This window comes from Pelobates fuscus, chromosome 6 (assembly GCF_036172605.1).
Source record: "Pelobates fuscus isolate aPelFus1 chromosome 6, aPelFus1.pri, whole genome shotgun sequence".
NCBI classification, from domain to species: domain Eukaryota; kingdom Metazoa; phylum Chordata; class Amphibia; order Anura; family Pelobatidae; genus Pelobates; species Pelobates fuscus.
The window spans coordinates 64,576,854-64,648,942 of NC_086322.1; positions in this window are offsets into that span (position 1 = coordinate 64,576,854).

The window sequence follows — 72,089 nt, forward strand, 5'->3', positions numbered from 1 at the left end:
TTATCAAGTGCTCTTTATTTTAAAATGCTCGGTGCTGAACATGTATTTGTGATAAGTTATCTCCTTGCCTGGATTATAAATAAATGCATATTATGGGAACAGTGCATACACACAAAAATAGTTTCAAATCTCACAAAGCTACTTAAAAATCACCCGTTGTACAATAAAATATGTGGATTCAGTTACGCCATATGGCCACATTGTGTATAATCCAAGCACACCATCAAATTACTCAAACATGTTGTGCTAAAAAGATTGTATAGTGCCAGGAAAATAAAGCCATATTCCTGGCACTATAGGTTTCTAAGGTGCCCCTTTAGAACTGAAGGGGTTACCTAAATCCAGGGGCAATGTCCCTCGCTGCTGGGTGAGGTTCCGCCCACTCTCCTCGGCGGGGGATACATAATGTGCATTCGCGGCAATGGCCATGTTTGCATTAGGATTTTCCCACAGGAAAGCATTCATCAATGCTTTCCTATGGGGAAAAATCTGATGCTTTAGGTCCTCATGCAGAGCGTGAGGATGTCCAGCATCAGATAACGGACCAAAGATCCGTTTCAAACCAGGAAGTCCCTCTAGTGGCTCTCTGGTAGACAACCACTGAGTGCAGACTTAGAGCCACAATGTAAACATTGCAGTTTCTCTGGAATTGCTGCACTAAGTGCAAAAGGGACACAGCACCCAGACCACTTCAATTAGCTAAAGTGTCCCTTTAATGAATAGAAAAAAGGATTATGTGACACACCTAGAAAATGCATTTATTAAGATTGGTGCAACTGTAAAAAGCTAAATTATTACAAAATGTGTTTAAGACCAGTGGTTGTTTAATTGCAAATTGTGATCATGATTTGTGAGTAAATCTCCATATGTTTTGCACTTTGTATATAAATTATATGTCTATGAGTAAACTTCCTTAAAAGTTAAAAAGTCAGAAAAATACATATTGTTCTTACATGTGTGCCTAACCTTGGATTTGTTGTAGAACAGGTTCCAGGATTTTTGTATTGGCTAACAGAGAACTATTGGATCAAGAGATTTAGGACAAAGGTTGTATACCCCTTCTCTAACAAACCTATCTTCTTTACCCACGTATAATCCAGGATGTGAGCAAAACCCAACATGTAAAGAGATATTCCAATGGAAAAGAACTATATTACTGGTTAAAGGACCACTATAGTGCCAGGAAAACATACTCGTTTTCCTGGCACTTTAGTGCCCTGAGGGTGCCGGGCGGGGAGCTCTCCGCCTCCTCTCCTCTTCTTCGGCTGAATGCGCATGCGCGGCAAGAGCCGCGCGCGCATTCAGCCAGTCTCATAGGAAAGCATTCTCAATGCTTTCCTATGGACGCTGGCGTCTTCTCACTGTGATTTTCACAGTGAGAAGCACGCAAGCCCTCAAGCGGCTGTCAATGAGACAGCCACTAAAGGCTGAATTAACCCATTTATAAACATAGCAGTTTCTCTTAAACTGCTATGTTTATAGAAAAAAGGGTTAACCCTAGCTGGACGTGGCACTCAGACCACTTCATTAAGCTGAAGTGGTCTGGGTGCCTATAGTGGTCCTTTAACCCACCTGTTCTGATGTCGATATATTATAAAATTCATGCCTGTTAATGAGAGGCTCTCGATGACAGGCTTTAAATATACTTTTCTAGTTGTTGATATCGCTGAGCTTTAAAAATGGTGAGGTCCAAATGCAGCACGATTTCTGTATTCTCCTATTCATTTAATCAAGAACTTACTAGAACCAGCTCTTGCTCTAGAAAATATTGTATTATTTAGAAGGTCATAATCCAGATCTAAGTGACTCCTGCAGACCAACATACTGTTCCCTCCTTTTGGACATACGTTCCTTCAGGGTATATTGTGGGTATAAAAAGGAGACTAGCTAGTGCAGATTGTCATATGTATAATCAATAACGGCTAAATTAAAGGTCTTCACTTTTTGATAGAATATATATAGATAGATAGATAGATAGAGAAACCTTTGATGTTGAAAAAGTAAGGTGACACCTGCCTTTATTGGCACAAAAAAAGTGGTGGAGAAGGAAGTAGCCATGTGGATGTAATAAATGACAAGCAGCTTTATTCACATTAAAACTCATAAAAAAGTGATATCCTTGGCAGCGTATTTTATATTGTTTTGAAAAGCACAGCATATGCTCGATATCAGATAAAGCACATAAAAGTGTAAAAGTTTTGGTGTCCGTCCACCATTATCATGCGGGATAGATCATTTAGTGCTGTCATTTAGTGATGTCGCGAACATAAAATTTTCAGTTCGCGAACCTCGAACGCGAACTTCCGCAAATGTTCGCGAACCGGGCGACCGCCATAGACTTCAATAGGCAGGCAAATTTTAAAACCCACAGGGACTCTTTCTGGCCACAATAGTGATTGAAGGGGGGGAGACCTACTCTCCTTCCCTCCCCCAGCCCCCACCCCTGGGCGGCGGGTGGGGGCCATAAAGATAATGAGGGGGGGACCTACTGTCCTTCCCCTCTCCGGCCCCCACCCATGGGCGGCGAGTGGGGGCCATAATGATAATGAGGGGGGGGACCTACTGTCCTCCCCCTCTCCGGCCCCCACCCCTGTGCGGTGGGTGGGGCCCTAAAAAACAATAAGGGGGGGACCTACTGCCCCCCCCCGGCCCCCACCCCTGAGCGGTGGGTGGGGGCCCTAAAAATAACAATAAGGGGGGGACCTACTGTCCCCCGCCGGCCCCCACCTCTGAGTGGTTGGGGCCGAACATCGCAGTATATCTTTTGACTAGTTTGGAATTGCAGGGAGATTCCTACACAGTCAGTATGAGTATTTCAGAAAGATTCTGTCTTAATGAAATAATCATTTTGAAGGGATAGGGGGACAGTGTCACTTTTTTGAACTGCCAAACAATTACAATAAGTAATTTTACATTTTTAACTTTTAATAATTTTCATTTTAACAGGTTCATTGTCAGCCGCTTAAGCCATGGATTAGTTCAGTAATCTTACATTAACATAATCCACATTTTTAATTAAGGGTCATGATTTACTCGTACAGTGTACCCAACTGTATGAAGATAATGTCTTGATGAATTTCTTAAAGCATCTAATTACAATGAAAGCTATAAAGAGACTCATTGCGTTCCTTGTGTTGATTGTGCAAATTACACCCATTCACATGGTGCTAAACCTGACCTATGTGAACCCTATATCCGAAGCAACTGGAACTGGTGGCTTATACAGAGTAGTGCAAAAAAATATTTATGTGAAACCACATTGCATATAAAACCGAATTTCCATTGTGCATTCTCCCCTGTTGTGAAGTACTGACATTTTTAATTGTGTAACTGTGAAAAGCCTAGTGTGTTGTAAACAAATTAATGACTACTTGCTGCAGCTGTATAGCATCTATCCGTAGGGAGGATTTTTTATAAGGCGGCTCTTTTATTACCCAAACAAGCACACCATGCGCGTGTGTTATTGATCTAAAGATAGCGGGATAAGGATAACAGTAGGTGAAAAATTTGTAATAAAGCTTGATATCAATAGCTGTAATAAAAATTTATTAAATGATGATTCATCGCTGTATTAGGTGGGCATCTGTTCACTTTTTCAATCCTTTATCTTTTTCAAATTGCACTGTAGCTTCAATACCCAGTAGACAGCATTTACGCAAATTATGTTGTGGCTTATATCATTAATATGCACCGATTGTCTGTGCTAAGGATCTTACAGTACATCTGTTATGCAAATGTATGCAAATTTGCTTTACACTGACAGCTAAATTGGATTTATCCCCAAAAATGATCCTTTTTTTTTTTTAACATTTTAAAGTTTTCAATTTGTTCCTAAAACAACTAATCCGACAATTTAGTCAAATGACTAACACAAAATGATGTTTCACCCAAAATAGAATCAAATGTTTCCTAAACACATCATCTTTCTACTTAGCATTTTTTATGAATCTGATTTCAAGTAGTATAAACATTAACAGTCACACAGGCCAAAGTCTGCACTGATTCATTCATACATCAGAGAGAGGAAGAATCAAAAGACCTCTTAGCTAGAATGTCACGTTATACTAAAAGTATCATCTGAAATAAATATATATATCAATGAACAGACTACGAGAATAATCTGAATAATTGGTTTCAAAACGTAACTACTCAGATGTTGTTGGACTGAATTCCAAAATGTTGAATTAATATTGTAATTTTTGTTTGCATGGCAACATGTCCTGCAGTCCTCAGCTTCCAGCTTTTGGAAAACAAGGTCCAAAAACAGGCATGTTCGAACTCTGGTGTATAATTTGTGCTGAGAAGATAGCTTCATACACCTGCCCTATTAGTTCAACACTTTGAGTAAGCACTGTTTGGACATATTTTCATGAAAGGGATGCAGATTGTGTTCATCCTCTGTGTATGATTCTGGATCAATCTTCTGTGTGTTCAATAAATTACAAAAAAAAGGTTACAAATCAGGGAGATCATGCCAAACTAATCTTATTGATTTTTTTGATTGGGTAACTAAAATTATAGATCAGGGTGGTGCAGTAGACATTGCTTACCTAGATTTCAGTAAGGCTTTTGACACTGTTGCACATAGAAGGCTTATCAATAAATTGCAATCTTTAAGTTTGGATTCCAATATTGTTGAATGGGTAAGGCAGTGGCTGAGTGACAGGCAACAGAGGGTTGTAGTCAATGGAGTATATTCGAAGCTTGGGCTTGTCACCAGTGGGGTACCTCAGGGATCTGTACTTGGACCCATTCTCTTTAATATTTTTATTAGTGATATTGCAGAAGGGCTTGATGGTAAGGTGTGTCTTTTTGTTGATGATACTAAGATATGTAACAGGGTTGATGTTCCAGGAGGGATAAGCCAAATGGCTAATGATTTAGGTAAACTAGAAAAATGGTCAGAGTTTTGGCAACTGACATTCTATGTGGATAAGTGCAAGATAATGCATCTTGGACGTAAAAACCCAAGGGCAGAGTACAGAATATTTGATAGAGTCCTAACCTCAACATCTGAGGAAAGGGATTTAGGGGTGATTATTTCTGATGACTTAAAGGTAGGCAGACAATGTAATAGAGCAGCAGGAAATGCTGGCAGAATGCTTGGTTGTATAGGGAGAGGCATTAGCAGTAGAAAGAGAGAAGTGCTCATGCCATTGTACAGAACACTGGTGAGACCTCACTTGGAGTATTGTACGCAGTACTGAAGACCGTATCTCCAGAAGGATATTGATACATTAGAGAGAGGTCAGAGAAGGGCTACTAGACTGGTTCATGGATTGCAGGATTAAACTTACCAGGAAAGGTTAAAGGATCTTAACATGTATAGCTTGGAGGAAAGACGAGACAGAGGGGATATGATAGAAACATTTACATTCATAAAGGGAATCAACACACTAAAGGAGGAGACTATTTTATAAGAAAAATAAGAAAAAGCCCTGGAAATACGTTTATACTAGCCCTAAATTGTAACTCAGCAGCATTGTGTTAAGTTTTTACATATACAGTAGAGGTGGAAAAAAAAGCAAAAATAAACAAAATTGAAAAATAAGATGATAAACTCAAACTCAGAAGCCATTAATTACACAGACTTATGAAAATGCACAACCCCAGGTTTCCTGCATATTCACAGCGGGACCACTACCCAGTGGTCACCCTCCATCAAAACTGGGTATAACCCGGATATGCTAGCTCCACTTCACCACCCCAGCTCCTATCTGACCACTTCACAACTTGGTTATTTACCGGTAGCTGTTTGTACACCGTATTAGGTACCACGTCAGTACCCACTGTTAAATCTTGCTGCATACAGCAGCCTAGGCTATGTGTTAGCCCCTTCCTCCTATATTGCCTTATGGGCCCCAACATGGCCTATAATTGTTGTTTCCATGTACCGATACATCAAAGGCATGTTGGCCTAATACCTTAGGAGGCCTGGTTCCCACTAGATATCACTACAAGTGACACGCAAACGCACATCACGCCTCCATCTGAATGCTCACCCTAGCTCTAACACACTTATGCAAAGCTCCAATCTTACTGTCAGAGCGGAAACTACTCTTTCCACACTCTCTGTTTTAATCTGCAATCTACTCTTAACATTTAAAAATTGTGCTGTCACCATATATGCCATGCTAACGTTATACTCTGTCACCATTGGGCTTGATATGGCTGTCGTGTCTATCCAAGCATGCTGTTAACGCTCGCACAACAAAAATAAAAAAAATTAAAAAAAGAAGCCATTAATTTAGACTCCTCAAAGGTTACTCTAAGCACCAAAACAACTTTAGTTTAATGACACAGTTTTGAAGTCTAGTTCATGCCCATTTATCTTCTATCAAGGAGTTAAATAACTGTTTATGCAGTCCAAAGTCCAAGTCACACTTCCAATGGCTGACACAGGCTCAATGAAAAACAGGTTTCATTTTCAATAATACAAAAAGGGGGGGGGGGGGGGGGGAGGGCTATGTACGCCACCACAATGTCTTTGAAATGAAACAAGTGAGATGCAATTGAAGTGCAGACTTTCAGGTTTAATTCAAGGCATTGAACAAAAATATCATATGAAACGTTTAGGAATTGCAACCATTTTCATGCACTTTCCCCTTATTTCAGGGGCTCAGGGTTTTTTAGTATGTTAATATGAAATCAGTCCTGTGGTCTAATTGGTGTTTTCCTTTCAAGCCTGTAATTATGCAGCTTCAAGTTAATAACATGCTGACGCTAGGGTTGTTGGATTTTTTTTATTTTGTCATAGTATGTTGCAAAACTAATTGAAAAGCCAAGTAAAAACAATAGGGCTTAATAGTTTTGTGTATAATCAAATACACTAGATTAAATTTATTTAGCTTGTTGGGGTTTGGTCATTGGCAAGTGAAAATTAACCCAGGCAATAAAAAAAAATCCTGGTAAGTTTTCTATGACTTGTTGTGGCAAGTAAATTTTAAGATGTGGCTAGTAGCATTGGACTTCACATTTCAAGCCTGGGATTGATTAGACAGACAGAGACAGAGAGAAACAGATGATAAACAGACATACACAAACAGATGTAGATAGACAGACAGACGATACATAGACATACAGACACAGATCATAGATATATATATATATATATACACACATCTCATTTTACCCGCATTTCATGTGAATCCTTGGAGATGTCTAACAGGTTGTGTTTTCTGTCGAGGCAATTTATATGCTAATTAGATCCTCACTCCTGAAATTAACATCATTTTATGCAGACAAGACAACGCACGCAGAAAATACCCATGCAGAAAATCGTCAAGGACATGATGTGCGTATGGAGTTAGAAAATCCTGCAGTAGCTTCGATCACATGGGAAGGATGCAGCTGTTGCAGTGTATAATAGATGTCACGGATGCCATAATCCTGCGGAGAAAAGAGCAAAATGGGATTATCACAGAACCGTCAGTGGAATTATTCTTTTGCTTTACACTATGCTCACTCATGTTTGAACTGCAATAGTAACATATACAGAATAATAACTGTGCCAATGAAACCACGTTACGGCACTTGGAATTTATGACTAGTTTGACATGGAACAAACATTGAGAACTATATTATGTAACATTTCATAGAACAAATTATTGCACTTTGGTCTCTAAAGCAGTTTTTATAAAGTCCAAATTGATGTTTTTTAAATCCTCACCCTTTGGTGGCAAGCACTAATAATGTTAAATTGTAAATATTGTTGTCCTTAGAGCTCTGTCTGATTTTGCCATGTTTGAGATGATTCACAAAGCATGGCAAGGGTGTAGAATTTACTGTTAGATAAGAGGCTATATGGGTAAAGGGACACACTAGGCAGTAAATCCATTTAATCTCAATGAATGGAGTGCAGTGCCTGACTGTCCCTCCATTCATTGCTAAATCATTTTCGAGCAGTTTAATACTGTTTGAGGGTCCCTGGCCACAAACAGCCTCGCCCCCACTCGAGGAAAGGCAAAGATTACACCATACCAATTCATAACCAGCCTCAACACCTGTGATAGGCTGAAAGCAGTCAACTGACACTCTCAACCAATCACTGCCACCCATTGCTGCTTAGATTAATGTATCCTCGTTAGCCCAAGCAGTACAGAGGGGGGTGGACTGCTGGGGACAGTCATCTAGCATTAATCCATTAAAAGAAGTTTAACACTGGACAAAAGGACTATGTCAGAGGACTCCTGGCACTTCAATAAGATGCAATTTGTACAGCGCCTACAGTGTCCCTTTTAGCTTTTAAGCTTTTTAAGTCTAACAATTTCTTTTTCTGAGTCTGCATTCTCCTTTATATTACATAAGGGGTTGTTTTCCCTTAGTTTATTGCATTGCTAGGTTATTCTGTTACACCCTCCTCCACTATTACCTTTTAGTATAGTGAATATGATACTACCCCCTTTATTTAGCATTACAGGTCAGTAAGAGTGCACTGTACTAGGTAAGGACTGATCCAGCCTTTAATTAGTTAAAAAATATATATATATAATGTTTCTCTATGTATAAACATATCAGTATTCATTGCCTTAAAAATAGGGTTACTGCCTATAAGCGTAGTGCCTATTACACACACACACACATATATATATATATATATATATATATATATATATATATATATATATATATATATATATATATATATATATATATATATATATATATATATATATATATATATATATATATATATATATATATATATATATATACACACACACACACACACATACTTCGATTTTGTAGAATTTATTCTATGGATCTTTAGGTATCACTAGGCTTTATTTGAATTTTGTGACTTTCCTGTTTTTTACATTTTTAGTTTTGGTACATGCTTTTTCATGCAGTATAGTAATGAAAATGTTTTAGTTATTTATTTTATTTTAAAAATTCTCATTTTAGTAGTGCTTCATGGGTAACACGGTATGCAGTAGGCCATAATACAGTAAAGTTGTACATGAATGTAATGCTTATTTGGCCAATTACATTTTTAAATATACAAGTAATCACATAGTAGGGTCTTTCGAGAAGTTAGATTTGCTATAAGTACAGAGTGTGTAAGAGTCAAGTCTCAAGAGCCACTTGAGTAGAAATTAGGAATATGTGTGCTGGTCCAACAACAGAGACTAAGGGATGTATAGCATATAGTTGAGTATGGATGCTTAGGTAAGTTACCCTGGTATTTGGGCTTTAGCTTGGCGTGGAGAGGCTTGTGTATCAGAGTCTGTATGTAGTGTTATAATGATGTCGCTTGGTAGAGATGTGAGAGAGAGTGTTGCCTCTACGGTGGTGAAGTGTACCCCTAACTAAGGAGTTTGCAGGGGGGAGGTTGAGGGAAAGGAAGGTCCATCAGTAGCTAGTTGGCTGCCATGTGGACATTCGTCTTCATGTAACATGTCTATCCTATAACCAGTCGCCAGTGAGAAATAATATTAGGAACGAACATAACGGCAAAAAAAAAAGTGTATAGAGAGAGGAAAAACATTAACAGAACAGGTACACATTCACAGAACGCTATGTGTGAGACGGTTCCTGAGTAGTGCCATCTCCCAATGGAGTCAAGTAGCGATCTTCCGACTGGAATTACTGTGGCATGGTCCCAGGTTTCCTCGTTGGTTGCTGCAGTCGAGTTTTTGGCTTGATCCGCTAGTCCCAGTGCTGTGAAGAATTTGGATGCCTCTGCCATCGAGGTGAGTGTGTAAGTGGTTCCCTCGTGCGAGGCCATTAAAGTTACCGAATGTCCTCACTTGTATACTATCCCGCAGCTTGTTGTTTCGATGTAGCTGGTCCCAGGGTTTGTGCCACAGGAGCATAGCTCGAGTGAGGTCCTGAAAGAAGGACAGGGATGCACCTTCGAAGGTCAGTGGCGTTTTGCCTCTCAAGGCAGACATGATTTGGCTTTTATTCTGGAAGGTCAAAAAGAGGAGAATAACATCCCTGATCAGATTATTCAGCACTTTAGTTGGTCCTGCAACCCGGTAGACTCTATTGATGGATACCCTTTTTTCTACAGGGTGAGGAAGAACTGTCGCTAGTACTCTACAGATATAGTGTGGTAGTTCTTCTGTGGAGATCGTGTTTTAACGTGGTTCCTGCACTGTTGGTCCTCCATTGTCATTTGGAGGGATAGGGATAGTGTAATCTGAAGGTTTTGAAGTTGCTGTATGGAGGCTTGCATAGCAGAGATGTCACAGGTTGTGCCACGTGCGGTATGTGGTGCAATGCAGTGTGAGTCATCTGCGGGAGCCGGTCTGGGTTGCGCGTACCGTTGAAGCATGGCCCCGATGTCCCTGCCCTCAGCCATAGTGTTTGGCTTCTGAGAGCAGTGGCCCATAGCTGGCATATGTTCTAGCTGGGTGGGTGAGATTGTTGATGTTCCCTCAGTGGACCCACCAAGTATTGTTTCTAGGCCACGGATTGCTGGCGGGAAGTGGGCCTTGACACTTGGAGATTCTGATTATCGGGTAAGGCAGGCTGGATTGGCGCAGGGTAAGAAGGTATTTGGCGATTCTGTAGGTAAGCGATAGGTGCTCTCAATAATGGCGTCTGAACAGGCTGCTTGCAGGCTCTGCCCCCCCCCCCCCATAGTAATAAAAGTTATTAAACTGAAGTCATGATTTTGGGGACATAATTGGATTGAACCAGTCTTTACACTCTGCACTCCCGATGAACCCAGTGTAGGGGGTGAAACGTGCATCGAGTGTGTTGATATATTATTTTTACTTTTGTTTCCCTCCTATAAACAGATTTAAGTATTGGTAGCAGAGTGCTGTAAGTGCGTAAATAACTAGGGACGTGCTTATGTGTTAAGCCTTCAGGTGTGGGTCAGAATAAGGAACAGCTATGTCAGAATTCTTCATTCTATATTGCCTCTGCCCGTTGGCATCTAGCCCTTAAAATGTTTTACTAGTATTGATACATTGTATTCTCAGTTGTATCTTTTGGAGTAGTATCGTGTACTATATTATGTTACTATCGCTATATCACTAGTCCTAGGCTATCTTACAGTAGGAATAAGAGCCACAGTACCAGGAAATGGAGACCCCTAGTGTTTGGTTTGGGGTCACACAGGAATAAATATTTACCTTATTAAAGAGCACTTTTTTCCTACACTTTGATGTGTTTCATAGGTATACCGTACTAACCTTATAAAATAGTACTTTCTCCTACACTTGGTGAAAGGGAGTTGAGACATTTATTTACCTGTATATATGTGCTAAATTATTATAATAAAAGTTACATTTTACATTTTATTTGTTACACTGTTCTTCTTTCTGCTTAGGCAAATTAAAAGACTTGAGCCCTTTAGTTGTGTGACCAACTCCCCTATACTATATGGATTCTTATATTCTTTATGTTCTTTGTATAGACTGGCTTTAAATTGATCAGCCACACCATTAGAACCACTGACAGGTGAAGTGAATAAGATTGATTTTATTGTTATATTGGCACCTGTCAAGGGGTGGGATATTAGGTAGCAAGTGAGCAGTGTCAGGGCTTACCTGGGTTGGGAGTCCGGCAGGCAGCGATGTATGCTCACCCTTACAAGAAAACACAGGCCGAGGTGGTCAGGCAAGAATTCACCTGGCCTGTGAGTCGGTGCACGGGGGCTGTGCAGGATAATTCCGAGTCGCGGTACAGGAACGGATAAACCAGGAGAATAGTCGTGGGAAGCCAAGGGTCAGAGGAAGCCAGAAGTCAGAAGTCAGAATAAATGAAAACACAAGCCGGAGTCAAGAGCAAACTGGAGAACAGGAAACAGCAAACCGATCACCAGAGTCAAAGAACTGACACTGCCTTCTGGGAGAGGCAGTGTTTTATACCTGGCTAATGAGGCCATCAGCTACAGGTGTGCTGAGAATGTTGGAACAGCCACAGAATAACGCCCAGCCCCCAGTGCTGGATACAAGGCAAGATACAAACTTCAGGCTATTACTTGAGCTGTATGGTGGCTCAGAGGAGAAACAGCAGGCCCAGGACTGCAAAATACCCAGGTTCTGGGGCGACCCAGTCTGGATGTTGCGGTGAGAACCGTGACAAGCAGTCAGGTTCGTATAACTTCCCCATACCAGATAACAAAGTTATGTATATGATCTTAGTTTAAGCACCATGTTGCACTAACATTTTTGGCATCTTTATTTATTTATTTTTTAATAACTGACTATACTTTATTAAAAAACATTAATTATTACATTAGCCTAATATATATACATATATTCATATTATATCATTATTCTTACTGTTATGGAAACACATTCATCTATAATTAAAAAAAAACATTTGAAAATAAAAAATGGGCAGCATTAAGATCTGAGTGATTTTGACAAGGTTCAAATAGTAATGGCTAGATGACTGAGTAAGGGAATCTCCAACATGGCAAGTCTTGTGGGGTGTTGCAGTGGGTCATTCCTACCAAAAGTGGTGCCATGAAGGACAACTGGTGAACCAACATCAGGGTCATGGGTACCCAAGGCTCACTAATGCATGTGAGGAGCACAAGCTATCCCAGTTTGGGTGGATCACACAGATGCACCGAGGCTTAAATTGCAGAAAAAATATACTGCTGGCCAAGATAGAAAAGTGTAAAAACACACAGTGCATCACAGCTGCATATGGGGCTGAATATCAGAGTGCCCATGATAACCCCTGTCCACCGCTGAAAGTGCCTTCAATGTGGACATGAGCATGAAGACTGGATCACTGGACTATAGAGCAAAGAAACAAGGTTGCCTTGTCTTATGATTCACGTTTTCTTTTAGATCAGGTGAATAGCCGGGTGCATGTGCATTTTTTACCTGGGGAAGAGGTGTCAGCAGGATGCACTATGGGAAGAAGACAGTGTTATGCTCTGAGCAATGTTCTGCTGGGGAACCTGGCATTCATGTGGGTGTTGCTATGACACGTGCCACCAACCTAAAGATTGTTGCACACCACATACACCCCTTCACGGCAATGGTGTTCCCTGATGGCAGTGGACTCTTTCAGCAGGACAATGAACTCTCCCACACTGCAAAAATGTTCAAGAATGGTTTGAGGAACATGACACGAGGGGGGGGGGGGGGGGGGGGGCTACATGATATGGCAGGTGGTTTGATTGTTGTGGCTGATCAGTGTAGATATATTTTTAAATTTCCCCATGGTAAGTCTGCCTATACTGTGTCATATTGAGATGCATTGTCCATTGAGAAGATCTATTTGTCATATATCATGTTTTCCTCTTTTGGAGGCAACAGACTGAATTGAAGCTTCCAAAAATAGTAATTCCTTTAATACAACTGTAGATAAAACAACTCCTTGCTATACATTTTAACAATCTCTTAGCTCAATGCTCAGTAATAAGTTGGTTTTGGTATTTAGACAATTGAATAAAACATTGAAAATCTCCTATAACTTGTGCTAACCTTTGTCATGTAATGCTCCAATTTGGTTCTGGCACAGATAGGGCATGCAATGCAAATATGTAGAACAGAAACATTGCTTCAGTTTCTCCTGTTTCAATCAATATATTCATTGGCAGAAAAGAGCAACAATTACAAAGCTTATAGGCAGCCAACATGGCAGTGTTCAACTTCCAGGATAGTTGTATAGATTTTTGAATTTCATTTTAATTCTTAACAGGGCCGGACTGGGGATACAAAGCAGCCCTGCAAAAAAAAATCTATGCCAGCCCCATAAGTCATTGTGCCATGTATTGTCACATGTAAGGCTGTGTGTGTGTGTGTGTGTGTGTGTACATATATATATATATATGTATATATGTATACTTACATATTATATGTATTAAATGTTTTACTCTGAAAGGACCAATATTTTATATTTCTTTTTCTGATATAAAATATTGGTCCTTTCAGAGTAAAACATTTAATTATACAGTAAGCATACTCACATGCAGACACAGACAATCTAACTGACACACACAAGCTCATTGACACACAGCCTGATAGATAAACAATCTCACTGATATACTTAAGCTCATTGACATAAAAACACAAGCTCACAGATGCACACACATAGACTTACTGACAGACAATCCCACTGACACACACAGACAAGCTTATCGGTATACACACAAATGTAGTACAGACAAACTCTGACACGCACAAACTTACTACAGACAAGCTCACTGTCACACACACACAAACATTCTTACTGACACACACAAGCTCACTAACACACAAATGCTCACTACAGACAAGTTCACTGACACACACATGCTTACTACAGACAAGCTCATTGACACACACATACAAGCTCACTCACTAGCAGCCACACACACTCACACACCTGACTCGCTAAAAGGCACACACAAACAAAAGCGCACACACAAGTTCACTCACTAGCAATTGCACACACACCCAAGCTCACTCACTAGTAGGCACACACACACACACAAGATCTCTCACTAGCAGACACACACACACACATACACACACATACACAAAAGCTCTCTCATTTGCAGACGCACACGCACACAAGTCCAGTCCTACCTGTTTATGAAGGCATAATTACATGTGGAAAGGGCCCTCAGTCAGGATTAGAGCCTTACATTTGGAGATAACCAGGGCTTATTCACTAAAATGAGAGTTCAAAGTGAATTTAAAATTTAAGATCAAAATAGCAGAATTGGACAAATTCTCTAACTCAGTTATGCTTGCAATTTGGCCTTTAATTACAAAACTACTTTAAAAAATAATAATTGTTACATCAAGTTTTGAAAAATAATAGATTTTTTTATTTTATTTAGTATATTTAAAAATGAGAACAACTCGACGCTTTCTTTATTATATAACAGGATCCTTCAGCCATATCCATGCCAAGGTGGGACAGTTTTGGAAAGCAGAAAGTCTCCATAATCTTCCCTGCTTCCGTCCCTGCACAGAAACAGAAGCATAATGTGCAGCATAAGCAGAGTCGAGAAGGCTGTCAAGCCACCTGACCTAGGACCTTTTTGTTAAAAAGTATATTTAACATCATTGGTCTCAACCATTGTGCCATGTCGCAAGAGTTTTTTTTACGAACAGTTTGGGTGTTATAGACAATTGAAAGTTGTGGCTGCATAACGACAAAATCAATAGGTTGTCCAGCAACCATTCTGCTTGGCCACCCAATAAAAGAGTATGAAATTAAACGAACACTACAGGGTCAGGAACACAAACATGTATTGCTGACCCTATAGTACTAAACCCACCTTAAAAGAATGAAAAAAAACACCTTATTTCCTGCCCCCTTGGTGACATCATCAGAATTGCCGAATTTTAGCCAATCCAGTGCTTTCCTATGGCGAAAGCATTGGATTGGCTAAAATCGGCAAGTGGGTGGAGCCAAATCCCATTTTGGCTTATCAGCACCTTGAACCAATGCATCTCTATGAGGAAAATTCAGCTCTGCATGGGGACGCTGAATGTCAGAGCTGCCTACTGTGCAGCACTGAGCCAGGAAGCACCTCCAGTGGCCATCTGAGGAGTGGCCACTTGGAGGTGTCCGTAGGGGCAATGTAAGCATTGCCTTTTCTCTGAAAAGGCAGTGTTTGCGTGAAAATGCCTGCATATAATGATTATAGTCACCAGAACAACTACATTAAGCTGTAGTTTTTTGGTGCCTATAGTGTCCCTTTAAGAAAAAAATTGGTGTTTTTTTTGGCTATGCTTGTCTCAGTTTTGTGCTTTGATTTAACATTTGTGAGTCATAAGTTGAACAGCAGAAATGAATTTTCAGACCCGGCTAATTGTTAGTTGTTGCTATGAAACAGCAATATGAGACTCTCTTGAGAAAAAAAATATGAGAAAAATCATTTAGCTTTGCATATAAATGACTGGGAAATCAAGACATGACACTACAGATGTGTTTAGAAAATGTCTATTATCTTGAATTTAGAATAAAAAAAAAATGCTAAAAAAAAAAAAAGCTAATCCTGTGTCAATCTTTATTCAGTCGTATACATATTATTTTATCACTTTTGGTGTTTCTGTTCTGAGATGTATATCAAAGCTTAATTTGCCAGTGAACCCAAGTGCATTGTTTGATGAGATTGTAATGTAAAAATAAATTAGACTGACACCTTCATGTGAGGAATAATACATGCCTACCTGAATAAAAATGATCTACAAAATGTCTCCAGGTAATAAAAAAGTGTCAATCTCCATCTTCATGAATCTACAGGGAATTACTCAATAATATATTAAATAACATGACAGGAAACTAGCAATGCATTAATATTCCAATGATAAAAAGATTTATTTTTTTTATTTCAAAATTATTTTTACTTAAAAAAAAAAAAAAATTATAACTTTTGCTATTTTGACATGCACATAGATCAAATCACAGTACATTATAATGAACTTATTATAACACGTCACACTTTTTATACCCCTCCCCACCCCCCCCCCCCCCTCATCATGCAATCAGTTGCAAAGTGACAATATATAAAGTTATGGTGTAAATAGTTCCATTAGATACAGTTGTAAAGCAGTGGGAAAGTACTTGTTATAAATCTTTGCATTCCCTGCAAGTTAACAGGAAACGCAACAGCTGTTGTTGTGGTTATGGTGCCAGGATTCCCCTTCCGCAGTCTCCAGGCTTCAGTAAAAAAAAAAATTCTAAATGGGTTGACACTTAAATGAACACTATAGCATTAGAAATATAAACATTTATTCCTAATGCGATAGTTATCTGCAGACTATTTAGACAAGATTGACGGTTTCAGCCAATCGAGCGCTTTCTCATAGTAACAGCCACTAGAGACATGTTCACCCTGCAATGTTAACATAAAATTTCTGCAGAATGGCAATGTTTTCAGAGTGTCAGCTCTTAGCCAATGAGTTCTGTCCAAACATGGTCTGAATTTACATCATTGTTGCTGAAGTAAGACCTTCCACTTCAGCAATATCTGAAAAGGCACTTGGACTGTGACCACCGGAGGACCCATGTACGTAAATGGGTATTCACTGTGATGTGATCTTTACGTATGGTGTAATGATTCATCATGTCCAGTACCATACAAACACAGCTGATTCCTATAACAAAAAGATGACTGGTGTTTATAGTCTGCCTACAGGATTCAGTTAGTTAATACAGTTATGTTATAATTATTGCAAATCATAATTTTACTGCATTAATGTATAGGCATCAATGACCAAACCTTTGAAAAATATATGTTCTAAATAAAGTGTCTCTGGTACTACTCATACATCACATGTATACAGAATCTCAGACTAGCTATTATGTTAACGATCTTAAGTTAATTACCGGGTTACTCTTAAAAAGTGTAATTTTGTCAACATTTCAAAGTGCGTTTTACATTGTAGGCTAAAATAGCCAACTAGCCCCCAAAAAACATATTTAGATTGAAGATTAAATTTTCCAGTTTTAACATGTAACATTTTAAATCCTAACAATACCCTATTTAGTGAATCATTTTGTTAGTTATTCGTATCAACATGAAAATGCACCTGTTCCCCAAAATTCTATCTTTCTAGATTTTTTTTCTTATGGAACGGTTAGTGATTTCATGCGTTTTATAATGAAATCTCATGAGTTAAGTCTAACAATGCAAAAAAAAAAGATATTTTTTGGTACCTTAATAGTGATGATGTTGGCATCACAGATGAGAAACTAAACACTGGTATCAACACTGACTCTTCAACCCCTCCCTCAGGCTACATTGTTTTTCTAGCTTAAGCTAATGAGAAATTGTAATGCATAACATCTACTGGTAATTTGGTTTAAAGAGAATGAATGTAAATCAAAACCAAGGCACTTAGAAATAGCCCATAGTTTATCAAATACCATCTCCTTACTACAATACATTTAATTGCTAGAATGCTTTCCTAATCTGATCGCTTGTCTCAGTACTGTGGCAGCTTACATAATGCTTATCCTTTTAGAAGGTCAGAATACCCTAGTCAATGTCAAAGCAATTCATTTTACGGACGTAAGTGCCAAAAGACTCTAAATTTAGCATATGATCTGCATTTTTGTTACCACAATGACCTATACATGTGTTTCCTTTTTTGTTTTTTTTCATCGATGGGTAGCAGGGTTAAGAGCTTCTCTTAGTAGCTACTTAAGAAACATAGTTATGAAATATAAAATTAAGAGTTTGCAAAATAATGTTGGGTTATAATTATTAAAGGATCAAGCCAACCACTACAGCCCCCCACCCCCCTGTGTAAATAGCCAAACCTTTTTAGAACGGGTCTACTGGGCACTATTCCGTGCCTCCATTGCAGCCTTCAGAGAGTCATAAAGCTCTTTCTGAGCTAAGCAGGGCTTAGTCCATTGGTTGAGGCTCGCAGACAATATGCTAGCCATGCACTGCAGGTCTTAGCTCAGGAAAACTAACAAAAGCAATTAAGCAGCAGCTTCTGGCTCTCCTGGCTGAGAGGAGACAGAGATGAGCTTCCAGTGGCCACTAAGTAAAATGGTGTGGCTGCTTACTATAGGGGATGCCAGAGCATTCCTGACACCATAACCACTACAGTGTGGACAGGTTTCTTTTTTACAAATCCATGCAGTTCTTAGCCATTGTCAGAAATGAGTGAAGGTGTAAGGTACTCTATTATCTCCTTCGCACGCGTCCCAACAGTCATGATTTTGGTAGAACAGTTCCAATTTTAGGGTCTTACAATCAGTGCACTGTGAACCACCACTCCCTGCATTATCTGCCCTCATATTCTTTGGAAGGCCTGCCCCCTTTCCAGACGAGTCAGCCCCTTTAGGCAGCGCTGTTGACACCATTTGCGTTACTGGCAGGGGCGGGCTGGGAAGGGGGGCAGGGAGGCAATTTCCCCCAGGCCGCCCTAAACCCAGGGCCATCTGCATCCAGCAAACAAAGGAAAAATCTGAACCCCCTGCCTCTGGCCCTGCTTCTGGCTGAGGACTCAGATTTTTCAACTTACCTCACTCTCCCTGCAGCCTGCACTCAGTGGAGTCGGCCGGCCTCTCCTGATGATGTCAGGAGGAGGGGGTGTGACTTTCACTGCTCTTCTCCCAGGACCGCTGGGGAATCTGGGAGAAGAGCAGAGGAAGTCACGCCCCCTCCTCCTGACATCATCAGGAGAGGCGACTCCACTGATTGCTGGTTGCTGCTCCTTGCTCCTGCTGGCTGCTGCCCACCCCTCTCTGACCTAAGGTAAGACTCAGGGAGGGGGGGAAATACACTTTAGTTTTTTTTTCATTCCCCTTCTCAGCCCTGTCCCCTACCTCAGCCCCTGTCCCCCCTCCTCAGCCCTGTCCCCTTAGTCAGCCCCTGTCTCCTTAGTCAGCCCCTGTCCCCTACCTCAGCCCCTGTCCCCTACTACTGGCTGCTGCCCACCCCTCTCTGACTCAGGGAGGGGGGGGAAATACACTTTAGTTTTTTTTCATTCCCCTTCTCAGCCCTGTCCCCTACCTCAGCCCCTGTCCCCCCTCCTCAGCCCTGTCCCCTTAGTCAGCCCCTGTCTCCTTAGTCAGCCCCTGTCCCCTACCTCAGCCCCTGTCCCCTACTGCTGGCTGCTGCCCACCCCTCTCTGACTCAGGGAGGGGGGGAAATACACTTTAGTTTTTTTTTTCATTCCCCTTCCTCAGCCCTGTCCCCTTAGTCAGTCCCTGTCCCCCCTGCTGCCCACCCCTCTCTGACTCAGGGAGGGGGGGGGGGGAATACACTTTAGTTTTTTTTTCATTCCCCTTCCTCAGCCCTGTCCCCTTAGTCAGTCCCTGTCCCCCCTTCTCAGCCCTCTCCCCTTAGTCAGCCCCTGTCCCCTACCTCAGCCCATGTCACCCTTCCTCAGCCCTGTCCCCTTAGCCCCTGTCCCCCCTACTCAGCCCTGTCCCCTTAGCCCCTGTCCCCCATCTACAGCTCATCTCCCCCAGTTACAACCCATATAACCCACACCACAGCCCCTTTCCCAAATTGTAGCCATCAACCTACTTCAGCCCCTATCCCTCCCCTACATTTCCTGAACCCCCAATTACAGCTTATACCCCCCACTACAGCCCCTGCCCCCCCCACTACAGCCCTGTCCCCTTACTCAGCCTACAGGTTTTAAAAGTGTAAAGTTTGGGTGTCTGTGTGTGTGTCAGTATGTCTGTGTGTGTGTCAGCATGTCTGTGTGTGTGTCAGCATGTCTGTGTGTGTGTGTGTGCCAGTATGTCTGTCTGTGTTTGTGCCAGTTTGTCTCTGTGTGTGTGCCAGTTTGTCTGTGTGTGTGTGTGTTAGTATGTCTGTCTGAGTCAGTATGCCTGTAACAGTGTGTCTTTCTGTGTGTGTGTGTGTGTGTCTGTGTGTGCGCAAGTATGTCTCTGTGTGTGTGCCAGTTTGTCTGTGTGCGTGTGTCAGCCAGTATGCCTGTCTGTCTGAGTCAGTATGCCTGTAACAGTGTGTGTCTGTGTGCCTGTCAGTGAGCGTGTGCGTGTGCCTGTCAGTGAGTGTGTGTTTTTTAGTGTGTGCCAACTCAGCAAGTGTGTGTGTGCCTGTCATTGAGTGTCTGTTTAGGTGTCTGCCCCCTCCCCTCCTTTCAATCACATGGGAAAGGTGTTTTTACTCTCTTCTTGGTGCAATGGGCCACTTGACTGGATATGCCCCCCAAGCCTAAGGCTGCCAGCCCTCCCCTGGTTACTGGGGTGCTTCATTTAACCTGAGCCCACCGGCAGATTTCTGATGATGCTTATAGTGATCTTATAGATATATAGGGGACAGAGGTGATTCAATTATACTCCAAACACCAATGTATGGTTGTGGTTAACCTGGTGTTGCATCTATCCTCTCTGCTTTCTTCTACATGGACAACTAGACATTGAGGACACATTGATATGGTATCAAAGGTATATCATTCAACTCCCAACAGCACAAATTAGACAGGTAAAGGAGTTTACTAGTAGTGCTATCAATTACTTAGTACAATTTGACATCTCTATTTCTTTATTCTAAACGGTGGTTGTCCTTTATAATAATGTTAATATTTAATACTTAACTTTGCTGTGTAGACAATGTAAAATAATTACTAAATTATTCTTGGAGTCACAGTAATTTCTATTCATAGAGTACTTTATATTCTGAGCAGGATTTGTGGCTCTAATGGATTTGTGTAAATTACATTCAGTGAAACAAAGCTAAAAAGGCTACAGGAATGCTGACAACACAGCTTACTCTTATATAAATCTATTCACTACTTGTAGTAGATACAAAAAGGCTTAACCATTCTATTATATAGTGCCCTCCACTGATACTGGCACCATTGGTAAATATAAGGAAAGTAGTGACACAATGTTTTTACGTTTTAACCTTTTGATCTTTTGTTAAAAAAAATACACAAAAATACTCTGCTCTCGTGGATATCAAGCAATTACAAACACAACACAGGTTTATGAAAAAAAAAGCGCTTTGTTAAATATATATGTGTCACAATAATTGGCACCCTTTTAGTCAATATTTTGTGACTCCCTTTGTCAAGATTACAGCTTCTTTAATCATCTACTATAATTCCTAATTAGGTTAAAAAATACATGGAAAGGGATCTAAGACCATTCTTCTATACAGAATCTCTCCAGATCCTTCACCTTTCGAGGTTGATGCTGGTGGACTCTCCTCTTCAGTTCGCTTCACAAGTTTTCCATGGGGTTCAAGTCAGGAACCCAGTCGCAAGAAAGGACCCATCCCTTCGTGATGGAGCCTATGAATCAATAAGGGGGCTTTAAAACCCTCCAAGGCACCCAACCAATCATCAAGTAGGAGATTTTTAAATTAGTAATAGGGGTGAATAGATCACTGTCTACCCTGCTGCTCCCACCTTGGCCAGCAGTAGGGGCTGTGATAAAATAAATTGGGGGACATCCTTATGTCCCACCCATGGTCAGTGGAAAAGGCTATAAGGGCGTAGTGTCCCCTTCCAATTCCCATCCATTGATGGCAGGTGTGGGCCCTAATATTAATATATTAGGGGGAGGACTAATTCCCCCCAAAACACAGGGCAGCGGGGACTCTCATTAATTAAACGAGGGCATGCCCCCTCCCGGCCACCGGGTGACTAGAGGTCCCCAATACCTTAGCACCCACTATAAAAAAATAAATGTCCCTACCTACCCCCTCGCCCTAGCTAGTACCTGTTAAAAAATAATCGTACTTACCATCAGAAGTCTTCTTACTTATAATTCTTCTTGTCTTCAGTAGCAAAAAGGTCAAATTATTGTGTAGTTTTGCCTAGTTTGTCTGTAACAATTCTCAAATCCTTCTCAAGTGTTTCCATAGCTCAATGTCATTTAGGGTGTAAGCTGCTTGTGCATTCTTCACCCTGAAGTGCATAACTTTGCATTTCTCATCATACATAATACATCATTATATATTAAAGTTAACTTTCCATTTGCATGTCCAGTCACCTAAATTATCTAAATCCCACTGTATTACCTTTGTCTCATCTACAAATACTGAAACATGACTTTCAATGCCTATTTCACAATCATTTAAAAGCAGGTTGAATAGAAGTGGTCCCAAAACAGACCCCTGAGGGACACCACTTACCACTTTTGTCCAGTTTGAAAATGTACGATTAATAACAACTCTCTGAACTATTTTTAAACCAGTGTTCTACCTAAGAATAAGAAATTTTGTCTAGACCACCTTTGCATAATCCAAGTAGGTCACAACCACTGCAAAACCATGATCTATACTTTTTCTTACTTCTTCATTCCTCTTTTTTTACAAAAAAAGCACTTCCTAAAGAGATCTCACCACTCAATGTTCTCGATGGAGGACTTGGGGGAACCATTTCAGCTTCCTCCTTCTGATTTCTTCTAAGATAGCTAGCTCCTTCAATTTGTGGTGTCCTGCTTATGCACCCACCCAGAGGAGGAGCTCACCTTCTATGAATCATTCTACCGACTCCAATACAAGTGAATAGGGTTGATATTGTTGCAATATTCTAACTTAATTTCAACTACTTACCCAAATCAGCCACACTTAACCTCCAGATCGGAGTAAGACCTGAGGGAGAAGTTGGAAGAGGGTGGCTGGTCCAATATCTAAGATAATATGATGCAGTTCACATCCTCCACACCTGGTGGTCCTGTCCCAGGATTAGACCTCCATAGAAGACCCTTTACACTAAGTTATCACAGTGGTTTGGGTTGTGCCTCCCTCTTATATAGAGCTTACAAAGACTCACATATTTCATGTTCAGATAATAAAATAGTGTGCATGTGTGTGCAGCTTTGCGATTATGTTTAGCCAAATAATGGCAGGCAGTACCACCCTCTGAGGCTCAGGTAGATGCTAGATCTGGTACCTGATCAGTATCAAAAAGCTGACCATTATCTAAAAATAAAATCTCCTTGGCTGGAGATATTCTCTTCTGAAGGTCCTAATTTGGATGCGAGTTCACTTAACTGCGATGGGGGTTTAGGGGTGCTTCTGGTGGGTCTGGGTCTGCCCCCTCTCACCTGCAGCTCTCTCACCTTGCAACTAGCTCTCCCTTTTACCAATGCAATCTTCTCCTTTTTTTTGCATGTTTTACATGTTTTTATCTTCTTTTTCACTTCTGTCTTGGTTGTGGCCAGTGCTCACCTTCTCTACTTCTTTTGGAACTCTGTTTTGTTCCTTACTTACTTCTATCTAATCTTGATTTGCTCTGAATATATGTATTTACTGATTCCTGAATTTCCATACATATCTTGTTGTACTGAAAATTTTCAATAAAAGTTTTAATGAAAAAAATAAAACGAGTTTCTGCACCTGACACATATGACACAGCTAACGTTTCACTACACAAAACACTGTCTGCTAAAATAAAGCATGGAAGGTAGTGGTATCCATTTTTTTTTTTTTTTTTTAAACAAGAATCACTTTCTAAAAAAAACAACTTCTGTTCTTGGTTCTAAAAAAATATTCATCAAAAAATAGATTTCAAAGTACTTTTGAAGGTGTAGGAACACTGTCATTAAAACATGGACAAATTTAGTTTTTCTCAAGGTAGACATAAGTAAAATAGAAAATATCACTGATACACAAAGCTCGACAAATGTTTCAAAAGAAATTGACTGAAAAGAGTAAAAGCTTGGCATTTCTTCAATTCACTTTTACATCAGCAAAAAGGTCACAACTTTAATGGTTGAGACAGTACTGGAAGAATGTTACATACCAATAAATAATTACAGGGCAAAACCGACATGTCTTTGTGTTCCAGCTATCATCTCTGATGACTTTAAATTGATGACAAAAATAAAGAGGGAACAAGGCATGATATTTTTCCCTTTTGAACATTATATTTCTATTTCCTTGGCAACCGTCAGTTAAAGGGACACTCCAGACCTCTTAAGCACATTTTCTTGCGGAAAAGCTTTATATGTGAATAGTGTGTCCTCTTTTTTCATTTAGCAAAAAGTGCAAGTTTCAATATAAAATGATTTTGTAAAGGGCAGCAGACAAGAGAACTGCAGTGTTTGCAATTTGTTTTTAGATATACCCCCAATTACAAAAATACATAATTAAATCCATGCATGTATTCATTTGGGGCATATCTACTCAACTGTGCTTTATATGTAATTTGTATTTGGGCAGTGGAGTGTCCCTTTAAATGGTTACTCAAGCATCATATCCACTACAGCCCGCTGTAGTTGTTCTGATGTGAAGAGCACTCTGGCCTGTTTCCTGGCAATGGGACAACCATTTAGCAACAGTTTTCCCTCTTACCTGGTGTGGCGGACCACAGTAGTATTGGCGCCAAGGATTCCCTTTCCCATAGTATTATAGCTCTTCCAGACGAAGTAGTGAGGATAGCTATTATAGCTTTCCCCCCATGCATTAGTCGAGACTTAATGCTGGGAGTAGATCTGGTTTTATTAGGTTGGACACGGTCATTTATACACAGACTCCCAGCATGGGATCCCGATTCACTATACAGTGATCCTGCCCTGGTGCCTCTGAGTCTGGGAAATAATTGAGTTGAGGCTCGCTAAAATAATTATCTCCCAGATCAGGAGTACACAACACAAAAACACCCCCAAAAAACATCATAAAAGTACACAGAAACCCCACACATTACTTATCCACAGATAGCTCTGCTCTGAGTAAAATGATTAACAGGATAAACCCTATAATCAGTGTGTTTTAAAATGGAACGTGGAATGTGAGATACAGCCTAAAATAAAGATTGACAGAAAAGAGCAAAACCTTAGCATTTTCTCAATATGTTTTGTAATACTTTAAAGGTCACCGTTTTAATACCAGAAACAGTTCTAGGAGAATTGTATGTGACTAGAAATAATTACAATTGTTTGTGGTTCAGCTATCATCCGTGATGCCTCTCGATTGATGGTAAAAATAAACAAGAAACAAGGTATTTATTTACGATCTTTTTAATTTTCTATTTTAACATCACATTTTAAATTTTCACCTATTTCCTTAACGTTTACCACTGCGCTAGAAACAGCGTGAGGTAGGGCCGGATTAACATAGGGGCTGATGGAGCTGCAGCTCCATGGAATAAGCCAATTTAAAAAAAAAAATTAACTTTTTTTTTTTTTTTTTTTTTTAAAACACACTACTCTTAGGTTTGCCACCTGACTGGTATTTTAAGGCACAGCCAGTATTTGAGGCTGCCTGGCCGTGACGGTATTGCAGTAATACCGGCAATACAAATGCAGATATTTTTTGCAATATAAACGGAGATTACTCTGCAATACCAGCACCGGCCAGTAGGGGTCACTGTGTATGGAGAGATGCAGGGATAGGAAGTTACAGCATCTACCTGCCTCTCTCTACTCACTGATCCGCGGGGGAGCTGCTACACAGCACAGAGAGTCCAGACAGCAACTCCCAGCCTGCAGAGACAGACTACAGTTCAGGTAAGTGAGGGATGTGGGGAAAGGCAGCAGGGAGACATGGGGACACTGAGACACTAGGGGACACATGGGGACACTGAGACACTAGGGGACACTTGGAGACGTGGGGACACTGGGAAACCAGGGGACAATGAGACACTAAGGGACACTGTGAGACATGGGGACACTGTGAGACATGGGGACGCTGAGACACATGGGGATGCTGTGAGACATAGAGAGACACATTGGGACACAGAAACACTAGGGACACAGTGTATCCATGTCTCCCAGCCAGTGTCCCTAGTGTCCCAGTGTCCCCTAGTCTCCCAGTGTCTGTGTCCCCATGTCTCTCAGTGTCCCCATGTCTCTAAGTGTCCCCATGTCTCAGAGTGTCCCCAAATGTCTGTATTCCCATGTCTCACAGTGTCCACATGTCTCCCAGCCAGTGTCTCAGTGTCCCCATGTCTCCTAGTGTCCCTATGTCTCTCAGCCAGTGTCCCTAATGTCTGTGTCCCCATGTCTCCCAGTGTCTGTGTCCCCATGTCTCTGTGTCTCTAGTGTCCCCATGTCTTCCAGTGTCCCCAAATATCTAAGTGTCCCCATGTCTCCCAGTGTCCCCATGTCTATGTCCACAAGTGTTCCCATGTCTCCCAGTGTCCCCACGTGTCTGTGTCCCCATGCCTCCCAGCCAGTCTCTAGTGTCTGTGTCCCCATGTCTCCCAGTGTCTCCTAGTCTCCCAGTGTACGTGTTCCCATGTCTCTCAGTGTCCCTAGTGTCTTAGTTTCACCAAATGTCTGTGTCTCCATGTTTCCCAGTGTCTGTGTCCCCATGTGTCTGTGTCCCTAGTGTCTGTGACCCCATTTCTCCCAGTGTCCCCAAATGTCTCAGTGTCCCCATGTCTCCCAGTATCCCCATATCTGTATCCACAAGTGCCCCCATGTCTCCCAGTGTCCCCAAGTGTCTCAGTGCCCACAGGTCTCTCAGTGTCCCCATGTCTCTCAGTGTCCTCTAGTATCCTAGTGACACGGGACACATTGAGACATGGAGACACTGAGAGAATTTGGGACACAGACACTGGGAGACTAGGGGACTGGGCGACATGGAGACACTGACACTGCGATATATAGGGACACTGATACCAGGCTGGCCTTCCAATTCTTTGGACAAACATACCCCTTTTTTGGGCATGTTCGCCCCTTTTGGCAGTTCTGGTCATGTGATTCGAGTCAGTGGCCCACCATTTTACCCCGCCCATTGACTTCCTGCTTCACTGAACACTGCTAGTTCGGGGGTATGAAAGATGAAAGCATAAATTAGAGGGAGATTAGCATAGAGTATGTGTTTTCTTATAGCTGCATCCTTTGACTTTCCCTCCAACACCATCTTCATCAGATAGATGACGCTTGAGAGGTATGATTTTTTAAGTGTTTTTGTCGATAAGATTCTATAATTAGGCCCCATCAGAACTGTCAGCACCAGGCCCACTGGGCTCTTAATCTGGCCCTAGTGTGAGGATGTCCAGCATCAGTCAGGTGACCAAAAGTTGCCCAACGACCCGGAAGACCCTCTAGTGGATGTCTGGAAGACAGCTACTGGAGGTGGAGTTAACTCTAGCCAGCTCTGTATTTTACTGGCTGGCATCCTATGGGCCTCTTCATCATTAAGAAGCCTCTGATGAAGTAGGGCAGTACCCTACGAAACGTGTAAGGCAAAGCAAACAATCCATCTAAGAGGAGCATTTGCCGAGTAGAGATTGCACAGCAAGCATTCCCGATCACCTAGGATCCAAGACCCAATACCGATATCATCCAGCAAGACAGGAGTTCACCTCTCGATGTGAGGTCAAAGGTGAGACGCAAGAGGATACGCACGCCGCCCTCACCGGCTGCTAGAACACAGTGAGAGCACCACTACCACAATCCTTATCCATCCGGGTCTGGACTACAGGTTATCTTACTTTTTTCATTCTCTACATATTGGACGATATGCCAGCCTCTAATTTTGATCGTTATCTTTTATGAATTTGGAACTGCTTTTTAATCTTTATTGAATAACTGATCTGTTTTAAAAAGTCATGTCACTCTTTTTTTTATTTTTTATATTTTTAATTTTGATTTTTTGTTGCATCTTGGTATTATAATTTTTTAACTCCTTGTTATCATCATAGAGTATATTGGGGCTATTAGTTCCTTGTACTAATATGCCCGGTCATATACTTCCAATATCTTTTATACATACAAAAGTATATTAAAAGCATAGTTACCACTAAGCCCTGTGTTGTTTTCACAAGCAGGGCTAAGGTTATTTATGATATAAATCAAGGACTCATAGATCCCTTGGGACTTATTATATACCGTATTTCCCATTCTGCATTTTTAGTTCCATATCTTGTTCTGGACTTTTTCAATTGGAGTCTTTTTATCAAAGCAATTTGCATAATACTCTGAATATTATGCTTGTCTATTTATTTATTGTTAATTATCTGAATTTCACTTTGCATCAAATTTTATTATTTGTATCTCATTTCCAATTTATAGCTCCTGGATACCCACAACATATTTTATGGTGTATTGTTCCTACGTTTTATAGGATTTGGTGAACTCCTGATTTTTCCAGTTTTTAGAGCTAATTTGTTTATTTATTGATTGATTATACTAAGTCTGTCTCATTCCCTCTTTTTTCTGTAATATTCATTTTGTGGATATCAGAATTGTACACTTCATATCTAATATATAGGCCTTGGCTAAAGCCTATGGTATCTCTGTGCTTGCCCCTTCGAATCCCAGACCCTCGGCCGCCCTGAGAGCAGCACTCATTCCCTTGTGGAAAAAAAACCTTGTTATCCTAAACAGAACACCAGAAAGCGACTCTTTCCTCACACCAGAGATGACCAACCAACAGGAACTTGAACAATCACAAGGACTCTCTTGTAAAATTAATCCAACCTCGGTCGGGACAGAACTGTCTTCCGTTCACAAGATGATGGAACTATAACAAATTTATGTTTTTTACTCTTAGCACTCTGCAATCTGGTTCAATAACCAATATTCTTTTAATACATTTCTTCTGTAGTATAGTTGATTATGGGTAATATTGGAAGCGGGTTGGGGTATAATATACATGTATACTGTTTATATGTTCTTACAGAGTGAAAGGGGGCTGTTTGGGTAAGGCATACGAGGAAAAGGAAATGGAGAGGAAGGAATGGGGTTAAAGAAGAAAAATATTTAAATAAATATATATATATATATATATATATATATATATAAACAATACACAAGATCCAGCGCACTCTCCTATCCACTAAACAGCAACTTCAATGTTGACAGATTTTATTAGTTTGTAAAAGTTTTTTTTAAAAACACCTAATCTAGGCAAAAAATGGGGATTTAGTTACATTATATGATCATACATTGCATGCGCTGGATCTTGTGTATTGTTTATTGTATAATATGGCCCCCAGCAGCACCCCATTTAAGCATGTTTAGGTGAGTGCAACCATCCCCCCATGTTTCCTATATATATTTGGGAGTCTAGCCAACTCCTTGGTTTTGCACCCCTCCCTGTTACAGGTGCCTCATCTCGGGTCCCTATTTAGCCTTGTACTGCAGAGAGCCTCAGATGGAATTTTTTCCCAAGTAAGTGGCTAATCTCATAAGAGCAGACATTAGACTGTGAGAGTAGGACCTGCCAAAGATGGGGTACATTGACGTTGTGGCAGGCTTATGCAATGTATGATCATATAATGTAACTAAATCCCCATTTTTTTGCCTAGATTAGGTGTTTTTAAAAAAAACTTTTACAAACTAATAAAATCTGTCAACATTGAAGTTGCTGTTTAGTGGATAGGAGAGTGCGCTGGATCTTGTGCATTGTTTATTGTATAATATGGCCCCCAGCAGCACCCCATTTAAGCATGTTTAGGTGAGTGCAACCATCCCCCCATGTTTCATATATATATATATATATATATATATATATATTTACACACACTCTTTTGTTTAGCATAATTATCCTGATTCCTCAGGAGAGGATTATTTATCACATGGATATCCTGAAGAATGAAAAAAGAGACCTAATGAAGAACTTGTATGAAATTAGCAAAGTATTATAAAGTAAAGATATCTTTACACATTATAGCTTAATACTTACAGGAGATAGGAGGTTGACACCAAAGAGGGAACAGTTTAAACTGTGTTTGGATTTACTCCATATAAAGAATATTGATAGGTGAGTATTTTTTTGATTGGTTTTCGAGAGACACTCTAAAAAACAAAAATCACCACATTCTAATCATCATGTTTGAGAATCAACAACCCGATGATTCTGTTACTCAATGTCATATCTAAAAGACAGGCAAATGTGCAGGCTTGTTTTAGGGCATCCTGGATCTATCAGCCCAATGCAAATCCAATGGATGATGTCAGATATCCCATTAGCGCAAACTAAGCATGTTTGCAGGTCTACACACAGAAAACGTGGCACATTAAAAAAATAAAATCTAAACCTTCACGTGATTAGTTGCTCAGTCCCTAAGCAGTAACTCAAGCCATCGATAAGGTGCCCAGGGAGCGAGGAAAGTGAAGAACTAATCATGATACACACACTCATCGCCAATAGATTTGTTTTTTTATTGCAACAAAAACGTTGGTGTGTTCCTCCACCTGCACTTATGGACTAGCCTACAATGACTGGTGGTATGTTGGCCTTTATGGGAAAGAGGGGATAATAATGAATTGTTTAGGCACTGTGTAGGTTAATGAGTGGGTGGTTAGGCAATTGTAGAATAATGTGGTAATTATGTGTGACTGTCTAGGTTTCTGCATATATCCATATACATCTACTAATTTGATACAAATATATGTTTTTATGAGTGGAAAACGGCAAATGTTTGATTATTATAGAAATATAGGCAATTTCTATTGCAGCTTATAATATCCTTATAAATTATTTATTTATGAAATATTTTACCAGGAAAGATACATTGAGATTTCTCTAGTTTTCAAGTATGCCCTGGGTCCACAAATCATTGCATTGTTACAGTTAGTGTACAGTAAAATACAAAAACAATATTAATATACACTATATACAAGATTTAACATAGAACAGGTAGGAAATATATAATCAACCATCACAGGTGCATTCTGTTTTGAGGTTTGTAGAGAGGGATCTTGTGGCGGAACCAACCTCGCCACTGAGAACTGGAGAAGCCTGGTTGCTTGCCTCCTGCCCAGTGATTATGGTCCCTGGGAGGTATTGCCCTTTAAGGGACTGAATTGGGGCTTATGGACTGCTACCATAATGTACTGACCCTTTAAGAACTACTTTTGGACATGTGGATTGATATAATACTGTCCCTAGCCCTTTAAATACTTTGGGGACAGATTGGTACTAAAGTCGAAGTACAGGCACACTGCGAATGGGACTTAGCCATTTTTATGCCAGGAATTGACCGGCCGCACAGCCCAAATCTATGGAACTGTTTTGGGCAAGAAAATGTGCTTGCGGTCGGTCATAAAAGTACTTCCGTGTAACTTTTGATCCACTGGAGGGATTTGCCTGAATTTTGGAAGTGTTTATGTTTAAAGTATGCTGAGTCTGAATATGTGATTTGTATGTGAATGTGATGTATGGTTTTGAAGTTACAGATATTGTGTAAAAGTTATGTTTTAAACTGTATATTAAGTGGATTATCTCTCAGGCTAAGGGGAGGGGATGTGTGGGTTGTACCATATCTCGGATTGGTTATTTTATGCCTCCCCCTGGGTGTGGCCTGTATGTGTGAGATGGAAATAAAAGCCAGGCTGGATGAGCCAGTCCAGAGTTCCTGTTTTACCCTCAAAGTGATGTGTCGTCTCATTATTGGGGGGGAAGGATTTATTGCATGCTGTTCCAGTTGACTGCTAGGAGTACAAGCCTATTCGTATGGTTCCTATTCAACGGTCTACAGCATTCATATGCTAGAGAGGATTCCTATGCTTCTCTGATTCGGTGATTGTGGTGTCTGCCAGAGTGCTTGGAGGCCTCAGGAAGCGCTAGGAGCATCCATTAACGGAGGTACCAAGTCGGGGTGCCAGGCGATCCGTTACAGATCTCTTAAAGGACTTTAGGCTTAGGGAAGATTTTAAATTGTGCGGGAGGTCGTTCCACAATTGCGGCGCTCTGTAGGAGAAGGAGGATCGGGCTGCTTTCTTTTTGTATTGAGGTAGACTAAGTAAAGTGTTAGTACTGGATCGGAGGTTGTAGGAAGTGGGAACAGCCAGGGAAAGCATTGTGTTCAGGTAGGGTGGGAGTTTCCCAGAAAAGCTCTTTAACACAAGGCTGGAAAGATGAAGGGTGCGTCGGGATTCCAGCGACAGCCAGTTTAGTTGTTTTAGCATAATAAAATGTGCACAAAATTAAATGGCATATTTCACAGGAGTCTAAATAAAACATATGTTTTACTATTTTATTTATAGAAATAGATTTGTAAAACATTAAACAAAACATCAACAAAAATGTTCTTTACTGCATTCTTGCTATCTGTTCTTGCCAGAGCTTAAACATGATTATGCATTTATTAGCATCTCACTAGCTATCAAACGCCATCATGTGGCCAAATATCTTACTGCAGATAAAACTTGTATTGGTAGACATGGAGGCAATTGTTGGACAACTTACAAGTGGCTATAAACTTGATATATAAAGTAGTTATACGGAAAAGAATGATCGTTTGGTTAATTGCTATTATCCTGACTTTCAAAACAACAGGTCGTTTGTATCATCAATACTGTGATTAAATTGTGAATTGTTCGATAATAAAAAGGGATGGTGATTAATTACTATAGTGGAGCTCAGTATTCAGGCTGAGTATCTCCGTGGTAGTTTTTTATTCAAGGTGAAAATCACACTTCAGTGATTATAGCTCCCCACAGACACTAGACGACACATAGTGCTGGGGACAAGAACTCTCTTTATTCCAGCTGTGCAGAGGTATTTACACCCACAGAGGGGCATTTGCATACAATGGGTAATTAACAGCACATACATTTTCCCATCAATTCCTTGTTTTTTTGCTGCAAACAACCCTCAGCCCCACCAAAACAAACAAATGCTCGGCTCCATTTTGTCCATATAATTCTAATAACCTGAAATGAAGGCTCCTTGTAAAATTCCCATTACGATCAAGAGGAACACTGTAGCGCTGGGTCCTTGACAGGATCCATCACAATTACCTTGTTCCATGTCATTTTACAATTTACAATAATTCTTGAGCTACAACCTACCTATTCATTTTGCCACATGCCAATCTCCTTATCGAAGTACAATTAGTTTAGCTACTGTATGCTATATGTCACTTCTTTATTTCATAATTTTGTATTTTTTAAAAATAATATTTAAGGATTTTTATTTACATTTTTTCCAATAAAAGTTATATATTATTGGATTATAATTAATAATATACCCATGGTAAGTATTAACAAGGGTCAGTTAGAATTCCCTGGTTATATAAGTTGTGTACAATTTATGCCCACTCAGTTGGCTTGCCACATTACCCATCTCTCTCTGTCAGTGGTAGAGTTTTTTAAACTATTTCCCTCCTAAAAGCATGTACACATGTTCCAACTTTTGTTTACATTGCAAAGCAGCACAAAATGAAATTTAGCCCATAAAGTCTTGTTTATATGCCACGCTTCATTCTGTATAGATACTATAAATGCCCTCCTTCAAATCTTCCAATATTCTCTAGGTTAAACCTAATGGCTTCATGATAGCATATCATATAATATCTCTTTAAAAAATACCCCAAAACATGATATCTGACTATATCCTTTTTACCAAGATATCTTATAAATTGTGTTCTATATACATGACATGTATGTAAAAAATGGATAAATAAGAATGTAAATTGCTACTATTTCCCAATTTGCATGTTAAAGGGACACTATAGGCACCCAGACCACTTATTTATTTATTTATCTATCACTGCAATTTATAAAGCGCCAACATATTCTGCAGCTCTATACAATTAGGGGAGAACGTACACTATACACAGACAAACAGGGCCGCCATCAGGGAATGAGAACCATGACAGTTGTCATGGGCCCGGAGGTCCTGAGGGGCCCGGACTGCTCAGGGCGTCACGGGACCCACATTAGCTATGTGTGTATATATATATATATATATATATATATATATATATATATATTGAGATTAACCCTATATATATGTGCACTGTGGACCCCCCAGTTTCCTGTATTCTGCAGGGGGCCCAGCACACTCAAAATATAATTCCCAGATGCTCTGTCTAAGTCTCGCGAGTGCCACGATCGTCAGAGCGTTGTCACGGGTTACCAAGGCAAAGCTCCGCACGGCTTGCGAGACTTAGACAGAGCAGAGCAGCTGGGAAGTATATTTTGAGTTTGCTGGGCCCCTTGCAGAATAAAGGTAGCGGGGGGCCTGCACCATGCCACAGGACCTCCAGTCAATGTGATCACCCCACTCCATGGCCACAGGTAAGACGCAGGGAGGGGGGGAATAAAATATTACAATTAATGGGAAAAAAAGCATTTACACACACTACATCCTTACACAAGCACACACTCTGCAGTCACTACACACACTACATCGTTACACAAACACACACTTTGCCATCACTACACACACTACATTCTTACACATAGACAATCTGCAGTCATTATACACACTAAAACCACTACACAAACACACTCTGCTGTCACTATACACACTATATCCTTACACAAACATGCACTCTTCATTCACTACATACACTGCATCTACTACACAACACACACTCTGCATTCACTACACACACTACATCCTTACACAAACACACACTCTGCAGTTTCTAAACAAACACACACACATTCTGCAGTCACTACACATACTACATCCACTACACAAACACACACTCTGCAGTCACTATACACATTACATCCTTAACACACACTGTGTAGTCACTATACACACACTACTTACTTACACAAACACACACTGTGTAGTCACTACACACACACTACATCCACTACACAAAGACACACTCTGCACCTAATATACACCTAATAAATTACACAAATGTACAATCTGCATCCACTATACAAACCGCACCCACTTTACACACATACTCTGCATCCACTACACACATTTTACATCCACTATACCAGGGGTAGGCAACCTTTCAGCAGCACTGTGCCAAAATATGATTGTGATGTCCCGTAGCGTGTCGGTCCTATTTCTTTAAATTGAGGTGTGCATGTTGCCATATTCTACTTGTGTTATTTATACTGCATTTGCTTTGTATCGTTGTATTTGTGCGTATATGAGCTATTATATTGCATATTTTCATTAATAGTTTGTGGTATCGTGTATAATACCTATGAATTTGGGCTGTGTATGGGGTCTGCTTGTGGAATTGTGTGTGGATGGATATGTCACATTGTGTATTTGGTAGTGTGTGTATGTGTGGGGCTGTTTGGGGTATTGCATGTGAGAGGCTGCATGTGGGGTTGTGAGCATGTATGTGGATTGTTGGTGGTGTTGTGTTTGTGCGGACTGTGTGGTTATTCTGCAGCTCTTAGGCTTCCCTGGGTTCCAGTGAGGATCAGGCTGGCCAGGTACAGCTCAAGGACAGAAGCTGCAACAGGAGGCTGTGGGCTGCTCTACTCCAGTGTGGATTCCCATTTACAAGTGCTGGGAGGAAGTGATCTGAGATCACTTCCTCTACGTGCTGCAATGCATAAATTGAGGATTGTCCTTCACCACCTTTTCGTATTAGCAGATATCTGAAGTTTCACTGGGACTCCTGATAGGCCAGAGCCTGTTTGGCGCTTGTAGCCTTGAGTGCCGTGCATGGCACCAGTGCCGTAGGTTGCCTACCCCTGCACTATACACACACCAGAATCAGTACACACACTGCATCCCTGTGGACGGACTCGGGGGCAGGCACAGGGGGGCCCAGACCTTGAGCTGTGTCAGGGGCCCCAAAATTTCTGATGGCAGCCCTGCAGACAAATACAAAAGGTAGAGAGGGCCCTTATATCTGGCCACTTCAGCTCATTGAAGTGGTCTGGGTGCAATGACCTTGTCCCCTTAACCCAGCAATGTTAATTATTGAAGTTTCTGCTTGCTAGAGGCACTTCCTGCTTGCTAGCCTAACTGATGCTGGACGTCCTCAAGCTCTGAATGATGACATGCAGCGTCAGTAAATTCCCCATAGAAAAGCATTGCAGCAATGCTTTCCTACGGGGAGGGCCTAATGCTAGCCCTGCGCTTGCTGTGCATCTGTATTAGCACCCTCGTCGGGTGACGATGAAGGAAGCAGAGAGTCTAGCCAGAGCTGAGGGAGATTGACACTGGAATCGATTGGGTACAGAAAGATTATTTTTTTTTGCCCTTTCCATGCTGGGGGGGGGGGGGGGGGGGGCACAAAGGTGGGGAGGGCAGAGGTAAGTATAGTGCTAGGAGTACAGACTTGTATTCCTACCCCTATAGTATCCCTCTAGTTTAGTTTTCCAACGGTATCCTTGAGTGACTGCAATCAGTTTAAGCGATATAAAGTTTTATTGATGTCGTCTTAGTGGGTATTCTGTTTTTTATGGAGTAAGTTATGAAGACGGGTGCGTGTCTTTTAAAATCATTACAGTGACATTACAAGGATTACAGTAACACATTAGATATGTTTCCACAAATAAGATCAACAATAAAAAATAGCTTTTTTTCTAGACAGCATGTAATAGTATCTGAATTAGAAATGTATAGTTCATTGTTACACCTCTCACATGTAATTAGCACTAAGCAAATTCGGCTTTTTTATTCTTTTTTTTCCCCGATTGTCAGCGTCTGCATTTTATATACGACTGTTGTCAGCCTAGGCTACCAATTACTAGAAGAGACATGGTAGATAAGTGCTTTGAACAACACTAAAATGTTGGATGTCAAAGGAAACTTCAAGATGTAATAGAAAATTGCCATTATTTCACTGCACTGCAATCACACACTTTAATTGAAACATCAGTTATCGCTTCAGATTGGACAGAAACATTGAAAGCAGATCAGCAGCATTTGAAATGAGACTCAGGTAAGCATTTTTTTTTTCTTTTAAGTACCGTAAACACCTTCTAGAACTCAACAAATTCAAGGAAAACTATCATCATTTTTTTATTACTGAAAATGAAAGATTAGATGAATTATATCCTCTGTGCGCAATACTTTGTCATGCATACATTTTCGTAATAACCACTATTAATTGCTTCGCCTAGGTTACTCTTGTTCAACGGGGGCAGCCATCTGTCGTTTCTCTTTGGTTGAAGCACCTCTTATCTGCCCAAACATCAGTTAACTAAGAGCTAGTTTCAGGGCCGGATTAAGAGCCCAGTGGGCCTGGTGCTGACCGTTATGATGGGCCTAATTACAGAATCTTATCGACCAAAAACACTAAAACAGTCATACCTCTCTAGCGTCATGTATATGATGGAGATGGTGTTGGAGGGAAACTCACAGGATGCAGCTATACGAAAACACATACTCTATGCTAATCTCTTTATCTAATTTATGTAGGCAAACCAACTAGGGGCATACTATGCAGGCAGGAACCTGAGCTTGACATAAATGCGTCTAATGATGCGCTCACTCCATGCTTTCTAAGGACTGTCCCCTAGCACTCGCTAATCCACTTGACTTACCTTCTTACTAGCAGGTAGAAGTTCCTGGTATATAGTCTGAGACAGAGAACAGGTGGATGCAGTGAGTGTTGAAGAAATGGGACATGCCACAGTGACCAACGTCTGCATTATCTAAACTAAAAATTTTATTGTCAGCCAGTCCACACAAGTTTTGTTCCCATACATCCCTCTTAAGCTTCCAAACTTAAAGGGACACTATAGTCACCAGAAAAACTACAGCTTATTGTATTTGTTCTGGTAAGTAGAATCATTCCATTCAGGCTTTTTGCAGTAAACACTGTCTTTTCAAAGAAAATACCTCCGCTGGCCACTGCTTAGATGGCTGCTAGAGGTGCTTCTTGGGGCAATACTGCATAGTGTGCAGCACTGCCATTCAGTGTCTCCACCCTCTGCATGCAGACACTGAACTTTCCTCATAGAGATGCATTGATTCAATTTGTCTTTATGAGGAGATGCTGATTGGCCAGGGCTATATTGAACTTGTGCTGGCTCTGCCCCTGATCTGCCTAGTTGACAGTCTCAGACAATCCTATGGGGAAGTATTTTAATTTGCTCAGACCACCACTTCTGATGATGTCAGCAGACAGTTCAGAGGCAGAGCCAGCAGCTGCAGACTTGAATACAAGTAATATTTTACTATATTTAGGGAGGCAAGAAGGGGCCAGGGTGGTGGTTTTAACATAATAGGGTCATGATTATGTTCCTGACCCTATAGTGTTCCTTTAACCCCTTAAGGACACATGACATGTGTGACATGTCATGATTCCCTTTTATTCCAGAGGTTTGGTCCTTAAGGGGTTAAGCAAGAGTATGTGAAGAGTAGTTAGGGTTTCCACCTTTCATGGAAAAAAAAATACCAGCCATTTGTATAATTAATTAGTTATGCATGACATCACATGATGTAAATCACAAGGAGTGACATCAGAGAAAATTCTGTAAAATCACCAACAAACTACTCACAGTTTGATTCTGCTGTATAGATTAATTGCTCCCATTGTCTCTGTGTCTCAGTGTCCCTATGTATCACAGTGTCAGTGTCCCCATGTCGCCAAGTCCCCTAGTCTCCCAGTGTCCCCATTTCTCCCAGTGTCCCAATGTCTCAGTGTGTCCCCATGTCACTAGGATACTGGGGACACAGTGAGACATGGGGACACTGAGAGACCGGGGGACACTGAGAGACATGGGGACACTGAGACATTTAGGGAAACTGGGAGAAATGGGTACACTGAGACACTAGGGACACAGACACTGGGAGACATGGGGACACTGAAACATTTGGGGACACTGAGCCACTAGTGTCGGTCTCCCAATGTCCCCATGTGTCTCAGCGTCCCCATGTGTCTCAGCGTCCCCATGTGTCTCAGTGTCCCCTAGTGTCTCAGTGTCTCCAAGTATCTCAGCGTCCCCAGGTCTCCCAGTGTCCCCTAGTGTTTGTATCCCCATGTGTACCCTAGTGTCTCAGTGTCCCCATGTCTCCCTGTAGCCTTCCCCCCATCCCTCACTTACCTGAGCTGTAGAGCTGCTGTCTGGACTCTGTGCTGTGTAGCTGCTCCCCCAAGGATCAGTGAGTAGTAGAGAGTATGCTGTAACTTCCTATCCTTGCCTCTCTCCACACAGTGACCCCTACTGGCCGGTGCTAGTATTGCAGAGTAATCTCCGTTTATACTGAGAAAAATACCTGCAATTGCATTGCCGGTATTACTGCAATATCAGCATGGCCAGGCAGCCTTAAATACCGGCTGTGCCAGTAAAATACCAGTCAGGTGGCAAACCTAAGAGTAGTGTGTGTAAAAAAAAAAAAAAAATTTTTTTTTTTTTTTTTTTTTTTTTAAATGGGCCTATTCCATGGGCCTGGGCCTGGAGCTGCAGCTCCATCAGCCCCTATGTTAATCCGGCCCTGGCTAGTTTATGATCACAAATCCTGATGTCATGCACAAGTGATAGGCATCTCAAATGCATGCTCTATTTAAGAGTCTGAAATTGCAATGTAGTATTGGAAAATAATTCTTGCTTCTAAAGAGGACTGGTGGCTAATCCCACCAAACTATGTAAGCTTGGATATCCACTGGAAAAAGGAACTAACTTATATGTATAGATTACAAATTAAATCACCAATAGGCTTTAATACATAATCATTTATGTTCAATGAAATATGAAAAAAAATTTAAAAAAATCATTTAATGTGAAAATACGAATATCAAGTACAAATGTTCCTTTTCCTGGACCAAAAAGACCCTTACAATAAAAATATCATATTAAAACTTTAGGATCTTTACAAAGACATGTATCATTGTTAAATTTAGGCATAAAACCTAAATATGAAATCTGACATCTCCCAATATAACCCTAGATTTATATGGCACATAAACAATTCAATCACTGCTTATATACAGTTAATATAGTTAAAATCGGAAAAAGGTGCATGGGTTTAAGGAGCCAGAGATATAAAGTAGACATTTTAAAAAGCTGATATAACATGGAGATAATTTAACAAAACTTTTAAGATGAGGAAATAAAAATTATTTTTAACAGAGAGCACAATCTGAATAAGGTAAAGTCAAACTTAAGCTATGAAAGAATTTTTAAAGTCATCTGAAACCACATGCACCTCCACTGGACATCTAGGAACTCTGACCAGAATACACTACACTGGGGCATTATGGTACACACACAACAATCAGACTCCTCCATACACAAAATTCAGCCACCACACGCACAACATTCAATCAAAACAGTAGCACTCAGCTTCCCACCCATTACAGCTCTCAACCTCCTTCACACACACAACGCTTAGCTACTACACATACTCACACACAAGACTGAGCCCGGCCCACACACATACCGTACTCAGGCACCACACACAAAACTCACTGAAAAGAGTTCAGGGCTCTAGGATTGGGCTCCAATCTGGCATCCTGTCTAGAATCCTGGGCAATCCAAGTGTGTCTATTAGTGTCAAAAGTCAGTTACAATTTTAGATGCGGTTCAACTGTCTTCAGCAGTCATTGTTAAATATTAACCCCAGAGTTTTAATGTGCCAGAAATTCATTTTCACCATTCAGGATTGAGAATCATAGATCTGAGAGTTTTTGCCATATTTTTTTTCCATGGGGATGACAGGATGTGTCATGCATCCTCAATCTCATATTTAATACATGCATTTGTTTTAACATGTTTGTCCGATGTTCTACTACTTAATGGACCCTTTGAAATCTGCCTGAAGTTCATTTTGTGATTGGTACTATTAAATAATACTGATGACAAACAGAACTGTAGGCAACTTTTAGAAGCACAGTTTTCTGACCCTTACACACTGTAGAAGCACTCAGTGACACAACCCACACTCTAACAGCCCCCTATAGTGGTTTATATATCTGGGAAGAAGAGACAGGGACTCTATCTAGACATACTCTTAGGGTAGGGTTGCTTTTAGTAGATTTTTTAAAATGCTTAAATTGAAATTATATGTTGCTACATAGTAGGCACAAATAGCAGTATTGCACACATATTGCATGTTTTCATTAATTTATACAATATTGTTATGTGAAATAGATATGTCCTGTATGCCCCAACATAATTGTTTATATTATGCCAATCTATGCTGATATGACACATATGTCGCAATGTGACAGTCCATGCTTAGTTTCTTATGATTGGGCCTTTTGGATCACAACCCATGCTTTGGTTTAAAAAGCTGTGTTTTACAATGTTGATCCACTGCTAATGGTCCCTGCATTAACACATGATGTAATATAGAATAGGGGATCATCTGCTAAATACAGATAAAATGGAGAGACATAGCGTTTAACTGTGTGGGAGTAAGTGAGGTGTTATAATTTACAATTGGCCACTCACAAATTATCAGATGTAAATCAGCCTTGAGTGAAATCTTTTTCTTCTGATTCTTCACACTCCCATCAGTCAATCAGAGTATTTGCTCAAAAGAGAAAGTATATGGAGAAAAATAAAGTGCAATTCCAGAGTAAAGTATAAAAAGAATTTAATAACTTACATATAAGTTAAAAGCATTGAATATATCACCACTGGGCGTCCTACGCGTTTCGTCCTAAGATGGGACTTCCTCAGAGACTTGGTGCATCAATCACAACAGAAAATGTGTATAATTTTTTTCACTGGGGTTGTGTGCACATATTCTGTTTTGTTTGTATATATTTCTGATATATTTCCTCACTTAACACATGATGTAGTCTGAAACATGATGCCTGGCTGTGCTCATTTCCATGTTGAGCAGGGAATTCTGGGAGAGTTGTGGAAATACGATTTCTTAGAATTGTTGAGCCCAATGAGGCGTTTTCCCAAGGTCTGACTTGAGATATATAAATAACACGCAACAGTACATTTTGAATTTGCAATAATTTGTGGGTAGTTTATCATGTTTTGCAATCACCACAACTTTATGATGACAAAAAGACTTCAACACTTATATGTGAGTGTATAAATGTATGCTTATCTGGGATTACTTAACTTAGGTCCTTAGATCCTTAATCATATGACATAAACCCACCATGATTAATCACCACAACATTTAAGTGCTAGAACAACCGCTGTGTACCACATGTACCTTGTTTATTTTTCTCAACTTGGTATTTTTTTTAAAACAAACCCCCTCTTTGAAATCAAGTTACCGGGTATACTTTTATAACATTTACTTTTGATAGTTTTTTTTTTCTTAGATTTTTGCAGAAAATTTCAAATTATCTATTTTCTTTCTTACCTTGAGTATAAAGCCACATAAAAAGCTTATGGTTTAAATGTGTTACGAATTCTGCTTTCTAATTAATTCCGTTGGTCATTGCGTTCTCGCATGCCAAGTGCAAGGATATTAAAATGTGTACTCATTAATTTGTTGTGTTCTAGCTTTAATAAAAAAATAGTATAATTTAAGCACTGTAGGACAAACTTCTTCCGTAACCTCTTAAGATGTTTTATTGACTGATCTAATTTCTGCAAAATCATCCATAACCATGAATATTTTAATGTTCATGCTACCATAATTCGAAGGTCAAATGATAACAAATAACAAAGAATGATACAGATCATAATATCGAAAACACAGAATTAGATAGATAAATATATTATCACAAAACAAAGTATAACCTTACTATATGTTTTACTGTTTTAATTTGTTGATCTCATAATTCAAAAGACACAGAAAAAAAATATATATTTTTTCTAAAACAAAAAGCAAAACAGAATAAAAAGGAAAACGATCTTTGAAAAGATATATGAAAATAAGAAAATATATGGTCTAAAAGAGTAGATGTCTGTTAAGTGGAGATTATTCAGCTACTTTGCATTAATTCTCTGTAGAATACTTTTTTATACTTCAACTTTTCATCTTTTCGCCGGAAATTTATGCCCTTAAATAGCTTTTAATCTGAATTTCTATCATTCATTTGGCAATTTCTCTGTACTTTATTTCCTAAGAGATTCTGAATACATCCAAACTTAGGTTATCTGCAAATATTTTCATCTCCCTATCTGCTCAAAGTCGGCAAAGAAAAATATTTCCTATTTTATAGTTTTCTCAGCAAAAAAACAAAACAAAAAAAAAACTGTAAACCTTCAAATCTGCCCTTATGTGTTTTGAAATTCTAATATCAAACAAAGTGAATGTTTCAAAAGATCAAGGTTTTTCCATGACAGACAAGAAATTAAATATTCTGTAACCTGGCATTAGATCTAAAGAATCCATGGTAATATCAAACAACATGCTAACGCATTAAGTTTCCATAACAACTTCAACAATCCATCAATGACCATTTTCAAAATCAAAGACTAACAAAGAAAATCGTTTCCGAAAGTGGTTTTAAACTTGTATATGTTTTGAATCCTGGAATTTTACCAAACATTTCGCCCTCTTCATTAGAACAGGCAAATGGCTAATAATACTTTCTAATTCCAATAATTAGTAAACATCTTTAATTTCTATCTCCATTATTCAGTAATTGATCTCAAATTATGGGCTAGGTTTTAGTATAACAGATAAACGTAAAGGGTAACTATAGTGCCAGGAAAACAAAGCTCCCTCCTGTCACTTACCTGATTCCAGTGCTGATGTCCCTCAGCGCTGGTTCAGGCTCAGCCTCCGCTCTTCCCCCGCCGACGTCAGCCGGCAGACGAGACCTAATGCGCATGCATAGTGAGCACTGCAGTTGCATTAGGACTTCCCCCATAAGAAAGCATTGTATGACCTCCAAGGTAATTATTGCAGTTTCTAAGAAACTGTAGGGTTAAGGGACCCGGAATACTGCACCCAGGGCCGGCCGTCCATTGTAGGGACTGGGGCCATGAATCCAGATGGCACTTTAACAGGGGCAACATTTTGCCCTGTATGCCGCCTGCTGCGAGGTCCCTCTGCTCAGACATCCCTGGGAGAGCCCCAGGTTTGCAGCTCTTCTAGGTGCAGAGCTTCAGACCAAGTGATGGAGGGCTCACGCGCTCACAGAGCATTGCCGCAGGTTACCACGGCAATGTTCTGACCGGAGTGCATGAGAAATCAAACATGTGGTTTGCAGCTCACACATGGCAGAGTTGCAGACAGGATAGCAATCCCACTGGACCACTAAGGAAAAGGTATGTAAATGTTGGGAAGGCTTATCACAGCCACCCTATAACCTGCTCTCTCCGCACAGCCTCACCCCACACACCCTGCCCCCCCCTCCCCCACAGCCTGCCACCCCACACCCTGCTACCCCAGCATTTCATCTTTGGACCCAGGCAGCACAATGTCTTGGGCCGACCCTGACTGCCCCTGACCACTTCAATGAGTTGTAGTGGTTTGTGTGCCTGTAGTGTCCCTTTAAAGCGGCGCTGTCATGTTTTATTTTTCTTTTAATTTTCCTTTACTCGTGTCCTTTATATCATAATGATTATACTCCTCCAATTGCCACATGCCTTTATTTATATTTATTATCTTTCTTCCTTGCACCAAATCTTAATACCTGTCTCCATTTTGTTCTACCCTATCCATGAAGTCTGCAGTTTCCCAATCTCTGGGGTTCTTTTAACTGATGAATGGTAGGTAAATTAGCATAGCAACAAAAATGGAACTTTGCTTAATATCTACATATTGCCAAAAATTGCCAAAGATTGTATTCCTTATAGGTCCCTACTTTGCCTTATGTAAAACAAAAAAAAACAAAAAAACTAAGGAAAGTTACAAAGAAATAAAACAAAGGAGAATTAGAGGGAGGGACAAAACTGAATTACTGTACGTGAAAAAACTGCAAAGTGAAGGAGCTGTTTTAACTTAAAGATAAATTTAACTCTGTTAACTGAACAGCAGTTCTTTCATAAACATGTATAGGAATATTTAAATGAGCACTCCAAGCACCATAACCACTTAAGCCCACTGTAGACTACTCAGTCGACACTCTCAAGCAATGATCACAGCCAGCTCAGTTTAGTGGCGCTAACTAAAAGCTCGTTACCGGAGCTTCCAGCAGAGCAGGAGGCAGCGGTGAGTAGTGATGGTGCTCAAGTAATTTGTGAAAACCATACTAAAACGCTTTGACTGTTTACTCTCCGAGGGTGCCTAGTTGGCTGTAGTGGTTATGGTGCTTGAAGTGTCCCTTTCATTACTGAAAACATGCTAATCTCATATAAAAGAATCTAGCCTTGAATGAAGTTGTATCTGATAATGTAGCATATAGCAATGGTAACATTATATATATATATCTTAGATGTATTAAAGAAATACAAGGCAAACAATGATACCGAGTCAGACACGTTGCTAACATTGTGAATAGTAATTCCCATGTGTGATGGATCCTGTTTTCATCAAGTTTGAAACATATATCCTTGGACTGGAACTTTTACACCATTTCCCAGAGGCATGTGGATACATTTTGAGCAGCCTGGTAGGAGATAAGAACCAACTGAGAACAATTTTGTTATGTAACTCCTTTAGCGCAAACAGTGGATTGTTTGATTTAGAGATGAAAATGTATCTGGGGAAATTATGAGTCAATACTGATATAAAATGTTCTTCCATTTGGTACACACGTACACTGTCTAAAATCAGCTTCCAGATTTATTAATCAATACCTTAATCCAAAAGGAGAGTCTTAAATTCATTTTGCTGATAATTACAAATAATAACAGATAAAAAATTTTCTACTCCTCAATATGTAATTAAAAATCTTATATTCGTTAAATTAAGTGCAAATAATTATTTTCATATCCGGATTTATAGGGCTACTCTCTAAAGTGAGAAGACAAAGTGAATTTCCAGATTCAAGGAAAAAAAATATTGAAAGTTGAAACATTGTCAAAGTCAGCTTAACTTTTAGTTCTGTTACTTTGGCCTTAAATTTGAAATTCACTCTGAATTTTCACTTTGGAGAATAGCCTGGTAAATGCTGATTGTAACAGTGTAATTTTCTCTACAAAGTTTTGTATATGCTTTAAAGATATATGTAGAAAACGTCTTAAAGGGACACTACAGGCACCAAAGCAACTTTAGCTTACAGAAGTAGATGGTATATATCACACATCTGCAGTCTCACTGCTTCACTATCTGCCAATTAGGAGTTTAATGACTTTGATACAGCGCTAGTCATACCTCCCTGCATGTGACTTATACAGCCTTCCTAAACACTTCCTGAAATTAATCTAAATATTATAGGTTTCTTTATTGCACAGTCTGTTTAATTTAGAATTTCTCATCTTCTGCTCTGTTAATAGCCTTCTCAAGCATATAGGAACCTCCTGTGTGTGATTATGTCCAGGCCCCTCTCTTTACAGTAAAAAGGTGACTTTACTCACCTTTTTTCCCATGCCAACACTGGAGTCGGCTCGCCCTGCCTTGCCAATGCTTTCTCATAACAAAACTCTACTCAGCGCCATTTAGCAACTCCTCATAGATAGGCATCGAATCAATGCATCTCTATGGGAAAACTTCAGTGCCACAATGCCGAGTGTGAAAGGGCTGAATGCTATTGCTGCACACTGTGCAGCACTGACACAGGAAGCACCTCTAGTCGCTATCTGAGTGACTGCCACTGGAGGTGTTCCTAGGCAGTAAACATTGTGTTTGCTTTAAAAATCAAGCTATCAAGAATTCCAAAGTATAGTATAAAGGTTTGGGTACTGGTTTAAAGCCAGTTTGTATGAAATGTAAAATACAAGGAGGACCTATAAAATGGTCAACATTATTCTCATGCTTTCTATGCTGTGAGTGACAGTACTGCAATAGAGCATGTAGGTTTTGGGTATGCTACCTGTTGCCCCTAAAATAAATGCCAGTCCCCTTCCTTTAACATGTAGTGTGCCAGTGGGACACACCAGCCTTCTCGGCATTACAGAGCTAACATACCTGATATACATAGTGCCAATGGAGTACCAAAAGGGTAATTTACTAAAGTGAGAATTAAAAGTGACTTTCAAGTAAATTTCAAATTTAAAGGGACACTACAGTCACCAGAATAACTACAGCTTAATGTAGTGGTTCTGATATCTGTAGCCTGTCCCTGCAGTCGTAGCACTATAAACATTAAGAATAGAAAAAATCGAAATAGGATCAGCGCTAAAGTGCCACAAATATGAAAATATATAAAATGGGCAGCACACCTATAAACAAGGGAGTACCCTCCAAACCCTTATAAATGGCTAAAATAGAACAATAAAAGAAAGGGTGCGCCTTTAACCCCTTAAGGACTGGACTTTTTTTGCGATGTTGTACATTTGCGACCAGGCATCTTTTTGACACTTTTGTGGTGTTTGTGTTTAGCTGTAATTTTCCGCTCTCTCATTTACTGTTCCCATACAAATTATATATTGTTTTTTTCAGGACAAAGGGGGCTTTCTTTACATACCATTATTTATATAATCTCATCTAATTTAATTTAAAAAAAATGAAAAAATATGATGAAAAATTGAAAAAAATACACGTTTTTTGAATTTTATGTGAAAAATCTTTTACTCATCTACAAAAGCGAATGAAAAAAACTGCTAAATAGATTCAAAATGTTGTCCTGAGTTCAAAAATACCCAGTGTTTACATGCTTTTTGCTTTTTTTTGCATGTTATAGGGCTATAAGTACAAGTAGGATATTGCGGTTTCAAAACATACATTTTTAAAATTTATCAATAGTGACATTGTAACACTGTTATCTGTCATAAATTGCTAAATAACACCCCACATGTACATATTTTTTTAAAAGTAGACAACCCAGGGTATTCAATATGGGGTATGTCCAGACTTTTTTAGTAGCCACTTAGTCGCAAACACTGGCCAAAGTTAGCGTTCATATTTGTTTGTGTGTGAAAAAAGTAAAAAACTAAATTGAACGCTAATTTTGGCCAGTGTTTGTGACTAAGTGGTTACTAAAAACGACTGGACTTACCCCATTTGCAATACCTTGGGTTGTCTTCTTTTGCAAATGGTATGCCATCATGGGGGTAATTCTCATTCCTGGGCTACCATATGCTCTCAAAGGCAACGTAACCAACCTGGCCATTTTCAATGTAAAAATATTTGACCTATATATTTGACCCTGTAACTTTCAAAAACGCTATAAAACCTGTACATGGGGGGTCCTGTTCTACTCAGGAGACTTTGCTGAACACAAATATTAGTGTTTCAAAACTGGAAAATGTATCACAACAATTATATCATCAGTAAAAGTGCTGTTTGTGTGTGAAAAATGCAAAAAAAGTCACTTTCACTGACAATATCATCGCTGTGATATGTTTTACTGTTTTGAATCACTAATATTTGTGTTCAGCGAAGTCTCCCGAGTAAAACAGTACCCCCCATGTACATGTTTTAGGGTGTCGTAGAACGTTACAGGGTAAAATACATTGATAGCAAATTAAATTCTCTGGTCTTTCGGCCTGGGTTGGCAGGCAGGTCCCTTAAATTGCAATCAATAAAATAACTTAATTATGTAAAAATATTACCTAAATACGCACGTAGAATTTAAATATATATGCATATTTATATATTTGAAGTCTACGTGTATATTTATATAATTATTTATGTAATTTTGTATATCGACATATGAATAGTTCGCATTCTTTTTATTTATTTAAATATACATAGATATATATACAATTTCATTCTAAGTGTATTTTGATATAAATATATATATATTAATATCAAAATACAGTTAGAATAAAATTTCGTATAGATATATAATTTTTTTTCAATTTTTTATTATTATTTTTAATTTTTTTAATTTAATTTAAATTATTTATTATTCGTATTTTATAATAATATATATATACAATATATATAGTTATTATATATATTATATATATACGTGTGCAAATTAATTATAAGTGTATTTTTATATTAATATATGTACATATTAATATAAAAATACACGTAGCATGACATTATATATATGATATATAGACATATATTATATAGATATAATATATGTCTATATATCATATATATACACATATATAATAATATATTTTTTTTTTTATTAACTATAACTTTATTTTTTTAAATGATTTTACACATGCAGGGAGACTGCCTGTCAGCACAGACAGTCCCCCTGCAGGCAGAGACTAGGACACCTATTGTGACCATGTGGTCGCCCTGTTGGGCGATCACATGGCCCCAGGGGTCCTAAACCGCCATGGGGAGACTGTCTGGGCTGCAGGCAGTCTCCCCACACCGGGAGCACCGCCGATCGCCGCCGGGGGAACGACGGCGATCGGGTAAGTACATTTTAAATTTAGGACGGTTCAGGACCGTCGTCGGTCGGCAACGCAAAAATGCCGATGACGGTCCTGAACCGTCCTGCGTCCTCAAGGGGTTAATACAGAAGAATATTTATAAAAATAAACATAGAAGTAGTTACAAATAAAGTCCAGAATAATAGTCCACAGTGAAAGAGGTTCTTGTGGGACAACGGTATTTTCGTCTCAGGTGTAGGTTGAATTTTTCAGTGTGCCATATGGAGAGAAGAACAGAAAAGAAATCCAATGGTACAGTACGTAAATATAAATGGATATATGAAACGTGTATAATTATTACTCACAATTTCCAGAGCTAAAATCCAGCTCTGGTATGAAATGCGTGAAGTGGAATGATCCCCACTCAAGGATATATGGAGTAACAATGATCCAACGGTGGTTTCATCCGTAAATAAAAAGATAAAATATATAGTGCTCTCTGTTTAACTAAAATATAAGGCTTTTTATAGGGCTAAAATTCCTTTATTGTAACAGTAATAAAATATATAAAATAATCTCTAGATCTTTATCTTTAGAGATTATTTTATATATTTTATTACTGTTACCATCTCATAAGAACACGCCAAAAGAATCCTTAGGTGGGGATTATACCACCCAAACGTCATACACGTTTCATATATCCATTTATATTTACGTACTGTACCATTGGATTTATTTTCTGTTCTTCTCTCCATATGGTGCACTGAAAAATTCAACCTACACCTGAGACGAAAATACCATTGTCCCACAAGAACCTCTTTCACTGTGGACTATTATTCTGGACTTTATTTGTAACTACTTTTATGTTTATTTTTATACATATTCTTCTGTATTAAAGGCGCACCCTTTCTTTTATTTTTATTGTTCTATTTTAATCACTATAAACATTGCCTTCTCAGAGAAAAGGCAGTGTTTACATTGCTGGCTAGTTACACCTCCAGTGGCAGCCACTCAGACAGGCACTAGAGGTGTTTCCTAGTCCAGTGCTACACAGTGTGCAGTATCTACGTTCATTGCCTTCACGCTCTGCAATGCTCCCCATAAAGATGCATTGATTAAATGCATCTCTATGAGGAGATGCCACCCATGCGCAATAGCCTCCCAATGCTCTCCTATGGGAAAGATTGAAGAGGCCAGCCATGTAGGTCGACCAGCCAAGGTTTAATTACCTTTGACCTCCACAGAGAGTAGGGAACTAGGGACCCAATAATGTATTCCAGCACTATAGTGTTCCTTTAAGGCCAGAATATCCAAAACGATAACATAGAATTTTCTCCATTTTGGCTATTTTAACTTAAAACCCCACTTTGAATTCTTAATTTAGTAAATATCCCTGATAGTGTGAAAGGAACCGACAAGCCAGCAATTTGGGTGAGTGCACAAGACTGATCACCACTTCCCTACTGATTTGAAATAATGACTGAAAAGATGCTGGCATTAAGCAAGTAAAAGTATGGATTTCTGGATAGTATATATATATATATATTTATAAAGAGAATAAATGATAAAATGCTTGAAGAACTGAAATACATTGTTGATAGCATCCTATTAGCTATGAATCATTCATGATTTCTAGATTGTCCTATCATTCAACCCAGCAGCAGAAATATAATGATATATATATTTCACTCAAAGACCTTTAGATATCATACCTTATGTAATATAATAATAGAAACCAGGTAGCAAAGCAGCATCTGTTAACCGTATGTAAACCAAAGCATCGCATAGAGTAATCTGGTATGCAAAGACTAACAATCTGACTCCATGATGTTTTTAAAAATAAAAAATAAGCAAATAACCATCGTACTGTATAGCACAGGCACCAGTTGACAAATAAATCAATTTTACCGAGTGTCAGTTCCCTCTTTACAATTTTGTAACAAGGTGTACCTTTGTAAGATTTTAATCTACGTGAATTCTAGACAGCAAGGGTTTTCAAAATCATTTTTAATGGCATTGCAATTTATAGACAGTAACTAATTTCAAACTTCATAGCACTCGGCTTTTATGATTATTTCAAATCATTTAAATGCAAATGAACTTCGAGACAGAGAAAATATCAATGCCCTTGAGTGGTAACATGCAGTATTACTGAGAGCTGAAATCACAGTAGGAATTTGAAGCAGTGTGATACGGTTTGACAGGAGGTCTACATGAAAGGGTTTGCCTAAATCCAATTTACATTTCATTTCATATAGAATTCTATTTACCCATTTTGTCACTTTAATATGTCTTATTTATGTAATCGTACACTGAAACTCAATCTTCAATCACGAATTTGCCACAAATCAGGAAGAAAAATATCATATGTCTTATGGTTACTGAGCAACTACAGCGTTAACCCCTCTGTGTTACATATCTTAAAACTGGGATATTAATATGTATCAGCGTTATTGATACAATTACACTGTGCAGATAGCGAGTGTATTACAGTGACTGGCATAATAATCTGTTTTAATTTCCTGGTTAAAAGGGACACTTCAGGCACATTCTAGGCACCAGCATGATTGATTTCTTTTTTTTCTATATTCAACCCCCTTAGCCACACCTCCACTCTTCAAAAAAGGTCTTCCTGATTGCAAGCACACTGTACACATATGGATCTCAGTGTGTGTGAACTGAGCTGCTAGCACAACACCACACCTCTACGACCCCACGCCAATTGCTGCCTCCTTTCCACTTAGCTTTGAAATATTATACAGATAATAAGAGGATAGTGATTGGGTAAGGGGTGGAGTCAAGTCATCAGCTTAGCTAACACTTATCTCCTATTACTTGAGCTACACTGTGTACTTACCAATCAGGAAGATGTTCTGTGAAAAAGGAAGGTGTGACTAAAAAGGCGGGGCTGTGCTAGAGAAAACAGCGAAATGTAAACAACGTTAAATACTTTTGAAAAGAAAATAAATACAGCGGAATATTAGGCCTACCAAATGCATTTAAGTTGTGTTGTTAACCAGAGTGTTCCTTTAACACTATGGCGTGCCTGGAAAACCATGACAGGTGGCATCTGAACAGACTGACATCATTTACTCCATTACTACACTCCCTAGCAGCGTTGGCTATGGAGTTACCATAGCAACCACTCCTACAGTGATTCGGAGGGAAGCCTGCATCAAACTCTTAGGGTTAGGATACGGTAAGGGTTAGGAATAGAATTTGCTTAACCCCTTAAGGACACATGACATGTGTGACATGTCATGATTCCCTTTTATTCCAGAAGTTTGGTCCTTAAGGGGTTAAAGGACCACTATAGGCACCCAGACCACTTCAGCTTAATGAAGTGGTCTGGGTGCCAGGTCCAGCTAGGCTTAACCCTTTTTTCTATAAACATAGCAGTTTCAGAGAAACTGCTATGTTTACCTATGGGTTAATCCAGCCTCTAGTGGCTGTCAATGACTTCCGCGCTTCTCACTGTGATTTTCACAGTGAGAAGACGCCAGCGTCCATAGGAAAGCATTGATAATGCTTTCCTATGAGACAGGCTGAATGCGAGCGCGGCTCTTGCCACGCATGCACATTCAGCTAGGGACGTCAGAAGAGGGAGGAGAGTCCCAGCACTGCGGGAGCCCGGCGCTGGAAAAAAGGTAAGGGATTAACCTCTTCCTCCCCCTTCAGCGCCACGGGAGTGGGGTCACCCTCAGGGCACTATAGTGCCAGGAAAACGAGTATGTTTTCCTGGCACTATAGTGGTCCTTTAAGAATTAAGGTTAAGGATAGGGTTAGAGAAAAAAAGAAGACACACACTACACACATTAAGTTCTACAGCAAGCTCAATAAAGAATGCTTATTAAAGCATTCTAAGCAATACTTTTAAAAATAAACATATTTTGAGAAAATTAAAGCAATCATTTTCATAATTAACTGTATCATTTTTAAAGGGGAACTGTCACTTCTCATGATATCTTAATACTATGTTGAATTGATCTCTATGTGTAAAATGTGTTTTGAAGGTTTGAAAAACAAACTAAATGCAAGCATTCACTTGTGTTTTTACCTCTATCCTAGAACTGAGTGTTTCCATCTTTGCTTAGTGTCACACATTGTTATCAGCTGTGCCATTTGCACCTGTCAGACAGCACACAGAGGGCATTTAATATTAGGAGAATAGAAACAGAAATGCTTGGCTTCATTCTCTTCCAACGCAATGTGTGCCTTGAGCTAAACTGGATTGTGATATCAATTGAGAAAACTTTATTATACATTTAAAAAAAAAAAAAAAAAATAGGGTTTACATGAAAAAAGAAGTCAACACAAGTTAAAGAAAAAATATTATAGCGCCACTTCTGAAACAACTGACACTATGAATTGCATAGGAGTTTGTGGCTCGAACCTTGAGAATCTCACTCAAGATTGATTCAAGATGAATCCCTATTGTCTTTCGAAAAGCCGTCACACATTCTGATATCAGGAAGGAGAGAAGACTAAAATGTAATTATGTTAACTTATATTAAATTGCCCAGAATGTGTTTATACATATGACTATTGTAATGTCAGGGTTTGACAAAAATCAAAAAATATATGAATGCAAAGCCACATAGTTGCACTCTTGATTGATAGTTTCCCACTGTTGAATCCCTATTGACTCTGATACGAAAAAGCAGAAAAGAATTGTGGGAAAATAAAGAAAATTTACATGCAATGCCTGAGTGTGCCATTTCAGAGGACAGCAGCTATGTCAGAATATAGTTATAATCTAAATATATCTAAGTAATATTATATGTTATTATTTTTCTGTTCGTCGTATGACAATTTTATTTGCTGGCTCAATATAAAAAAAATGGGAATAATAATTAGAGATATTTATTTGTACTTAGTTCCAAAACGTTCTTATTTCAAATATGACAAATTTATTTAATGACTTTTCAATGTTACTGGGTTTCACGTTACACGTGTGAGAAAGTGTTCCGCCATTTTCTTCCTCTTGGTGAAGAGTTCCTGTTTGCTGCAATATATATCATCCTTTGTGTTTACAGGAATAATAAATATATTGTCTATTTCAATCAGAATCCATCACCGCTAAAGCCTGATATAAGCTGTCCAGCTGGGCGCGTTTACAGAACAGAAATAAAGCAAGCTATCTTTAACAAGGCAATATCTAAATTCTCCTTTTTCCTCCTCTTGCTGGTGCAGCAGTAGAGCACCATGTGTGGCTGTGAAATGTGTCAAGTGACTAATGGAAAATTTCAGTGAAACAAATTGCATTGTCCTGGCTTTAGCTCTCTGTGTGAAACGTGTTTACATCTAAAAAGATTCTATTTATTTTCCAGTGGCAACCGACACTCATTGCTAGGATACTTGCAAAAACAAACAGTCCAAAATTATTGTAACCTGATGCGTATAAATATATATATATTTTTAAATTATTAAATCTCGCTTTGTAAAATCGTGCATGTTATTCCTGCATACAGCATGCATCTCCAATATACAAGATGTCTGATGTTTTAATAACATGGTCATAAGCTGTAAGCTCATCTGCCAACATGAAATTGAGTCCTAAGCAAATGCGAATTTAACCTTACCCACTTATCTGGCTTGGATTTCCCACGGATCATTCAGAGAGATAAACTGTGAAACTCCATAATATTGTGAAGGTGAGAGTCATCATAGTATTTCATATAATAATTCCTGCAGGTTCAGAGTCTGTCTAACTAGTCTAGATTTTTGCAAACAAAAAAACAAGAGTAAAATGCACACTTTAAAAAGGGGGAATACTTCCTGCAAGGTACTCCAGAAAAGGAGGGCTAATCTCTGAAGACATCAAATGGAAAAAAAGAAATATCCAGACACACCTGAGGTTTGTTCTAAAATACAGTCTTTATTTGAAACAAGGAAGCGGAGACAACGTTTTGGCTCCTCTCTTAGCCTTTATCAAGTCTTGATCAATGTATCTTGAGAGGAGCCGAAATGTTATGTTGTCTTCCTTGTTTCAAATAAAGACTATCTTTTAGAAGAAATCTCAGGTGTGCCTGGATATTTATATTTATTTTTACCATTTAACTAGTATAGATAGTATAGATAGTCAACATCCCAATGTCAGATAATAAGATTTGTATGAACAAACGTGTGCAGTAGACAGAGTTGGGTAAGTCAATGGAAGCTGTTCAGCTAAATTTTGAAAAAAATTATTTCCATGTGAAAATTTACTTGGAAATGTAATTTATTGAATACGTCATTAAAGCCTAAATCTCTAAAAAAAAAAAAAATTGGGTCATGCTAAACACAGCCCCAGACCATGAAAATATAAAAACAAAGAAACATTCTCCTGAAAGTCAGGAAAAGATTTAGGGTATTCTGGTTTGACATAGTTTCTAAACAATCGTGGCACACTATAGCCTTTAAAAATAAATTTAAAATTGTATATATACAACTACATAATAATAAAGCAAATTTATAAATATGTTTATTAGGTGAAAATAAATATAGAAAAAAAAAATAGAAACAAAGGATGTCACATACACTAAACATCAACACCAAAATTGATACTAATGGCTGTCAGCAAGAGAAATGATCAAGTTAAACCTACATTAGAAGCAAAAGTAGTACTATCTCATTTTATAAATAGCACCAAACTGCTAAAGGTGTCTAAAGGTTCCGCATGTACTGGAAGCCCCAATTTTCTCTCCCTCTGGTTGTGTAGGCATCATTTTGGATCCAACATTTCTTAGTGCTATTGACGTTACATTACTCGCATTGTGATTACAGCAGTTTTCCAAAAAGAAATGTAAAGAGGTTTTTTGTGCCTACTTATTATTTTCGGTGCAGAAATTCTGAATACAAGGATGACACACATGAACAACCTAATGGGAACAATGACTTTTTTTGAGTTGACAACTAACAGCATAGTTTAGACCAAAATAATTGAGTTAGAAAAGAAAATCCAGCACACCTGTAGATTATTTTCCAGTTCAATTTAAACATAGTTTGTCAATGCTAATATAAGTCCCTCTTTTATGCAATTGTTGTGGAGCCATAAAACCAAAATTTGGCAAAAATATATACCGTACTTCCATCTTCACCCCTGCCACCTGTAATCTAGTCATCTGGCTGTGTCCTGGCTGTTGTTGATGTACTGTGTGGAACTATGAGGTATAGCAATCTGGCAAACTTTGAAACGACAACTGACCGGGTGCTGGCAGACACTAGAGGGTTCTGGGAAACACAGGTAATATGGGATACGAGAGAAGTCAAAGATATGGTGAGGTAGACATCATGGGTAAGAGACTGGTCTGCCCAAAACTGATGAGAGCTGCAAACCCAGACTGCAGATGCTAGCAGTTTAATTCAACCCCTCTCCATTTACTGAAATGCTTGGAGTAAAAGTGGGGAAATAGAATCACTATACCTGTATCCGCGGCCCCCTTCTGGCATGTCATGAACAAAATAGGGACTTACATAAGGCTACTGTGGAATTAGAGTCCCTCAACTGCACATAGTCAGTCACTGTTTTTAATGAATAGTGTAGCATCAAACATCCTCTAATACAGGATTTGACTACATATTGAAATAACAGGCAGATCAGGTTTTCTTTATTATATAAAAGGTAATTAAATGTGAAATTGTGTGACTATATTTTTAATACCTACATCTGCGCAAACATTTCATTAAGTGCTTTATGTTACAGCTGCCTTTGAGCTCCCACCAAGAAACAAGAATTGGACAAAATTGCAATTATCACTTATGACCCATGCTCTAAATCGCCCTGTGGCACCTGGTGAGTGGATTTAATTTAGTAATAATGTCCAGGGCTACAATTGTGGTTTCACGTGTTGTACATGCACTGGTGTGTGTAATCCACGAACATTATTAGAGAACGCCATGAGGTCGAACTCTGAATGATGTGTCACAGGTATTGCAATTCCTATGTAACAAATGCACATAACCATAAACATACTGTGTACAAGTGGCACATCACCTCGAAGCTTTTACTGTAACACACATCCAATACAACAAAGACCATATAAAATAAGTCAATGAGTAATAAAATGTAAATAATGTAACAGTGTAATCAGTAAATCACTGTATTATAAAATACTTGACTAATTTACATTTAGAGACATCTAGCTAATGGAAAACACAGACAGATTGATTTACCGATATTTACTTATAGAACTTTTACTGAAAATAAAACATGCCTTTTTATGTGAATATATAAGCCTTTATGGAAATATTTTTGGATGTGTACAAAAGTCTACTAGGCATATGCAAAATCTCTATCGCCACAGTGACCACACCAGTATGTAAGGACTACAAGGTGAAAACAGGTACTGTCACTGCAACGTAACCCCAACACGCAGAATGCAACCCTAAATAGAGAAAAGGCATTACTGGAAATTAGACTGGCCGGGTTTAGAAAATAGTCAAGAAATACCCAAAGTCTAGGAAAATTAGAGATAACAATAAGGAATAGCCAAGTCAGGAAACTAGAAAACATGATACAACATGAGTCAAGGATACCAGAAAGCCGAATGGTCCAAAATACCAGTAATCAGAAAATACAATAGCTGTCATAAGGGCACCCCTGACAATATGTTTAATATGTTCTCATGTATGATGTATGATAAACACTGACATGTTCCCTGCTTACTACAAACATGCAATAATCACACATATTCTAAAGAAGCCCTCCCCGGTTCCCTTATTTTATTATTAAGAGCAATTTCGACAACTCTGTTGTGATTGTACATCTACAGAAAGGAGTGTATTCTACATGGATTTGAAGCCCGTATAGGCATTGCTAATGTATTCTCCAATCCTAACCCCTCTATTGTATCTCTCTCAACTATAACCTCTCCCTTTCTCTATTCTCCACTCAAATAGTCCTGTGATCTAACTTACAGAACAGAACAAATCTGTTTACATACTTACATACATTTTGAATTTCCCTTAGCGACATCATTTGATTGGTGAAGTGTAAAGCTCTAAAGGGGAAAAGATAACATAGACTGAATTACTTTGCAGTTTTTGGTTCATTCATAAACTTTTACTTCTGTCAGGACTTTTAGTTTCCCTAAGGTTAGGAAAGGAAGGTACAGATAGCTAAAAAGTGTAATAATTATTTATTAATTAAGATTTTGGTGTAGTATATAAAGTTTAGTCCCCCCATAAAATGAGTCAGTATCATTTGTTGGGTTTTCCTATTGCAGTCAAATACTTTGTATTCTTTATTTTTTTTTAGTTTTACATTGCCCCTAGACAGTTTATGAAGTCACTATTTGGATAATTTGGGCAGTGTTCAAGAATTCATTGCAAAGTTATTGCTGAACTATTTTTGAACTATATTTTGAAATCATTGTTTTGTTTCTTTTTAGTTTAAGTTGACTGTATATTCAATGGATCCCAACCTAATTAAGGAAAACAAACTGCTTTGAATTTTGATATTGTTTATTTATTTGTATAGATGTATGTCTTCTATACTGTTTTTGTTGAGGATCACCTTAAAGTGAACAGCATTGTGACCTCAGCATCAGATTTCAACAGAAATTGGCACTTTTATAAATCACTGGAAGTAAACTCAAGAGAAAGACAATTGCTCAGGGCACCTGCTTTTCAAAGACTTCTCATTGAGCTGCATTGGGAAGTCTGTGATTGGACAGCCACAGAAAGGGGAGGGTTTGCAAAGGTTGCAGAAGATAGAACTGCAGGTTTTGCAGGCTGTTTTAGATATACCCTAATGAAAAAAATGCACAGTTAAAAACATGTATGTTTTCACTGGAGATAGATTAAAGGGACACTATTGTCACCAGAACAACTACAGCTTATTGTTTTTGTTCTGGTAAGTAGAATCATTCCCTTTAAGTTTTTTGCAGTAAACACTGTTGTGACAAACGCTCCTTCCCACATACGTTTGCCACGGACTCCTGGAGAAGTGTGGAAGCCGTCGTCATGCCCACCGACTATGGTCCAGGTCTAAGACAGGATTACCCTGCCCTGCTGCCATTAGCAGCTTTCCCTGGGTGCCCCTGGTTTGGCACTTTCCCTTCATTAGAATGGAACCGAATGCTAGCTCCATGACAGACGTTTGCATGACTCAAATCCACATATGGTCCCCAGTGGTACTTAGCCACAACCGCTATGGAACTAATTTCAGTATGAGGAATTCGTGTGTCCCCGGTCGCCTCAGCGGGACTTAGTTATGAATGTTATGGAACTGTTTTCAGCATGAGGTGACTGTGCGATTCCGGAACAACTTGGTTTGGGGTTTTGAACCACTTTGAAATCTGAGAAGAGAGCGCTTTTTGGAGGGAAGATGCCTGAGACTAAGAGAAAGAAAAAAAAGTAGAAAAATGGTCCAGGCACTCCAGGATACAAAAAAGGCAAATTTATTGAACCCACTGCCACTCACAACATTTCGACCTACACGGTACTGGGAGTGGCCTGGTTGCACCCGGATACACACTACTTGGGATTGAGTGAAGTTCCACACCCTTGTTTTGGTTATATTAGAGAAAGAAACTGTCAGGAAGCACTAATGTGCCCAAAATCGCAGAACTTAAGTAAAAATAAAGAAAACCCTAAGACGTATTACCGGGCCTTAGAACGGCCGGATTTAACGTATAAAAGGAAAAACACAAGACAGGCTGAGGTCAAGAATACAGATATCGTGTAAAAGGTATGTAAGCCAAAGGTCAAGGAATATAGAAGTCAGAATAGTCAGGAGCCAAGCCAAAGGACAAGGGATTCAGAGATCTGAATAGTTAGTAAGAAAGTCAAGGTAAAAAAACACAAGAAACAATGCCAGAATCTCGCTCTCGGATAACCAGCACGGAAACCATGACAGGGCACAGAGAAATGAAGGAAAAGGGTTTAAATAGCCTAAGGTGCTCCTTGATTGGCTGCAGGAGAGCATGTGACAGTGAGCGTGTGTGTGTGTGACATTACACACACATTTCCAAAGTTAGGCACTCAAAGGATTAAGCAAGAACCTTAAAACTTTCTTACTTGCAGCGGCTGCCGTGTCTAATGATAACAGACTCAGCCGCTGTGTGAGGGGAGAAGCGCCTTTCAGAGGACAGCAGGCATCGCAGGAGGAGGTAAGTGATTGGCGGCATTCCCATTACGACGTGGAAATGCCACCACAACTAGATGCACCCGCCGGGTCCCAGTCTGCTCCTGGGCAGGAGCGGACTGTGTGGGTGCCAAGAGACAATGTGAGTATTCACAAGGGGAATGCCACCACAACGATACGCGCACAGTGGCATGACACAAACTGAAAGCCAGGCAGAGCACCCCATACTGCAGCTGCAGGAGCTCCCGAAAGTTGACTGGCAAAAGCTCCAAATGCCCTGGAACTATTTTGGGCATAGGACCATGTGCGCGGCCGGTCAGAACTTTAACATGGTGGCCTTTCCACTACACTGCATGGATCTGAGCGCTAATTGGAGAACTTGGGTGCTCTAATCAGGGCTATTTGGGGATGTAATGTTTGTGGGGTTATTTTATGTTTTTATTATGTTTTAGGATACTTTTATGTTTTTTATATTTTGTGTTGGGCTTTCACCAGTCTTTAACACAATTATCTCCCAGGCACAGAGATTTCTGGGAGGGGCTTGTGTTTAATACATAGGATACCCCCTGCTGGGGTCTGTGCATAAAAAGCAGAGTTTGGCTCATTAAAATCAGTTGTAATTCCAGAACTATGTGTCGTCTAGTTACTGGGAGGGGAAAGCCTATTCACTACTCAGCATCTTGTTCCAGCTCATGGAGGATTCAGCAGGGAAAGTACTCGTAAGGACTACAGCTCCCAGGACTGTGTGTCGCCCAGTCCCTGGGAGGAAATAGAGCTAGCCCCCTTATCCTGCTCCAGGACAGAGAGGCTCCAGTTGGACCCCAGTCAAGCCACGACGACTGGGGCAGAAGCGCTAAGGTTTTCCTTGGTTCCAGCTAGGAAGCAGTCCAAGGTGGAGGTACCCAGCCAGGGTACAGGAAGCTCTGCTACAACTTTCTCTTTTCAGAGAAAATCAAGTGTTTACATTACAGTATAGGAATAACTCCACTGGCGATTCCTCAGATGGCTGCCAGAGGTGTTTCCGTGGGCCAAGCTGCACAGTGCCATTCGGTGTCTCCACCCACTGCATGGAGACACTGAACTTTCCTCATAGCGATGCATTGATTCAATGAATCTCTATGAGGAGATGCTGATTGGTCAGGGTTGTGTTTGACTTGCTCTGGCTCTTCCCCTGGTCTGCCTTCTTGACAAGCTCTGTCAATCCTATGGGAAAGCATTGTGATTGGTTCAGAGAATCACTTCTGATGATGTCAGCCAAGCAGGCAGATATGGGGTAGAGACAGCAGCTGCAGACCTGAAAAAAGTAAGATTTTACTATATATGGGGGGAGGGGTTGGCAAGGGGAAACAGGGGGCCTAGATGGTGTTTAACACTATAAGGTAACGAATAAATGTTTGTGTTCCTGACCCTATAGAGTTCCTTAAACTTTTCCCACTTAGTCTAGAATAGTCTCAGTTACTCACAGTGATGCCTCAGTCTTTAAAAAAAATGATGTAGACCCACTGGTTGATTGACTTGTATTAACATAGTACATATTCCTTTTAGTTCCCCAATGTTGGTACCTCATCTCAATTTATTTGCTTATGTTTATTATTATTATTATTATTATTATTATTATATAAAGCACCAACACATTTTCAATGAAAATGCAATTAAATTATATGAGTTAGAGCAGAAAACAAGAGTTACATGTAGATTTTACTATTGGAAAATATTGTTTACACAGTTACTATAAATTATATTTGGAGTTGAGTAAACACGTATGTACACACCAAAACCTGTATTTAAACTTAAAAATGCATTTACATCATGTGTTAAAATCTTGGAAACTACATTATTCCCAATAGTATAGCTTCCTAGGGATTGCCACTCCCTCCCCCCCCCCCTCCCTCCCTCCCCCATCAACAAATCTAAGTTACAAAAAAACAAACAACAAAATAAGTAAAGGAAGCATGTAAAAAAACAACACATCATTAATGCAAAACAATTCATATGAAATCCCACACCTACAATATATTTTACTCACTAAATAAAGTTTTATCATAGATCCATTTCTCAGCCAATGCACATTGCACACACAAAAAAAAAATCTTGATTGGGGTTGAATTCTCAAAGTGCAAATCAAAGTTAAAACAGATTTAGTGCAATATTTTAGGATTAAAAAAAAAGAGGTTACTAAAACACTTTCACTTATTTAAATGTCATAAGAAAGTGTTAAAATAGCATAGAATAAGTAAACAGCAGCATTTATCTGCCAGAACACCTCAATCAAGCACAGATGCATTCTCATACAGAATAACACATAAACTCACACATAGATTCACACACATGCACACACAACGTAACACAGGCTGATACACATAATGTTGATGGTTTCCCTGTTTTTTAATAAGAACACACTTGTATACATTTTGTCACAAGGTTTGGCTACCTATATTAAAATCTATCAAATAAGGGTTTAACTGGTTATGAAGAATCTCATTGTATTTCCTCATGTAAGAACAAATTTGAAATGTGAACGATATCAAAACGTATTTATAGAAAATGAAGCCTGATGGGGCTACCTGGGTTTGTGTTAGGGTAAGGGTAAAATCACGACATACAGAACTTAGGTCAGACCTAATAAGCCAAAGAGAGAGAGAGTGTTTAGGCTTGGTTGGGCTTAAAACAATAAAGTAAAATAAGCAGCTGAAACAATGTAGGAGTAAACTGTAAAACTAGTCAGAGAAACAGAGGTACACAAGGCAGTATAGTAAGTCGGGTCTAGGATAGAAACATAGAATGTGACGGCAGATAAGAACCATTCGGCCCATCTAGTCTGCCCAATTTCAAAATACTTTCATTAGTCCCTGGCCTTATCTTATAGTTAGGATAGCCTTATGCCTATCCCACGCATGCTTAAACTCCTTTACTGTGTTAACCTCTACCACTTCAGCTGGAAGGCTATTCCATGCATCCACTACCCTCTCAGTAAAGTAATACTTCCTGATATTGTTTTTAAACCTTTTCCCCTCTAATTTAAGACTATGTCCTCTTGTTGTGGTAGTTTTTCTTATTTAATATACTTTCTTCCTTTCATGTGTTGAGAAATTGTACAGGGGAGGCAATGTGAAACCAAGTAACATGACAGCTGGTTTCATTATATTTTAATTAACAATAAAAAAGAAAATTTAAAATAAAGCCCATATTAATTTGTCTCTACTCCAGAACTGGTCTTCAACATGAAAACTGATTGTAAAAGATGTCCATCTTCCCTTCCCCTATTTCCCACTGGCTCGTTGAGTATATTGCAGCCCTATATGTTACAGATGCCTGGCTTGGGTAGGTAACTGTACTATCTGCATGTGTCTGTAATGCCTACAATTATAAAATATAATCATTAGTGATGTCACGAACATACCATTTTCGGTTCGCGAATGGCGAACGCGAATTTCCACAAATGTTCGCGAATGGGCGAACCGGGCAAACTGCCATAGACTTCAATGGGCAGGCAATTTTTAAAACCCACAGGCACTCTTTCTGGCCACAATAGTGATGGAAAAGTTGTTTCAAGGGGACTAACACCTGGACTGTGGCATGCCGAAGGGGGATACATGGCAAAACTCCCATGGAAAATTACATAGTTGATGCAGAGTCTGGTTTTAATCCATAAAGGGCATAAATCACCTAACATTCCTAAATTGTTTGGAATAACGTGCTTTAAAACATCAGGTATGATGTTGTATCGATCAGGTAGTGTAAGGGTTACGCCCGCTTCACAGTGACAGACCAAACCCCCCGTTTAACGCACCGCAAACAGTCCATTTGCACAACCGCAAACTCCCCATTTGCACCTGTTTTAGTGCAAACTAGTCTAACTACTAATATAGTTGAAACATGCTACTTTTATTCATGCCAGACAACCATGCAGGCAAGACTAACAAACATGCCAGGGCCAATCATAGTTAACCACCTCAGATAGTAACATGGCTCCCTCTATATGCAGAGTAAACATGGCTCCCTCTATATACAGAGTAACATGGCTCCCTCTATATACAGTATAACATGGCTCCCCTCTATATACAGAGTAACATGGCTCCCCTCTATATACAGTGTAACATGGCTCATCTCTATATACAGAGTAACATGGCTCCCTCTACATACCGTGTAAACATGGCTCCTCTCTATGTACAGAGTAACATGGCTTCCCTCTATATACTGTGTAAACATGGCTCCCTCTATATACAGAATAACATGGCTCCCTCTATATACAGAGTAACATGGCTCCCCTCTATATACAGAGTAACATGGCTCCCTCTATATACAGAGTAACATGGCTTCCCTCTATATACCGTGTAAACATGGCTCCCTCTATATACAGAATAACATGGCTCCCTCTATATACAGAGTAACATGGCTCCCTCTATATACAGTGTAAACATGGCTCCTCTCTATATACAGAGTAACATGGCTCCCTCTATATATAGTGTAAACATGGCTCCTCTCTATATACAGAGTAACATGGCTCCCCTCTATATACAGAGTAACATGGCTCCCTCTATATACAGAGTAACATGGCTTCCCTCTATATACCGTGTAAACATGGCTCCCTCTATATACAGAATAACATGACTCCCTCTATATACAGAGTAACATGGCTCCCCTCTATATACAGTGTAAACATGGCTCCTCTCTATATACAGAGTAACATGGCTCCCTCTATATACAGTGTAAACATGGCTCCTCTCTATATACAGAGTAACATGGCTCCCCTCTATATACAGAGTAACGTGGCTCCCTCTATATACAGTGTAAACATGGCTCCCTCTATATACAGAGTAACATGGCTCCTGAGCTGCGGATGGGGGCCCTATGAAAGAATAATGGGGGGGGACCTACTGTCCTCCCCCCCCGCCCCCACCCCTGAGTGGCGGGTGGGGGTCCTAAGTTACAATAAGAGGGGGGGACCTACTGTCCTCCCCCCAGCCCCCACCCCTGAGCTGCGGGTGGGGGCCCCATAAAAGAATAATGGGGGGAGACCTACTGCTGTCCAGGAGGTGGGAGAGTCTGCTAGGGAGGGTGTGCTGCTGATTGGCTGGAATGTGTCTGCTGACTGTGAAGTACAGGGTCAAAGTTTACTCAATGATGACGAATAGGGGGCGGATTGAACCGCGCATGTGTTCGCCCGCCGTGGCGAACGCGAACACGCTATGTTCGCCAGGAACTATTCGCCAGCAAACCGTTCGGTACATCGCTAATAATCATATCATGTTGGTATTTTGGAAATCTGTGCTACAAGAATATACTACCCCTTGGTTTTTTGGTTTTTTTTTTGTGTTTTTTTGGAGTTGCAAAGGTTAAACACGTAAATGAAATATTACAATTCTAAAAATGTGCAACATTTTAAAAATGTCAGGTAATCTTGAACAATCCATACACACAAAATGTTTGTTGTGTCCTAAGAATATGAGTTTCTGTGCAACATGCACATTTCGTTTTCTCTGCCTTGTTTATAAAATGCATATGCAAAAAAAAAAATTCTTCATGGTGAGAAAATATATTTCATTTTTAATGGAGATTTTAATGTCATGTCCATGTAACCAGAAAACTATTGCTAATTAACTTTTATTGAACTGCAAGAGAATGTTCAGGGCACCGTTAAAGTGATATATTATATACATAACCGTTAATAAGTAACATAAGCTCTTGACTATTACAAATTCTGAACAATATCTCCATAAATATATGACTGTTAGTGACAATGTCAATAGAAATTCAAATATAAGTAAATATAAATATTAATACTATGTTTTGCAATGCTGGCAGTGTTGTCAATCAAGCTGCTGCTATGTCAGGGTGATTTTGGTTAAAGGGAAATGCAAACACCACAACCACTACAGTTCGATTTTATAGTTATTTTTCCAGGTATATATTTATTTATTTATAAAATATTTTACCCGGATGGATATATTGAGATTTCTCTCGTTTTCAAGTATGTCCTGGGTCCAGAAAACATTGCATTGTTACAATAGGATACAATATTACAAAAATACAATATACAAACAATATATATGTATATTGTTTGTATATTGTATTTTTTGTAATATTGTTTCCTATTGTAATAATGCAATGTTTTGTGGACCCAGGACATACTTGAAAACAAGAGAAATCTATTTAAACGCACACATATATATTTAATACATAAGAAGTAATAAATATATTCAACCATGACAGGTGCATTCTGTGTGTGCTGAGGTATATCGCCATAGATCTCTTAAAAGATTTTAGATTGAATGAAGATTTGACTGTGTCCCTGAGTTTATTCCATAATTGCGGTGCTCTGTTAAAAAATGAGGATTGAGACACTTTAGTTTTGTATTGCGGTATGCTAAATATCGTGCTAGTACTGGATCGGAGGTTATAGGAGGTGGGAACAGCCAGGGAGAGCATTCTTCTTACGTAGGGTGGGAGCTTCCCAGAAAAGCTCTTATGCACAAGGCTGGAAAGATGAAGAGAGCGTCAGGATTCCAGCAATAGCCAGTTTAGCACTTTTAACATGTCACAGTGGTGGGTAAAGAAATTACATTCTAGTACAAAGCGGCAAAACAAGTTATGCAATGTATTACGTTTATTAAGGTGGGTTTGCGGTGCGGGTGCATACACTACATCCCCATAATCAATGACCAGCATCAGCATTTGTTGCACTGTTTCCTTACTGTGGGGCTTAGGCTGGATTTGTTGTGTATAGGGCACCTAGTTTTGGGTAAAGTTTTGAAGAGATTTTTTTCAATGTGAAGGCCAAAGGATAGATTGGGGTCTAGCAACATACCTAGATATTTAAAAGAGCAGACTGCTGTCAGTGTGCTATTTGAATTTGTTCTGATACACCGTTGTTCATTTTGGAGTTTACGTAATTTAGGTACAGTTCCAAAGATCATTGTAACGGTTTTGTCAGTATTTAGGAAGGGTTTGCGGTAGCTTGGGTTTTGTAGCGTAGATTACAGTGTCGTCTGCATACATGTGTACAGTTGAGGATTTGCAGACGTTAGGCAGATCATTTATAAATAATGTGAATAGCAGGGGGCCGAGTATGAAGCCTTGGGGAACACCACACATGACTAGGAGACGGACAGAAGCGCATTCAGAAATGACCACATATTGCAATCGGTCTGAAACATATGATCGGAACCAGGTTAGGGGACGATCACCAATGCCTGAGTTTTTAAGTTTTTGCAAAAGAATGTCGTGGTCTACTGTGTCAAAGGCCTTGGCAAAATGAAGGAAAATAGCTCCAGTTAGGTCTCCTTGTTCCATGCCAATTTGGATGTCATTGCAAACTTTTAAGAGGGCAGTCGAAGTTGAGTGATTTGGACGACAGCCTGATTTATCAGGGGTCAGATTATTTGATTGTTGATAATATTCCCATAGTTGCATGTGGACGCATTTTTCCAAGATTTTGGACAATACAGGGAGCAATGTTATTGGGCGATAGCTAAATACCAAAGTATTGTCACCACTTTTATGGATAGGTACAACTTTTGAAGTCTTCCAAAGTTTGGGTATGTATCCTGACACCAGGGAATCATTGATAAGGGAAGTGACAGGTTTAGCAATTACTGATGCACTGAGCTTCACCAATATTGCTGGGATTGGATCTGGTCTACACTGGTTTTTCATTTTTAAATTATTAAGATGTTTATTAACGACACTAACAGGCACAGGTCTCAAATTTTATTTCTATATATAAGGATTTTGAAGATTTGGCAGGGCCTGATCTTCATTTCCGGTCTGAAAACGAGTGTCATTTGTTATCTTGGCAACCAGGGTGGTAGCCCATCCAACAAAATAATTAAAGGCATTGCTACATCTAGAGGTGTTGCAGTGTTTGGTTGTGCATTTTGACAGTGGAGGGTTGGGAGTGGATTGTGGGGGTTTGTATGCTATTTATGATTTTCCAGAAGTTTCTTGGGTTTGATAGGTTGTTCAAATTTTCACTGAAATATTGGGCCTTTGCCATTTCCGTTTGTTTTGTGCATGCATTTCGCCATTGTCTGTAGGTACAGTGATCGTTCATGGAGCCAGTACGCTTGAACTTTGACCACAGTGAATCTCTAAACTGGCACATTTGAATGAGGTCAGCTGTAACCCAGGGCAGGTGTGTCCCTTTTATTCGCAGTTTACGCAGAGGGGCATGCAATTCCCAAAACGCAAGAGCTTGGACTGTAAAAATGCAATTGCAGAGTCTAGATCTGGTATTAGACCTGATCTGTGCCATGGTATGTTCTTGAGATCGTTTAAAAAAGATTCAAGATTAAAAAAATTTAAAGACCACCTGGTGATTATAATCTAAAATAAGCTGCAGTCCATCTATATTTTTATTGTGTAAAAAATATTCTAAGTTTATTTTAATGTTTTCCATCTATATGCTGTGGGGTTTTTTGTGTGGGGGGGATTGTTAATTGTTTATGCCATGTGGTGTCCCCCCCTTGAAGCATTCTTCCTGGAGGCAATATCAATATGTGATAGCTACAAGAGCTTAAAGGGACACTCCAGGCACCCAGACCACTTCTGCTCATTGGAGTGGTCTGGGTGCCAACTCCCACTACTCTTAACCCTGCAAGTGTAATTATTGCAGTTTTTTATAAACTGCAATAATTACCTTGCAGGGTTAACTCCACCTCTAGTGGCTGTCTACTAGACAGCCACTAGAGGGAACTTCCTGCTCTATAGCACAGGAAACCTGTGCTAGAGCGTCGCTGGACGTCCTCACGCTGTGTGAGGACCTCCAGTGTCGCTCAAATCCCCATAGGAAAGCATTGAAATTTGTTTTCAATGCTTTCCTATGGGGAGCGCTAATGCTAATGCGCATGCATTAGGTCTCCTCGGCCGGTGGGCGGGATCAGTCTCGCCCACCGGCCGACGGAAGCACAGGGAGGAGCGGCGCAGAGGAGGAGGCAGCGACGAGGGACATCGCCGCTGCCTCAGGTAAGTGACTGAAGGGGTTTTCACCCCTTCAGTAACTGGGGACTGGTGGGTGGGAGGGAGAGGGACCCTCCAGTGCCAGGAAAACTGATTGTTTTCCTGGCACTGGAGTTTCCCTTTAAGACCTTTCAATAGCAATCAGTATGTCAAATTAGATCGCTGGCTGAACTCAGTAATCAATCAAGTAGTTTAGAGCAGGAAATTAATTATCATTTTAATATTGCAATCGGGAAAAAAATATTAAATAATACATATAACAACACGCACATGCTTTATATGTTATGGATTTCCTTAATCAATCTACACAATAGCTCATCTCAAATTAAATAGATGGGAATTAGTAACAATGCATGGCCATATTGTGCTTTCTTTGTCAATGCATTTGGTTAGATACAACATGGCTGCCAGAGCCAGAAAAAAACAAAAAATACTCAAAAGGTTAATATGCACAATTAACTTTCATTAAATATAAAAAAACTATAGAAAACAAGAGGAAAATGTGATTACAAATGTCCTTTAATTTTGACAGAAGCAATCTCCTAATTTATATCACTTAATTTATCATTTATATTGACAAACAAAACACATCATAATATAGTACATTGTTGATAGAAAGTGATGCATTGCCCAGATATGTTGTAGTTGGACTTCTGATGAAATGACTAGATATTGCATGCATGATACAAGGGGTTTATCGACATGGAGGGAGTTGGGATTGCATGTTTTTCTTCAAGACTCAAGGATTTAGCATTCCCCACAGGTACTGCATTACCAATACTTAAAAAAGGAATTTTAATGGAAGTGAAGGTTCAATGTAGATTTAAAAAATCAGGGCTTTAGGACAATGGAAATAAGATAGATCAGACTTTTTATCTCCATTCTGTGAATTAGATTTTGTAGCCATCAGAACTGAGCAAGGTGGCGAGTCCTTCAAGATCTGGTGATACAATGGGACTTAATCCCTATGTATGCCTTATAATGTATGTGTTTTCGTTTTTTTGTTTGTTTTTTTGCAGTTGTAATAGAGTTAGCATTTGTGCATATTACAGTCATATCCCTTTGTGAAATATATATGTAATACTTATCCATAAAAAGCATGTTATGAATTCCATGTTTTCTGAGATGCATCTATGTACAACACGCACTGTTTCTCATGAACGTCAACAGAGCCATATTGATTGATTGATTGATTGATTGCATAATCACTTCACATCTCTCCAAAATTGTGAAATGTGTATTTACGTAAAATATGTATTGTCATGTACCTTTTAAGATGACCAATTAAAAAATAATAATAATAATTTTAAATGCATGTAATGTAGCCATGGATGTAAAAGTAGACTCACATTACGATTTTATTTATTAATCAATAAGATTTTCAGGTCCTCTGTCTGATAATGTAAGGCTGATGGTGTATACGTCATATATCTGCATGCCGTTTGCCAGACAGCTATATAGGTAAGCTTGGGTCGCACTTAGAGATTCTGCCTGCCACCTGGTGGCAATCTGTTAAATAACAATGTATTTATTTCCCATTTAAAACCTTATATATAGGGACGTTTTTAATAAATGCAGTGTGCTCAGTATACGATGAACAAGAAGATGCTTTGCTATTCAGTGTAATGAAAGACTAAGCTTAGTTTTGTTCAAAATGTAAAAACTTGGATCCAGGAAAAACTTTGAATATAAAAATGCATAATGAGGAAATACTCGTGTGGCCTGCAGGTCTATGTTTCCATGGAAACTTCCATAAAAATTCGGAAAAATGCATTTATTTGCATTCATGTTCCCAAAGGAAAAAATAAATTCCAACGATATAGACTAAAACAAAGCCAGCAATGTCCTCTCTACTGATCAAATAAGAACAGAGTATTTTCAATTATTTATTTATAGGTTATTATTATTGCCATTTATATAGCACCAACAGATTCCGTAGCGCTTTACAATACGCTTATCTATTAATAGTAGCAAGATCAATATTTCCTTCTTAAAATATAAGATAAGGCGCACACTCTTTAAAGAAAAAGTATGACTCTGTATTATTTCACAATATGCTAGTTATGAATGTAAAAATCCATGATCTGACTCTTGGAGACCCACATTTTAGAGTAGACAAATCAATGCACAGCACAATATTATGTGTATGCATGCAAAGATCAACCACAAAATTAAAACCACCTGCCTAGTATTGTGTGGGTCTCCCTTTTGCTACTAAAACTGCTGTGATGCGTCGAGGCATGGACTCCACAAGACCTCTGAGATGTACCCTGTAGTATCATCTGGCACCATGACATTAGCTGCAGATCCATGGGGCCTCCATGGATCGGATTTCCAGCACATCCCACAGATGCTCAAACAGATTTAGACCTGGAGATTTTGGAGGCCAAGGCAATAGCTTTGCAAGTGCATTGTCCTGCTGAAAGAGGCCACTGCCATCAGGGAACAGCATTACCAGGAAGGGGTATACGGGGTCTGCAACAATCTGTAGAAAAGGGGAACGTGTCAAAGTAACATCCATATGAATGCAATGACCCAAGTTTCAGCAGAACATTGCCCAGAGCATAACATTGCCTCAGCCGGCCTGCCTTCATACCATAGTGCATCCTGCTGCCACCTCTTGTGGTGTAACCACCAAATTAATATAAATATTACACAAGGTTCGTCTACATTAAAAGGTATTTATTTAGAAGGCCACAACACAATACTATCACAAACACACAGCCCAGACCCACGGAGCAACAACCCTTTTAAATCTATCTATCTATATAGTAATCCCTTTCCCCACACGTTTGATCTCACCCACGGTTAGGCCTTCACATCTAGTAATGGCTCACTGCTGCAAGTCCAACATCACATCCACCAAGGAAGAAAAGGAAGCAACAGAGTATAACATGGTTCACCAAGATAGCACATGGCGTCTGCTCAGTAGCAC